Raw genomic sequence first — 69454 nt, 5'->3', positions numbered from 1 at the left:
TGAGCACAGCCTGAGCCATGCCCATGGGAGGGCATCGCAAGTGTGAACGTCATGACTATCGCTGCTGTGGATTTCCTGCTGGAAACAAGGGGGAGAGGCATCTGCAAAATGGGTGCAGTTGTTCCCCTCTAACCCCTCTTCCCCTCCCACCATGGTGTTATCCTCCAAGGCCTGGCGCAGGGCCTGCTACCCCTGGGGAGGCCACCAAGCCATTTCCCTCCTCTTAGCTCCCACAGCCCTTTCCTGAAAGTTTGCGTCACCCAATCATGACCACTAGCCCTTGCTATGTCGCCAGGGCTAGCTCACTCATCTCATGAGTCTTCAAGCTCCTAGGAGTGGAGACCAGCGTCCGTTGATTTCTAACTGCCCCCAAAGCACTGAGCTGAGCTCCCAGCAGCTGTGCATGTACTCCAGGTGTGGAAGGGCAACCAGGACCCAAGTTGACAGACACACAAAGCCGTCACGCCAGAGTGGACAAGGGATGGGGGTGGGGGTGGGGGCGCTGCAGGTGCCTCGCACCTACCAGGCCAGGGCAGAGCCACTGCCCACAGCCTCCGCCCCAGCTGTCCAGGTAGTGGCGGGTAGTGCCCAGGCTCAGCCCTGCTTCCAGCCCTGCCCCCAGGCGGGGTCCACGCTCCCTCCCTCCTCCACGCCCAAAGCATAGCTCACAGCACTGGATGGGCCCCCAGAGCCTGGTTGTTCCGCATTAGAGGAGAAAAGATGAGGCTCTGAGAAGGGAGGCAATCTGCTCGAGATCACCTCAGAGAAGCCAGGCTGGGACTGGAGTCCAGGACCTGAGGCCCCAGCCCGGGCTCTCCCGCATCCACCCATAGCTTCCTGCTCTGTCCCCTTCTCTGCTCCTCACGCTCTGGGAACTGAATCCCAAACGTAGGATAATTCACAGGGTGTGGCTAGATAGAGCCAGGACACAGCTGCTCCCCAGGGACAGGTTTTCCCAAGGCTGTTCAGGAGTCTAAAGAGTGGTCAGAGGTGGGGGGTGGGGGGGGGGGTGGGAAAGGAATGAGAATCCCAGAATTCCAATTCCTGTGCAGCATCCAGGGAACTCCTCGCTGCCCCAGATCCCACGTGCTGCCACTCTGAGCCAGGCCCAAGCCCCAAGCGCAAACGCACATTTGCCCCTCCTGAGCCACAGGGGGGTGGGGTGGCAGGCTCTGGGCAGGCGCATTTACAAGGAAGGAGCCACACCACCCTCCTCCAAAGACCTGCCTGGAGTTTTTCAGCAGAAGCCAGTATAGGCTGTGTCTCCTCTGACCCGCACAGAGCTGGAAAAGGGACCAGACCCCTGGCCTTCCCACCCCACATCATGACGGTGCCAGACCGTTCAGCCTGCCCAGCCTGCTGCAGCACCAGCAAAGCCAGCGGCTCATGATGAGTGACATCCGATCCCCCCGCTGCCCCCAATTATTTCTAAGCAGGCTGCAAAATTCAGGCCATGGCCGTAGCTCAGTGGAGGCGAGGTGGGGCCTCATTATAACTGGCCTTGTCTCCCCCACTTAGAGCAGGGCAGGGAATCTCCACGCACAAACACACCGACACCCCTGTGCCCTGCAGACATGCACACAAAAGCACGGATGCACAGACACGTGTGTAGCCAGGCATTCTGCCTGTGGAGAGATACACATGCACACAGACATGCACAGAGATCGGAGTAAACCACAGATGAGTGAACTCAATGCACACGAGGTGCGCACACTCACATGTACAAGGCTGTCAAGAGCCAGACACTCATACACACGTGCAGAGATGCAAATATACTCTCTAGTGTGAACACACAGGTATTTGGGTGTTTGAAGCTCAGCATATGACAGCTAAGCATCAGGCAGGATCTGATCTGCTGCTCCTTCCTTGGTGCTCCTGAAACTGAGGGCTCGGGCCCCCAGCCCCATCTCCTGGGCCTCCCCTGCTCCCTAGTCCGTAGCTCCAACCCATCAAGAAGCACTAGGTGCATATCCCGCAGAGCCACAGCCTGGCTTCTCCAGAACTGAGCCACCCCCAAACCCTGCCCAAGCCCCGTCCTCCACTCAGTCTCCTTCAGACACCTCCCCTCACATCAGTTCTGGAATTACACCCTGGGTGTATGTGACTCTCACTGTTCCTGCTGTGACATAAGACCTTCTAGGGGCCCCTTTTTTATATCAGTCTCCATCCACAAGATAAGGCAAGGAGCCCAATTCCAAGCTGAGTCAGAGACCGCCTCCCCTGGGAAGGGACCTAGAAGGATCCTGGCCTCACAGGCAGCTCAGGTGGTTATGAGCCATGATTAGCCTCCCTGAGCCTGAGTTTCCCCCTCTGTGGAGTAGAGACATGATCCCTGCCCTCAGGACTGCATAAACCTTCTCATTCAGCCTCCTGGTGAGTTCCTAGCACAGAGCCTGCCCCGGGGAGAGCGCACACCATCCTTTCCCCTTCCCCCTCCCTCTTCTCAGAACCTCACAGGCTCTCCTGTTTCCTGCTGAAGTTGAGGTCGGTACCTCTGAAGGCTCTTTGGGTTAAACCTCAGAGTAGCTTTGCCACCTGCAAGCCCAGGAAGACCACAGACCCTTCCACGCACAGAGCTAGACAGAAGGGGTATGGAGGTCACCTCCGAGCAAGAGCTTCCTGGGTCAGGAGGCTGATGGAAAGGATAATCAGTAGGCCACCTCCCTCAGGACCTCTCTGGGAAGAGATGGGTGAGGAGCTCAGTCTCAGTCTCAGGATCCCCCTCCTCCAGCCACAGGCCCCCTTCACCGCATGCCCCCCTGCGCCCCTCAAACCTGAGACTCCCACCCTCTCTCCAAACACATTCATGCCCCTTTCCTCCCAGATCCCGCAGGCCTGGGCTTCCCTTCTGCACCAGTGAGGGATTCCGAGGCTTTCCAGCAGCTGGAAGGGCCAAAACAAGACTGGGGTGGGAGGAGGCATAGGACGTAGTGCGGCGGGGAGGGGCACCTCAGGGCAAGGGCTGGGTCTCCGGGATCCCTGGGATCGACCCCTAGCCTCCCGCTAGCTGAGAGCAGGGGCGCCGCGCGGCGGGAGCCGGGAGCCCCGGCCGCGGTCGGGGGAGGGGCGGTGGGTGGGGGAGGGGGCGCGTCGGTGCGCACATCCGTCGCGTTTATCCACCTGGCAGCCCCAATTCGCCTGCCCGTCACTCACCCTCCGCCTCCCGGGCGCTCGCAGGGCGGCGGAGCCCAGACCGACACGCGGGCGGGGACCCCCGGGCCTCGAGGTCCCCTGCCCTTGCATCGGCCGGGGACGGGGTCCTCAAGCACCCCTCTCCCGGAGCTCTGCCACCCAGGAAGGCACACACCCTCCATCCAGCCTTGGTAGCTGGTGGGCCGGACCGAGGGGAGGGGGCGAACCTCCCCAGTGCAGCCCCTCCCTCTCCGGCTGGCAGAGTGTCTCTCCGTCTGGCGAGGGGGGCAGGGGCCTCCGACACACCACTAAGATGCGGGCCCCCCAGCCCCCCGCGGGGAGGGGGGGCGGTGCCGTGCGCGCGGGCGGCGGGGGAGGGGTCGGTGACTCAGCCGCCCTCCGCCCGCCTCCCCGGAACTTTGCAGCAGCTGGAGCCGCCGTTGCTACAGGAACCGAAAGCTTTTGTTCCCCAATGTCAGGGCTGCCCCGGCAGGCGGGAGGCTGGGAGGCTACCACTCCCCGGTGAGACCCAGGCCCAGCCACACTGCCCAGAGGGCTTCCAGGCCAGCAGAACGTCACGAATTCGAGGCTCCTCTCTCCCCCTTGCCCGCCAAAGCCAGGTTTCTTCAAACTCTTGGGGCCCTCTGGCCAGGTCGCCGCCTAACTCTGACCCGGAGCGCTAACTGCCCTGGAAAGTTCCTGCTGGCATCTCTCCTCATGGGGGTAGGTAGAGGTGCTTCTGTGCCCCATGTGCTCCTCTGTGACTGATTTCCCACGTGGGCTGCCCCCCCCAAGAAGCAGCCTACCTTTGGGGACCTTGACTTGGTTCCTCCACTTCCCCAGCTTCTACACTTGAACCATTCCCTCAGAGGCCTTGGCCTTTCACTCATGCCCCTCTGATCCCAGAGGAATCTAGTGGGGTGTTGAAGGATGGGTGAGGGAGGGGGGAGACTAACGGTCACAGGCTCCCTGGACCCATTCTGGACCTGAAGCTATTCTCTGGCTTTATTATCTTGGAGGTTGGAGCGATGTCACTAGAACTTGTTCTGCATTTCTACTCTGGGATTAGGAGTGGAGTGGAGAGGGGCCTGACCTTGGCCTTGAAGAGAAACAGCCCAACACACCTATCATTGTTGAGCATTACTGGGTGCCAGACACTCTATACAAACAACCTAATATCATTTCTCCCAGCAACTATATGAGGCAGTTATCACTGACCCATTTTATGGAGGGCCAGTTGAGGCTCAGAAAGGTTATATAGCTCGCCTAGGTCACACAGCTTTTGAACCCAGGTCATCCAACAAAAAGCTGAGTTCCTAACTACTCAGCTCCATTACCTGGGGGTTAGGGGGGAGGGAAGAGGGCAGAGACTAGCTGGGACCTCACTCTGGGTTACAGAAATGCCTACTGCACACACCCACCCCAGGCTGGACCTCTTTCCTTCTGAAGAGTGATGGGGGAGGGAGAGAGAAAATGGGAGGAGAAGGAGAAGAGAAGGCAGAGAAGGGAAGAAGAGGGGGGAAATCTGTCAATCTTGGTCCGGAGAAGACCCTCCCTCATGCCCCCCTCCCCCACAAACCAGGGCATGCCCTGCAGAGTCCATACTGACCCTCACCCCTGTGGCAGCTCATGGGATGCTCCCCAGGTCCCTGCTCTGTCTCAGGGCCAAGTGGACTCCCCCACTTCCTAATCCATGCCCAAGCCAGACAGAGCCCACCTCTGCCCCACCACCTAGTGGGTACTGCCATGGGGTAGACAGATAGAGGCTTCCTGGGGACACCTGCCCAAGCCCAAACAAGCCCGACCAGAGCACCTCAAATCCAGGGGCCAGTCCTGCTGGTCTGTGCCCTGAATTGCTGCTGGGATAAGCCCTCCACCCCACCCCACACCTCATCCCCGGAGCATAAGGCCAGACAACCAGGGCTGTTCCGGCACGGCTAGCAAGAGAGGGCACCGGGCCTCGCCCACCCGCCTCCTCTCCCCAGGGACTTCCCAGCGCCCCGCAGCCGCCACTGCTGCTCGGGCTGCGGAAATCTAGGGTTGCCCGCGGGAGGAAAAGGGGAAGGTGGGTCCAGGGCTGCGGGCAGGGGGCGCCAGAGGACGCCCAGGGGCCCGGCCGGCAGCTGGCGAGGCGGGCAGGCGGGCAGCATCTCTTGGCCCGGGAGCTCCTCCCCCCGAGGGCACCAGACCCTTCGCCAGCTCTGCACTGGCCGTGGCGCGGAGGACTTCCCTCGGACCGAGCTGACTGCGGGAGTGGCCGCCAACTTCACGGCCTACAACCCGCCCTCCCCCACCCCCGCATCATGCCAGCCCCCGGGGCTGCGGGAGGGTGCGTTTGGTGCCCAGCTCTATGCCCTGGGGGTGGGAGGAGAGGGATGGGGGATGGACAGAGATACTCCGACCAAAGATGGACAAGAGAGGCAGGGATGCGAGGCCAGTAGAGTTCCCAGGCTGGAGAGGAGGGGGCTCAGAGCAGACATGGGGAGCACGGCCCCAAGTCCAGGCTGAGGGGGAGGGGACTTGCAGCAGAGACTGACGAGGGATAGCGGGACTCCGGGTAGATATGGGGGAGGGGGCGATCAGGACAGAAATAAGAGGGGAAGCATGGTTGGGTTACTGGCGCTGGGAAAGGCAGTAACTATAGGCAGGCATGGATGGGGACAGGAAGGACTCTGTGCAGAGATAAAGTGGAGGGGAGGAGCAGGGTCCGGCTCCAGACGAGGAGGGGAATTAAGGGGGGAGACACAGGCGAGCTGCAGGTTGGAGACAGGGGCTCTAATCAAGGGTGGGGGGTGCACCCCTGGATCCAGGCTTAGATAGGGAGAGACTCGAGACAGCGATGGGGGTAGGTGTGGGTAAGGACTGGCGGCGGGGGCGAGGGGTTTTGGCAGAGATGGGTAAGGAGGAGGGGGACAGAAAAGGGACTCACCAGAGATGAAGGGGACCTCGGCCCCAGGCTTGTTAGTTCCCAGAGAGACGAGAGTGGGTAAATAGATGCTGAACGAACTCAGTTGGGGCGGGGGAGAATTCAGCAGAGGTGGGTTGGGGGAGCGCCCCCAGTCCGGGCCGGTGCGGAAATCGGGACCGCGACAGGAGGGCTCGGTGCGGGGCCGGGTCGGGGTCTGGGGCCGAGCACTCACCTGGACGCCGTCAGAAGCAGGAGCGGGGGCCGGCGCTGGCGGAGGCGGCCACGGGGCGCAAGTTTGCCATCCCTATGGCGGGGGCTTGGCGGGGCGCGGGGCAGCTCGCTGCAGCCGCGCGGAGGGCCGAGGCTCCCGCTCCGCGGAGCGGCGGGTGCAGAAAAGGCGCCGCGGAGCAGCGCGGGGCGGGCGGGCGCCGGGCCGGGCGAGGGCTCCTGCCGCCGCCTCCTCGCCACGCCGCCCCCCACCCCCCCGCTCCCCACTCCCCCGCCCAGAGCACCTCCCGCGCTGCGCGCCGCCTCCTATTCGCGGGCGGCGGCCGCAGCCCCGGGCTCTGCAAACCGGCGCCGCATCCTCCTCGGTCTCCGAGAGCCGCTGCCGCTGCCGCCGCCGAACCGGGTTCCTCCGGCCGCTCCGGCCGGTTCCCGCAGCGCGCGCGGGGCCGAGTGACGGCCGAGATGGGACGCGGCGCCTGCGCCGGCCGGGCCCGGGAGGAGGCGCGCGCCGGGCCGGGCGCGAGGAGCCGCCGGAGAAGGGGCGGGGGGGTGGGGGCGACGCGCGCCGCCTCCTGTTAAAGGGGGAACAGCTCCAGCCGAGCCAAGCGCACCCTCCCCCTCCCCGCCCTGGGCCCCAGGCGCCGGCGCGGGAGAAGCCCCGGGTAAGACCCCGCCCCGCCCTCGGCCTCCTGGACCGCAGGCTGAGGCGATCCGCGACACCCCTCCAGCGATATCCCAGGCGTAAGGCATCTCGCGCAGCCAGGGTCTCGGGGCCCTGAGGGCTGAAACATTTGCCCCCCTCCCCCATGTGCACTGCAAATTGCATATCCCTGTGCATGCAGGTGCCAGTCGTGTGAGCTGAACTTTGCATATGCTTATGCATACAGGTGCCCTAGGCGTGCACTGCAATGTTGCCTGACTGTGCATGCAACTGCCTCACACATGCACAGTCCTTTAACTTGTGTTCAGGTCCTGAATGCATGTTGCTTGTTCCTGTGGGTAGGGATGCTATATATGTGCAAGCTTACAAGTGCCACACGTGTGCTGAATGCTGTGCGTCACTTGTATGTAGGAACCACATATGTACACTGCAGTGTGGTATGTTTGGTGCATACTCTGGTGTCAGCTCGGCAATGTTGCATGTCCCTAGGCACGGGTATGCTACACGTGTGCAGCGTGTTACATGTTTTCCTGAGCGCCTGTCTATTCCCTCAAGTGCCTTTCCCTGTGCCAGGGGCGCCCCCATGTTGCATATGTTTGTGTAGAGGCAGCAGAAACCTACAGACCCGCCCCCTCCCCATCCCGGCAGTGCGCCCAGGAACAGTTGGGTGGGGCCAGAGCCCACATGGTAAAGGCGGTACTCAGGGAGATGCCCATGGCTCAGGACCCTGGTCCGGTGGTTTGTGGCCTGGGCAGGTTGCCACCGGGAAGGTGGGCAGACCAGGGACACACCACTTCCGCCAAAGACAAGTAGGTTAATCCCACGGCTCTGGTCAGAGGAGTAGCCAGCAGGGGGCAGCTTTGCAATGAGGGTGGGACGGTTTCAGGGACTCTACTTTTTGAAGGTTCTCTGGCCAGGAGGGGGCCAAACCTAGAGAGCAAGGAAGTCCCCAGTCCACCCAATCCCAACCCCACCTCTCCACTGAAGCCCCTTGAGTTGTGCCTCCCGGGAGATGGAGCAGGATAAGACCACCTCTCCCCAGGGGCAGTACCAGAGAAAAAGCCCCCATTCCCTCCCTCCGTCTCTCACCTCTCCAGCAGTCTCAGTGACATTTGTTGTGAGTGATTGTGAGAGATTACCCACTTTAATGGAAGGAGGTAATAAGGAGTGATGAAGGAGTCTCACCCATCACCTTCAGGGAATTTATGAGGCTGGATGAGGCAGGGAGGAGGGCTGGCACTTTTCCTTTCCCAGCAGGAGCCCAAGGAGGCCTGTGCCTTGGGCCGAGCACTGGCAGGCAGGGCTCCTGGGTTCTTGCTGGGCACCCTCAGGCACACCCCGGGTCTCTGGGTTCGGAGGTTCAGCTGCTGCTGGGAAAACCAAGCCAGGCGAGCCTTGCTGTCTGCATGGTGTGTTGAGAGCCACCCCAAGGGCAGTGGGAGATCCCAGGCCTCCTTACTCGGGCGCTGGGAGGGGCAGTGGGGTTGCTGGGGTTGAGGTCCTAAGGAGGTGGGCAAAGGTGAGGAGAGTGGTCAGGACATGGGATACCCACAAGGATGTAAGGACAGGCCCTCAGAAGTCTCCAGGACCCTGTCCTTCACAGCTCCAGCCCCTTCCACTCCTACAGGGAGTCTGCCTTCCTCTGTATGAATATTCATGACATTAGCATACTAGAGACCCAGAGCCCAGAGAAACCCGGGCAGGTCTCTTGCAGATGTGATGCAGCTGGATCCCTGAGGCTTTCCCCCTCCCCTCAGGATCCAGCTGGGTTCAGGGTAATGGGAGGGCTGGCTCCGGAGAGACAGCAGGGTTTTGTCTGTTTCTCTGTGCCTTGGAAGCCCTCAGAGTTCTCGACCCCATTCTTTCAGCCACAGAAACGTATGCCGTAGGAAAGACAGGTGGTCAGACAGAGTGAGGGACTGACAGAGATGGTACCCCATACCTGGGGGCTCATCGGGGCAGGGTGGGGAGATCAGTAAGGTAGGAGGGGCTGTGGGAGCTGGCTGGAGAGAGCTGGACCTCCCAGGGGTTGTGCAGGAGCAGGCTAGATTCGGTCAAACCTCTGGAAGGCTCTCCCCCGCGGTGCCTCCCTGCACTGGGGCTTCCCCACCTCCTTTCCCATGAGCCCCTGCCCTTCTAGACTCACTCTGGTGATAATGCTGCCTGAGAGGACTTGGAGTAATTACAAATCGTTTCCATATTCAAATCCAGGTGGTTGAAGAGAAATTACTTTTCTGACAGCCCTGGCAGGGGGTGGAAAGAGCAAGTCGTAGCCCCAAGAGGGCCTCCAGGGAGCCTGGGGCAAAACCTGGGCAAGGTAAGGGGTACCGGCCAGAGCCGGAGCACAGAGAGCTTGCGCAGAGTGAAGAAACAGCTCCCAGCAGCTCCCCACCACACAGACTGGACAAGGACAATGACTCCAGCTCTTTATCCCCATTGGGGCCCCTTCTGGGACCTCTGAGGGGATGGCGGGGACCAGTCCCACAAGGGCAACTAGAAGTCAGGCTGTCCGCTTGCTCTCATGCTGCCGTGCCAGGGCACCTCGAGAAAATCCCTTCAGCTTCCTGAGCCGGTTTCCGTATCTGCGAAGTGGTATAAACGATCTCACCTGCACTCCAGTAAGATAAAGATACGGATTAGCAAGAGTTATGCCCCTGAAAAGGGCCTTTTAAAAATAATTGTTTGATTACCAATTAATTTGTATTTTTGTTAACAGTAACCACCACCAGCAGCCCAGTCGGGAGGCAGCCCAGCCCTTAGTGGGGCAGCGCAGGAGAAGATGGCGGGTCGAGGAGGGGAGCAACCCCAGCCTCGCCCGCCTGGCCTCAGCTCTGCCTCTCGATGGGCCAGCCACCGCTATGCTTCATTGCCCTTTAAACAGATGAGAAAATCTTCTTCCCTTCGCAATGATTTATTTGGCCCAGAGTCTGGGCGGGTTTCCTTCCAGCCGGTGGGACCTAGGAGCAACCCTCCCTCAGCCCCTGCCCTCCATTGCCACCCAGCCAGGCACCTACAGCAACCCAAAGCTCTGGGTACCAAGGTCTCCTTCCAGACCCCCACCCCCACTGCAGACACCTATCAGGAGATCATAACATGGCCCCAAAGACACCCAAATCCATGTGACCGTCTTCTACCAGGGTCTGCCCCAGAGCTCAGTGCTCTGGCTGCCAGGGCGGGGTATACTGGAAAAGATGGACTGGTGGGCCCCCTCTGCCTGCAGGAAGTCCTGTGTGTCTAGCTTCCTGCTGCAGATGCCAAATGCGTTAGGAGCCTGGGGCAACCCAGGCTGGAGGTTTGTCATTTTCTTGGTGCTATAAATTAGGGAGAAAAGGGAGGATTAGTTGCTTCCTAGCTAAATCTTCCCAGAAGGTCAATGCCTGGTTTGTGTACAGCCCTCAGGGCAGTGCCTGCATTCTCCGGCCCCTAGCCCCTGGGGCAGAGGATAGAGAACTTTAGGGTCCTGGGTGATTTTTACATACATGTCTTATACTGGAGGATGTGCACAAGACACCTGGAGGGTATGCACAAGAAGATGCCTGCACTCATTCATTCAACAAATATCTATTAAACGTTTACTATGTTCTAGGCACCAGGATACAGACCGTCAGCAAGTCCCATTGCTTCTACCTCCCAGAATATCCCAAATCTATTCGCTCTTCACATCCCCACTGCCAACATCAGGATCCAAGCCACCGACATCTGGTGCCCGAACTCTCCCTTATTTAGTCTCCGGGTTCCCACTTCTACTTCTCCATCCCAACCCATTCTTTGGAGCCCACTGAGCCATCTTTTTAACATGTAAATTGGAGCACCCCTTCTTAAGTCCTCCAATGGCTTCCCACTGCATTTAACACCATGACCTTCCAGGCCCTGCATGACCAGGCCCTTACCAACCTCTCCAGGGCCATCACCCCGCCCACACTATGCTCAAGCAGCACAGGTCTCCTTGCTGTTCTTGTAAAACTCCAAACCCTCCTCCTCCCGGCACTTTGCATGGCTGACTCCTTCTCAGTTCCAATATCTCAGTTCCAATATCGCCTCCTCCTGCAGGCCTCCCTGATGACACTTCTAAAGCAGCTTCCCCCCTCCCCGCCCCGACCTGCACCGCTCCAGTCGCTCCATCCCATTGCCTTGTTGTATTTTCTTCCTAGCACACATTACTCTGAAAATATGTTGTCTATTTACACCCATGTCATCTGTTTCCCCCACTGGACCATGAGTTCTGTAAAGGCAAGGACCTTGTCCATCCATCCACCATTGGATCCCCTGGCACAAAGCACGATGCCAAGTACACGGTAGGTGCTCAGCAAATGTTGAGGGAGTGAATGGTGAAAGGACAAGCATAGACCCTGCCCTCAAAGAGCTTCCAGTCTGCAATCTTCGATCAATGTTTGTCCCTATAAAATTGTGTTTTACAGTTTCCCACGTGATGAACTGGAAAGAGTTCAGGCCCTGGGATCACACAGATCTGGACTCCTGCTTCTGTTCCTCACTGGTTGTGTGACCTTGGACAAGTCACTTATGCTCTCCAAGCCTCAGTTTTCTCTTCTGTAAAATGGAAGTAATGATCCCAACCTAACAGAGCTGATGTGAGTCACATGAGACGGTAAAGATGAAGTGCTTCACGCAGTGTCAGACACAGGGAGGTGTCGTCTGCATGAATGTGGGCCCCTTTCAGACTTACTCGGGGCTGCCGGCTGTTCTCGGTTCTGGGGGTCATGGAGATGACTCAGAATGGGGCCCTGACCTTGAGGCCTTCCCAGTGCCCCCTTCCTGAGCCCCATACCAGCTGGAGTTCTCATCTGCTGAGATCATTGCAGCGAAGGAGGCAGCAGGAGCCAAGGTGTGACCAGGACAGTGTGCGCACGTGACCCCTGCAGAGAAACTGAATCCGGATCCACTTCTCTGCAGCACCTCCTCTCCTTATTTGGAAGCCCCTCTTCCTTTTCTGCCATCCTTGTCTGTGTAAACACACACAAACATACACACAGATGCATATACAGACAAACATATCCACACACTTTACACAGTCGCTGTCCCACAGACATATACACTTGACTGGGGTACGCAGGTATATAATTAACCAACACACCCAACCCCAGGACACGATCCCCTCCATTTTTCTGGTGCAGCGGGGACCTGTCTGGCTTACCTATCAGTCCTGTCACCTCCTGCTCTAGACTGAGGTCAGAGACAATCCCTCCCAGTTGACAGGAGGCAGCCCAAGCACTCCCCTTGTTAAATTCTCCCACACTCCCCACTGCTGCAGGCCTTAGAGGCTAGGAGCCCTGGCAACGACTCGGGGTCGGGTGGGGGGATCCCTTGGAGAGGGCCTGGGACACTCGGCAGGCACGGGGCACACTGGCAGTCAGGGGGTCAATGTGTTCCCATCGTCTGAGATGCCCCAGGTTCTCTCCCTGCCCCCAGGTGGGCTCCGTGTCACCTGGATCCTGCTGAACTGGGCTTGTGTCAAGTTGGACCCCACAAGCATAGCAGGCAGGGTGGGGGTGACCTAGAGGTCTAGAGGGACCAGCTCATCCTGCAAAGCCCCTCTGTGGGCCTGACACTGTGCCGGCTGTTTTTAACTTATTGTCACAATTAGCCCCTGGAACGACCCTTTAAGTTGGTAGGGTCACTCCCATTTCACAGATGAAGAAACTGTGGCTCAGAGAAAGGCAGAGATAGAACCCATGCCTCCCCTCATTCAGTAAGGCCCTGCCTGAATCCTGCCTCATCCTTAGCCTCCTTGCTACCCCCCAGAGGACAGACCAAATGCCAACTGTGGAAAATAATTTATTTCAGGATTAGAGCTGATCTTCCAGAGAAGACCAGCTCCCTCAGGGTGAGAGATCTGAGACGGGTCTGACTCCCAGGGCCTCTTCCCTGAAGGGAGAGGCTGAAGCAGGACACCTAGATCTGGGGGAGACAATCAGAGTTGCTGAAGGTGTTGGGAAGGACATGGCACAGGCCTGCTGACGCCTACACACTTGCCTGGCAAGTAGAACCGCCATTGCCACAGACACCACCGCATGGGGACTCACCCCAGGAGGACATCCCTCATGCTCAAGCATACAGCACCTCGTGCTGGCAGGAGAGCAATCGCTGCCAGGTGAGCAGCTGGGCCTACCTCACTGCCAACCCTGGCGACTCTGACCTCTGGGGTCCAGGCTTGGACGTGAGGCCTGTGGCTGAGGCAGGGGTTGGGGGTCAGGGGAGGAGGGGAAAGAAGGCTCCTGAGTGCTGTGGCTGGAAGGGAGAGGCCCTGGGATGCATCACTGAGCCAGCGTTCCGCATGTCAGAGTGGGAGTGAGCGGGGCTGAGCTCGGGTACACGTGTGGGTGGTTGTATGCGTCAATGCGTGGGGGGAGAGTCTCTGTGTGTATACGGTATGCCTGCCTGCAGGTTCTGTGTGTGTCTGCCTAGGCCTTGTACGTCAGAAGCCGGGGCCTGGCTCCGGGGATCTCTGCTCTGTGTGTGTGTGTGTGTGTCTTTGCGTGCAGGGTGTGTGGGGTATTTGTGCACTGATTTTTCTGTTTGGGTGTATGTGTGGTGTGGAACGCATACTTGTGTGTGACACTGGGATCTGTGCACCCCCTCAGTGTCTGGGGGAATGTGCCGGGTGTTGACAGGGCAGTGTTTGGTGGTGTTGGAGTTTGTGTGGAACCAGAGGGTGTGGTGTTTCTGTTTAGTGTGTGCTCGAGCCTGTCTGTGGGGGGGGGGGGGAGAAAGTGCTTTCAGGCCTGTGCATATCTGTGTGTCAGTGTTTGGTACGTGTCTGTGCCAGCCTGTGGTGTGTGTTCCTGCATGCACTTGGAGCTGTGGGCAGGCCTTCAATTTCCCAGGGGGCCTGTGTGTGTGATACTATTTGGTGTGTGTCTGTGGGCGGTTGTGGGCCTGGGTGTTTTATATATATGTATATGCCTAGATAAGGGATGTGCATTAGTGTGTTGCGTGTGTCTGCTGATCTGTACTCATGACATGGTTATTCTTGTCATTGGGGATTTTTTGAACTAATTCTTGCCAGGAAGTCCCCCGGGGACACACGGCACTCCCAGCCTGAGACCTTGGCGATGCTCCCCACTCCCAACCAACTTGGTGAGCTCTGCGCCTGCCTTTTGGAGGCGGGGCCCTCCTGAGGCTACCCAGAAACTGCCGGCCACCGGGGCAAGGTCACATAGCTGGAGGAACACGGCCTCCCCGCACCCCTCCGCTCACAAAAGGCACTCCCGCTGAGGCTGCCGCGCACCCCGCGCCCCGCCCAGGTCTCCCCTGAAATGAATTTTCATTTCCGCTTGGGGCGGGCGGCGGTAAGGCCTCCGGGGCCCTCCGTGGAGGCCGGGGTGCCGGCCGGCCGCAGGGTCGCAAAGCCGAGGAAGGCAGCGCGGATTTGAATTTCAAAGGCAGCTGGGGCCCAAGTGCGTCTGCGTTGTGCGGTTGTGTGTGCGGCGCTGGTGTGTCCGCTCACGCGCCTGCGTGTGTGGCGTGTGTCTGGGTGGACGTGCTTTGTGACTGGGTCTCTGCGGGGACGGGGCGAGCCCGGCGTGGGCTGCGAGCCAGTAACTGGGAGCACGGGTGTCAGGGTCTCCATCACTGCGTGAACATCCACGGGAGCGTGTCGCGCGTCTGTGCGCGCTGTGGGCAAACGTTTGCCTCTGCGAGCCTGTGTTTCCAGCCTGTGTTTCCAGGACGAGTCCGCTCGAGCGTGTCTGTGTCTGTGTGTGTCCGTGTTCCCGGTCCTGCGTGTGTCTGCGAGTGTGCCAGTGCATCTGGGTGCTCGCTGCCTATGTCACTGAGGGTGTGTCGGTGTGTCTGCGCTCACGTGTGGACGAGCGTTTGCCCCAGTGAGCCTAGGGGGCGGGTGTTTGTAGGAAGGAATCTGAGTGTGTCTGTCCGTGTGTGTCCGCGCCCAGCCCCTGCACAAAGCTGCGATCGTGTCCCTGCATTTGTGCACTTAGGTGTCTGTATCATAGTGCCTCCGCCGGCGTTGGCGCCCACGAGTGTCGGTGTGTCTGTGCAAGGGTGCAGGAGTGGGTGTCCGTGAGCGTGCGCTGGGGGCACAGCGCTCTGGGGAGCAGGCCCGACGCTCACAGCCGCCCGTGCCCCCAGCGCTGTGTGTCCTCTACAGCGCCACTGGGCCTCTCTGGGCACCCGCGGGAGGCTGAGGGAACGGCCCTCTCCTCACAGGGACCCCGGGCCGCCAGCCCCGAGCACGCCTCGGCCCTCTCCTCCCCCCAACCCCGGCCTCCCGGCTCGCGGACCCACGCGGCGCTCAATGGGTTCTCGGAGGCAATGGCCAGGGAGGATGAGCCATTAGCCCGAAGGGCGGAGCGGCGCCTGTTTCACGCTCGTGCTCTTCTGAGGCCCTGGGGGGAGCTCATCCGTCTTGGGCAATGGGCTTGCGCGGCTCTGAGATCTTCGCCAACATGTGGCTGCACTGAGATTCAAGCTAGAGCGCAGGAAGGTCCACCAGGGTACCAAGGCGGTGCCGACTCCTAACAAGCACATGCGCACACGAGCCCTAACTCAGATGCGTCTGGGCACATTCCTAAGCATGCCTAACACAGCCAGGCGTGTGAGACAGGCCCCTGACACCGGGCTCAGAGGGCAGGTCCACGGATGCACACCCAGAGACCGGCAAGTGTGTGTGCACATTCCACTCACTTGAACAGCCTCAACTCTCCCTGGGTTTTGGACCCTGTGGGGTGAAGAGCACCGTGGCTCAGAAGTGCTAGAGAAGAGCGGCAGCCTGAATCACTCCATGTTCCCTTTACTCCGTCAGGCCCTAGTTTGGGCCCTGACAGGGAGGGTTCACTCTGCACCCTATCTCCTAGAAGCTGGGGGGAGGGGCACAAAGACCCCAAAGCCAGTTATTCCTGGTCATTCCAATAATGTGTGGTCCCATAGCCAGAGGCAGACGAGAGCCAGTTGTTGCCTCCTCCTGGGGGCCCTCCAGAGGCCTTACTAGGGACAGGGAGGTGACATCAGGATGCCCAAAGGACAAGAGGAACTAGGGATGAGAAGATGATTTCAGGTCCTCCTTCCCTGACAGATGGGGAGCATTTTGAGGAGGGGAGGGGCCAACCCCTCCCAGTAAGCCTCAACAAGGGGCCTGGCGCCAAGGGGCTGCTCCAGAAACACTAGGGACAGAATGAAGAAAAGAAATAAATGAGTCAGAGAAAGCAGAGGACCACCTGAGGGCTGAGGGAGCCCTACACAAAGGCAGAAATAGCATATCCAGGCTCTGTACCTGTGTGTGTGTGTGTGTGTGTGTGTGTGTGTGTGTGTGTGTGTGCAGTTGTTTGGGGGAGGATGTGTGAAGCTGGAGATTAAGCTGGAAATATATCACTGAGGGTCTTGTAAGCTAAACTAGAGGTAGACTTTATTCTGAAAGCAAGAGATCTATGAAGAGTGTTGGACAGGAAACAATCATAGTCAAGTTTGTTTAAGGAAGGACACAGGGCAACTGGAAGGTGGATTTGAGGAGTCAGGATTGGAGAAGGCAACTGGTTAGAGGCTCATTCGATCATTCATTCATTCATTCAACAAATATTTAGTGAGAGCTTACTAAAAATGTCTGGCACTGAGCGAGTGAAGAGGATACAACCTAGGATCTCAAGGAACTTCTAGAACCTGACAACCACATAACTGCTGTGGTTATGTGGAGTTTACCTTCCAGTGGGGGAGGGGAGCCAGACACAAAAGCGTAAATACATGGCATGTGAGTGTTGCTAAGTACAAAGAAGGAAGACAGTGCTGGGTAAGGAGGCAGGAGAAGTAGAGGAGAATGGGGGTGATTGGGGTAAGGTGGTCAGGGAAGGTGTCTCTGGGAAGGTGACATCCAAGCAGAAGGAGGTGAGGGATATTTGGAGGAAGAGCTGTCCAAATAGGGGGAACTGCAAGTGCAAAGGCCCTAAGGGGGAGTGTGCTATTTACTCAGATGGGGAAGGATTTGTGGGAAGTCGATATTTTCTATTTTGGACACACTGCATTGAGGCGCCTTCAGGACATCCAGGGATGGTGACCAAGAAACAGGAGAGATTTGGGTAAAGATAGGGATTAGAGAGAATGGAACCTTGGGAGCTAATGCAGTAGGAGAGATTAAGGATACACTGCAGGGAGGAGAATGGAGAGCAACCTGAGGCGTGAGAGTCAATTTTGGAGAGACGGGCTGCTAGGGGTAGAGAGTGGGCGTGGGAACAAGGTGACTAAAATGGCATCCCCAGAATGGTCCTGGGTACTAGCTGCCCCTCCTCCCAGTCCTGCCTGGGCCCACAGCCTCTCCTCTCTTGCCAAATTACCCTGCTGCCTGGGAGAGAGCCAGGGAAACAAGCTGGGCTGTTGACAGGAGCCCCTTTCGACATGACCTCCTGTGGTCCCCTGGGCTCCGTCTGCCCCATCCTGGCCATCAGACCCAGCCTGTCCACCTTTAGTGCTTCCTTCCTCTCCCTTGAGGCTGAATCCTCAAGCAACTCTGCAGCCCTCCCAGATGGTATTGGTCCTGGGGAGTAGGGGAGCCTGGACTGAGAGTCTGGGGGGCCACAGACGAAGTCTTGGGTGGCTCCTGAGCCTCAGTTTTCCCTTGTGTTGGGATCTGTAGAGACCCTCCAGCCCTAACATGATTAGAATCTCTGACGCTCTTGCATCACATTTCAGATGGTTTCAGTGGTGTGCTGGTAACTGTTTAACGGGCTCTGGGTAGGGAGTAGGGAGGTGTAGCCTTGATTTGTAGCATTTGTCAATTTCCATGGTGTAAAGCCTCCCGTGATGGTCAATTTCAACTACTAACATGAAGTCAACTGGTTGGCAAAAGTCCTAAACATTTACAATGGGCTCTCATAAGCTGGACGAGCTGGCTCCCGCACCTTTGCCAGACCCTTTCCAGAGAGATGGAAGAGGCAAAAAGCCTGGGGTGGGGCATGGGGGTGTGTGTGGTATCTGCCGGCAAGTGAGGAGGGAGAAAAGCTGGGCTTTCTAGCCTCCCCATCTTCCTCTCCACACCGAAGTCATTCCTCAGGGAGAGGCTCAGAGCCTCTTGTCTGCCCCCATTTCTCCTCCAACTTTAACCATTTGACATCCTTCCTAGGCTTTCTACCTACTGCATTTCCTACTCAGAAGGGGTCTGGTACCCACGACCTCTCCCACTTTCCCCTCCTCCCTCTCAAAGGGGCACCTTTACTTGGAAACAGAGGCCAGACAGCCACAGGCCATGTCATAAGGACCCGTAGTCAGGCCACAGCTGTGGTCACTGTAGACAGGTGACCCAGATATCTGGTCCAGCTCTGCCACCAGCTCCCAGGACGTTCCTCCCTCTACCTGTCCTCAGTTTCCCCATCTGAAAGATAGGTAGCAAGTGCTGGCGTCTCCAAAGGCTCTTTCAACTGTGAGATTCTGCAGTCTCTACCTTTCCTTGTCTCAGCCCTGATGGCAGCTCAGGGCCTCCTCTCTCAGACACATTTCCCCAGCCTCCTAGACCCTCCCTGCTCCAGTGGCCCCCCACTGCCTCTGGCTCCCCAGGCTCCCTGATAAGGGGCCCAACTAATTATATTAGAATTTCATGTCAATTAGCAAACAATTACACGGGAAAATTGGTGCCTAATTTGAAGCAATAACAGCAATTCCATTGGACATCTCCACTGGCCAAGGCGAGATAGCTGCAGACAAGACTGCTCAGCAGGCCTGGCCCCATCAGAGCCCCTGCAGGATGGGAGCTGGCTCTTAGCCCTGACCTGAGCCCAAGACTACAGTTCTCCTTTAAGGATCTTTCTTTGAACAACTTTGTGCTGATGACATGGTCTGCCCAGGCCTTTGCTAAGTGACGGTTATAGAGGAAAGGAGGGAAAGTGGGCAGTGGGGACAGAGGGGAGCTGAGGCAGACAGGGCCTCCTTCACTGAGGAGGTGGGGAGGGTTTGGGGAGGCAGGGAGGAGGGGAGACATGGGGCGGGGGGTGGGGGGGACACTAATTAACATGAGCGAAGGCTTGGATGCTGGAGTGGGTGATGTGAGCTCATGACTAACGGAGAAACCAGTCGGGCCAGAGCACAGTGGGTGGGAGGAGCTGAGGCCACAGAGGTAGGTAGGGTCAGACTGGGAATGCCATTCCAAGGGACTGAAACATTCTCCTGGAGGCCTAGGGAGCCACTGGGGGCTCAGGGGAGGAGGAGGAGACTGTGCTGAGACTCATCTTGGCTTCCTGACCTTGGACCACCAGCAACTACCATCTCACCCACAGCTGCTGTGGGGTCCCATCTGATCTCCCCTCTTAACATCTCTGGAACCCACTGCCTTTGTTCAGGACCACAGACATGTGACAGTAGCTATTAGTCTTGTCCCTCAGCCTCTGACAGTATTTTCCCCAAGTGAAGTAAAGAACAAATTCAACCATATTCCTCCTTTGCTTAAACCCCCACTGGCTCCCCAGCGCTCTCGGGATAAAGTTCAAACTCCTTACCTCAGCATTCACTGCCCTTTACCATCTGACCCCTGTAGACCCCCCAGCTTTCCCTTTCTTCCTGCCTCCACCCCATGTCCCAGGATCTAGACCCCATTTTCTGATCGTACCAGCCTCTCTCTCACCTCCCAGGCTCTGACCGTGCCATTCCTTCTGCCTGGACTTCTCAGTGAATCTTTCCAGGACCCTTCCTCTACCTCCCAGATTCCTCCAGAAAGCATCAGTTCTTCTCTCCTTTGGGCTCCCTTTGTAACCTCCTTCTGTGACACCGTAAACTCTGTTTCAGAGCTGTTAGCACCAGCGTCTGCTTGTCCCACTGGACTCAGAGCTGCTCACGGGCAGGGCCTGGAGCTGATTTACTCCGTGTCTCCTTCCTCAGCACCAAAAGTGAACAAATGAAGAAGACAAAGGGATGGGAGAAAAACATTTTCCCCTGAGGGTGGTAGGGAAGCTGAGGCGGGCCCCAGAGAAATATTCATGAATCTGGTGATACTTCACTTAGAAAGGAAAGCTGGGTCGGCTTTTAGCCCTCTGTCTGCTAGAGCCAAGCCCTGCCCCCATCCCTCCATCCTTACAAAGCCTGGAGTACCTCACTTCAGTCCACTCTTACCCAGGTGTTTTCACCTCTGCTTTCAACACATGAGATAAAGACAGCCCCTACTAACCCAAGGATACCCACCCCCAAAAAAGGCAGTTCTCAGGAGGGCAATGGCACAGTAAACTGAATTGCAGCAGGAAGGACTGTGGGCAGACTCAAGGAGGAACTTCCTGACCATCAGAGCTCAACCACTAAAGTGATCCCTAAAGGAATGACAAAGGGAAAGGGGTGGGGGGCCTTGGCCCATCCAAGGGAGACCAAACAGACGCCAGGGATGGATACGCAGACCTTCCTGGAGGCAGGGGGATACCTGGCTGACTTTTCTGAGAGCTTGGTTCTCACTTTGGGGGGTTGCCACTCCATCTCAAGGCCCATCATTCACATTAATTACTGAGAAAAAGCTGATTTCTCCTCATTTCCAGACCTCAAATGACAGTATCATTAGGCTGGTAATGTTCAGAGAAATTGTGTGTGTCTGTCTTGGAACGTTTCCTGAGCCAGAATGGGTGAAGGTGCCCCCAGTGAGGGCTTTTCTCTAAGACACTCCATGTGGCAGAGGGCCGATCTCAGAAAGAGATGCTATGCCACCAGGGCAGAGGTGCTCTCCCTCTCTGGTGATGGTGATTAAACCATACCAGGCAATGGTGTAGGTAACAGCTCACAACACAGAAACCCTGCCAGATGTGAACAGAGCCAGCAATTCCCCTCTGGGACTTACACAAGGACACAAACGTCCTTGAGTCAGCTGAACTTGAACTCAGGCCTGACGGTTGCCACAAGCCTTCCCCGTCTTACCTGGACTCTGTGCTCTGAGCTCCCTGCCCACCTCTGGACCAAGAGGCATCTGGGCACCATCTTGTCTCTGGGAAGGGGGAGTTGGCCATTGCCACACATTCCTTCCTCCCTCGGCCCCGTGTACATAAACATGAGCAGACCTCAGACAATACCTCACAGCCCTTTATATGCCTCTTCACACTCTTCATCGTGTTTAACCCTCACTCAGACCCACTTATCATATGTGGAAACTGAGGCCCAGAGAGGTGAGTAATTTGCCCAAATTCAATCCTCCGAGCTAAAGCTTGACTCCAGGTCTTCCCAACATCAAAGTTCAGGCTGAAGACAGAGTCTTCAGTGAAATCCATCCAGTACACTGGGAACACCTCCTCTGTCCCTGCTCCTGATACAGAGAATTGGACCCAAACAGGCTCTGCCCTCAAGAGCTGAGGTTGGTGAGGGAGAGGCAGGATGTAAAAATATAATTATAGCTCACTGTGATCTGTGCATGACACAAAAGAGGAGATACAAAAGCTTTATCCTCACCAGTAATCAAAGACATGCAAATTAAAACAATATGATGTAGTTTTACCTATTGAAATGAATAGTTGTTTTTAAAGATAGCACCAGTGTTGATGAGAACTGAAATCTGGGGCGCTCTCAGCCTCCATTGATGGAAGGGTAAAGGCCATCGGGCTATGGTGTCAGGAGCTTTTAAAACAGACAGACCCCTTGGTGCTCTTAATCTACTTTTAGGAACTCAATCCAAGAAGTAACCAAATGATGTTGAAAAAGAACCATGCATAAGGATGCTTATTGCCATTATTTATAACCGTGAAAAGTCACAACCACCATAAATGTCTAGCAATAGAGGGTTGGTTAAATAACTTATGATATATCCATATATAAGAATATTATACAAACATTAAAAGTCATGTTCTTGAAGAATTTTTAATAACCTGGGGAAAAGCTCATTATATAATGATGAGTGAAACAAAGCAGGAAAAGAAACTGTACATATAGGATATTCTTAATTTTATAACGAAAATATTATAACGAAAATATTCAATCAATTCATTTAAAGAAAGTCTGGAAGGAAATAAACAGAGAGTTAAATCTGAAGAGAGGATTATCGGTGATTTTTTTTGTTTCAATTAATACTTTTTTGTTTCTTCTAAATCTTCTACAAAATTTTTGGGGAAAAGTCATTAGAAATATGTGCAGTGTGTGTGCAGGGGAGGAAGGGGGCAGCCCAGGATGTCATGAGAACACAGAGGCTCCTAACCCAGTCTGGGCAGTCAGGGAAGGCTTCCTGCTGGAGGTGATGCCTATGCTGAGTCTCAGAATGTGAAAGTTTATCCAAAGGAGGGAGGATTGGCTAGTATAAATGGTAAGTATAATTTTGGATATCTGGGTAATTTCTAAGAAAGATAGGATGCTCAAACATTGGTCATGAGGTATAGTCTATATCTAGCTTTGCTTCTTTTTTTTTTTTTTTTTTTTTTGCGGTACGCGGGCCTCTCACTGTTGTGGCCTCTCCCATTGCGGAGCACAGGCTCCAGACGCGCAGGCTTAGCGGCCATGGCTCACGGGCCCAGCCGCTCCGCGGCATGTGGGATCTTCCCAGACCGGGGCACAAACCCGTGTCCCCTGCATCGGCAGGTGGACTCTCAACCACTGCGCCACCAGGGAAGCCCCGCTTCTTATTTTTATATGCTGTGAAGTAGTTAGTTCTTTGTGCCAGTCAAACTGCCACTTAAGAAGGTATAAAAGGGATGTGGGGGTTATTTCATGTGTTTTTATAAACTCTTTTGGTTTGTGTGAAATTGTGATTTATAATAAGAAATATATATTTTGTCTTCCTCTTGAAAAAAAAAAAAGGAGGGAGGATTGGTCCCAGGCTAGGAAACATTATGTGCAAAAGCACAGAGGAAAGAGAGATCCTTACCTCTTCTGGCAACTCTTAGTAGCTGTGTAGCTGAGTGAAGGGGCAACAGGTAAACCCAGTCAGTGAGCAGAGACCTAGACCGGGTTGAGGAGCTAGCGCTTTGCTGTGAGAATAAAGTGAATGGTCCTCTGCAGGGGCTGTAACATAACAAGATCCAAGTTGTGTTTTAGAAAGAGCGTTGTTGTGGCCACAGAATGGGGCATGGGAGACAGGATGAGGCCAGGAACTGGGGAGAGCCATTCAGAGTCTGTTGCACCATCTGGGTGAGAGAGGGGGCTGGCCTGGGCTGGGCGGTGGTGACAGAGAGGAAGAGAGGAGGGGCAGGCTGGGGCAGTGATCATGAGGAGATTTGACAGGACTCGGTGATTAATTGGAGAGGGGAGGCAGGGTGGGGGAGGGGAGGCTCTGCCTCTGACCGTGACTGTAGCGCGCACATGCAGGCACTCAGATTTAGATCGCACGATTTCAGGAGGGGCTTTCTCCCCCATTCTCCCAAAGGGGCAGATTTGGGGCTTAGTCAATATTCGGCTGCAGACCCTGGAAGAAGCTGACCTTGGCCCAGTCGCCACCTGACCTCTGGCTCATGCCGGGCACCCCTGTGCCCCTGTGTGTGCCCAGCCTGCTGCGCCAGAACATGGGGGTGGGCAGGGTTAAGGGGAAGCCCGCATGGAGGGGGGCCGTGGGCGGGGGCAGGCACAGAAAGGCCAAGGCTAGGCCTTCCCTCATGACTCAGATACACACGGCCACACACATGGACCAGGATCCACAGAGAGAGGGCACAGTCGTCCACAGGGACTCTGAGAGTCACAGACAGCACAGGCAGAGATACACAGAGGCACAGCCTGATGTAGGCTGTCAGATGCGGGTCCTGTCACACACACAGCCGCATATCCACAGTCAGACAGCCTCCGACACGGTCAGCCCCAGACAGGGCTCACGCTCAGGCCACTGTGCTCAGCTGGAGCCCCCAAGGGCCTCCAGGCTATTCCACCCCCAGCCCTACCACCCCACCTCCCTCCCCAGGAGGATGGGACAGAGGGGCCAGCAGAGGGGACTGGCACAGAGACCAGCAGCCAAACGGGGCAGCCGGGAGGGAGGCCTCTGAGAAGGGGTTGCCAAGGCAACAGGCTCCTGCAGAACCAACCAGGAGCTTAGATTCTTGACTCTTATTTTTAGAAGTTGGGCCTGGGCTGGTTGGACCAGCCAGCGGGCCAGGTTCCCCCAGGCAGCGCCTGATGGTATAGACACCAGCCTCAACCCTGTCTCCGGGGGTTCAGGTGGGCAGTGCTCCTGCTGAGACTTCCACACACACCCAGCCTCCTTCCCAGGGACGTGCCCTGGGCAGGATCTTCTACTTCCTTCTGTCTTCATGCAGACCCAGGCTCCTTCTACCGGCACTAGCATCTAACCTGCAGGCCCCAGGAATGGGGACAGAGCCTGCCCTCCTACCACAGCCTGTTGATGTCTCTGGCTTAATTTCTGGTGTGCTGGGGAAAGAAAGGGTGGGGAGCTTGGCCAGATTTGTGTGGTGGTGTGTGTGACACCTGTGTCTGAATAGTGCATACGTGTGTACATCTTAAGGGTGACTCTCGCACTCAACTCTGCATGCCTGTGTGTGTGTGTGTGTGTGTGTGTGTGTGTGTGTGTGTGAATTCTCTCTTCTGCAGGGGCAAGACAGAGTTCTCCCTCTCTCTCAGCCCCACTCACCCCCCCCAACCTCCACCCCTGCCTGGATGTCTTAAGAGTGGGGAGAGGGCAGAGACCTCAGATGGAAAAGTCGTGGGGGGCCTGGGCCCTGGTGTCCCCTCTTGTCCAGACCCTCTCTGTGTCTGAGCAGATAGCTCCTGAGGGGGGTGAAAGAGTGGCGTCAAGGATGGGAGGGACCAGACACATCCAAGTGGACAGAGACTGGATGAGGGGAGCTCGGGGAAGCTCCAGTGAGCTGACTTCATGGCGACTCCTCCAGCTGCTGGGGATTTCTCTGTTAATCTGGGACTGCTCCGTTTGCATCTCATTTGCCTATATTTGCATAACAAGGACCTGGCTGGCACCAGAGATTGAAATTCCTAGCCTGGGTAATTATGTGAAAAAGCCTCTGGAGACCAGCAGGAATCCTGGGGCCAGGGAAACAGAGGCAGGGAGCTGGATGTGTTGGTGTTACTGGTACCCATTCAATCCCAGAAGCCTCCACTCCTTCCCTAATCCCTGCTGCAGGAGGGGTGGGGATGTCAGTGAGAATGGGATGGGAGGGGCAACAAGACTGAGAATCAAGTCATCCTTGGGAGCCCCCGACGCCCAGATGGAGCTGGGCACAGAGCATTCCCATGGGGGGGACGGCCTGAATTTGGTCAGGGCAGGGTTGGGAGTGGGGATGGAGAAGTAAAAATTTAGCAACCTCTGCCCATCCCACCAGCCCCCTGCCCCCCTCAGCCCCCATCAGTCCGTTAAGAGCTGACTCTAACCAGAGAGCCTGGGATCGTATGCTGGATCTGCCATTTACTAGCTCCAATATTTTCAGACCTGGGCAACCAAGGCTCTTGCCCTGGACCCCCCACTTTAGAGGACCCCACTTTGGCCCTCTTCTGCATGGGGTGAAGAATTTGAAGGTCCACAGTGCCACAGGGCTGTGCCCACCTGGAGCTCCAGCCCCCTTCTAAACTATACTCCGACCCAGGATCCTGAAATTCCCTCTCCAAACAGCCCTAAACTGGCCGCCAGGGCCTGGTGGCCTCTCCCACATCCTTTCTCCTCAAGCTTGCAGGGTGGCAGAAGGGCGGCTCTTTGCCAGGAGTGTGGCAAGCAGGGTCTCGAGTGTCGGGGCATCAACAGGCATGCACACAAGGCCCCTCGTGCAGCCACAGGGAGCCCAGGGATGGGAGAGAAGGGAACCGGGTAGAGGGCTAGAGGCCTCCTTTTGTACTCTGCCCTAGGCTCTTCAAACAGTTGGGGTGGCTCTGACAAGCTGTTTGACCTTGGGCAAGTTACTTAACCTCCCTGTGCCCCTAAGTGGGGTTAATAATAGTAACTGATTCATAGAGTTGTTATGGGGATGAACTGAGTTAATTCATGTAAAGCACTTAGAACGGTGCCTGGCACAGTAAGAGCCTGTAAGTGTTAGCCATTATTATCTATTATCCTGGGACTTGGCTTTTTTCCTTCCAGCTGCAGAAGAAACACCTTTTTTTTCACTTTTAGAGACTGAAGAAGAAGTAGGGGATGGGGGATACCCTTTCCACTCTTTCCCCTTCTCCCTCAGAGCCCAGACCCACCTTTTCTCCCTTCCCAGCAATTGCATCCCCAGGCCAGGAGGCCAGGAGGCCAGGAGGGCAGCCAGGTTATTAGCCTGAAAGTAATGATTTGTTTAACGTCCTTATTGGTTGAATGAGTGAGTGAACAAATGAACAAGTGAAAAACAAAGACTGAATGAATAAAAGTCAAACAGAAGGCTCGACTGACTGACAAAAGGAGAGACTGACAGGCAGATGTTTTGGCTTTGGGGGCCCTCAGATCTGTTTCCTGTCTGCTTTCATTATATGGTGGGAGGCCGAGGGGGAGTGAGGGGCCTCGCCAGGCGATCTGCAAGGTCAGCCCTTGCTTTGGCGAGTGGCTCATGCCTTGGGAAGGGGTGCCACTGACGGGCTGCTAAAGGGGGAGCGCCAGACACTGCGTGTGTCTGGGTCCTTTTGTGTCCTGTGGAGGTCTGCATCTGTGTGGGTGGCTGTGTAAATCCCTGTAAATGTCTCTGCTCAGAAGCTCCTCCCTGCCCAACAGTGAGAGGCCCTGGGGCAGGCCGCATCTGGGTCTCGGGCGGGGGATGGGGGATGTTGGTGAGCCTCATTACCCCCTTATTTACACCATGACCCCTCTGGCAGAGCCAGGCCTCAATGTGCCTGCCTGTCAGCCGGGCGGGTTAGCAGTGAGGGAGAATTCTCCTGGGGCCTGGAGGCCTCCGCCGTCTGGCCAGACTAGTGTTGGGGCAAGTGGGGGGACCTGTCTCAGGACGACCCTCTGGGCCCTCGGGCTTGGCACTAGGCTCATCTCAGAGAGGGATGGGAGTGTGGGCACGTGGGAGTGCAGGTGTGTGTGGGCATCGCTGTGTGGGAGCCCGTGTGTGTGATTTTGTGTGTGAGGTGAGACTGTGCGTGGGCAGATAGGTCTGGGTGTGACTGTGAGTAGAATTTTATGTATTTATATTCATGACTGTCTCTGTTTGTGTGTCTGCATGACTGTATCCTTGTGGTCTGGGGTTTCTGTGTATGATGGCGTATGTCCCAGGCTGGGAGCTAAGTGCATGAGTCTTGGGTCTGGGGGTTTTCCATGGGAAGCTCCAAGGTGGAGGCTGGAGTGAGAAGGGCCCGGTGGGGACTGGAGCTGTGGCTTTGAGAGGACGGTGAGCATTCTCAGTGAACTCCTGACTTGGCTTTCAACCAGGAAAAATTAACCTCCAAGTCCATTCCTTTAGAAACTGTTCTCATTTCTCTCCTCCTACCTGGGTGAGGCCCAATGGTGCTGAGTCCCACTAGAGGGGCTGGAAGTCCCTGTGAGGAAAACCAAGGAGGCCTAGAGGATGTTTGACAGTCTCTGAGCCTCGATCCCTGGAGGCAGACCCTGGGGTCAGCAGAAGTTGCAGGTTCCCCGGGGAAGCATCCCATAGAGAATTCCCTCATCTGCCCCAGCACAGAGACAGGACACACATAAAGCCACTTTGAGGTACCGTCACACAGTTACCCAGACCTGGGCACTGACATAGCATCACACATGAACTGGAAACCCACGTGTGTAGTCACAGATACGCTGCACACAAGCACATGTGCCCGTTCCCATGCACACATCACGACACGCAGACACTCATACAGGCACTCAGATGTATAGACACATGCGTGCTTACACACAGGAACATGCCCAGACATCGGTAAAACACACTCTTGCCAGGACATACATGCTTAGACTTACATGCACACAGACATGCTTGCGTACATGTTCACAAATATTCTGTCCCTTCCTACCCGCACTCCAGTACTCTCAAACCAATGCCCAGCTGCAGCTCTCACCCACTATGCACGACCCTTTGCAAGGTGGGCATCAAAGGAGGACAGATGCCACATGCATCTGGGACCCTAGGAGTATGGAGCTGTGTGTCTATATATACAAATCATATATGTGAGTGTCACTGTGTGTCTGGTTGTCTGTGTGGCTCTGTCTAAAACAGGGAAGTGTCTGTTTATGACACTGTGGCTATTTTCCTGTGTATGTCGGTGTGTATTTCCGAATGACCATTGTGTAGCTCTGTGTTGTGTGAATGTGAGTGTGGGCGACAGTACAGGATGTGTGTATCTGTGTGACTGCACTTTGTGGACTATCTCTGTGAGCATGTCTGTCTATGTACGTCTACATTTGTGTATATGCACATTTCCCATGTATATATGACTCTGTGGTCCTCAATCCACAGGCTGGCTGGCCTGACTCCCTCCCTGCAGAGGCTGCAGCCTGGGGCGGGGCCAGGAGAGACCGCACTGAATCCGTCAGCCATTGACAGTCGTATTTACAGAGCCCCGAGTAGGATGTAATTGCTTCTATTAATCTTTCTCCGGTTGTTAATTGCTCACTTATCGGGTTGTGTATTATGCCGACTGTTGCTCTTAATTCGCCTCCATAGCTGCAGGTGTTTGCTGCCTTATTAACTGTTAATCGGCGCGGCTAGAGATGGAGACTTAATTGGCCCCCAGAGCGGGACACAAGCAGGCCAACTGGGCACTGCCAGGCTCTCAGCCTGTCCCTAGAATCCTTACCTGTGGAGCACAGGTGGCTACGAGGGAAGGAAGTGGCTCACTGCCATCCGCCGGCAGACAGTAGTCTTGCATAGTGTCAGAGTGACAACGGCAGGGTATGGCCCCCAGGTAATTCTACCTCCTCCAGGAAGCCAACCAACCAATCGGAATCCAGCTTCTATACTCCCTCTTCATCACCAATAACCCTCCTCTACCCAGGATAGGAGCCAATCTCATTTATTTTAATTATCTGAACCTAACTGAGAACTAAGAGACCAACACAGAGTGGAACTGATTCTCCTCCTTTAACACCTGCTCTGCCTCCCCTCTGACCCTAGCAGTCAAGGCTGTTAAGGTTACAGAGACACCAGCAAAAATGAGGGAGAGAAGGAGCTTCTGCCAGAGCAGGAAGGTAAAGTTAGACCCAGGCAGGACTTCCCAGCTTTTGAAGAGGCTATCTGGAACAATTAGAGTCCAAGTAAGAACAAGAACTTCCAGGATATCTACTGCTCCATCCCAGCCACGCTCAAGGGGTAGGGTACGTCGCAGCCTCTGCCCCAACAGAAAACTCACTTCCTCCATGGCACTGCTACAGAGCTGCAGCAGTGAGAGGGTTCTCCATACTGAGCCCTCCACCCCAAATCACAGCAGAGGAGTCCCAGTTGTCCACAATGGGGACCCTGAGGACCAGAAAGGGCAAAGGAGTGGCCCCAGGGTCCCCCAGTCCTCTCTGGTAAAGGCTCAGATATATGGCTCTTCAAGCAAAGTTTCTGACCTTAGCCTCCTGCTGGACCCTGCTCCATCCCAGACATCTCAGTCCTGGAGAGTACTTTCTCAATCACCTTAGCTCTGGTTCTTAAGTCTCTCAACCTCCCTGCTGCCGTTTTGAGACAGAAATGCAAGGTTTCTGGAAACAGTTGGCCGCTGAGACAAGGGTGTAAAGGTGTGTGTGGTAGTGGTGGTGATGGTGGGGTGGTGTCCGTGTTTCTCACCAACCTGGCCTCCAGCATCCAAGAAAGACAAACAGGCAAACTAATAGTCCTCATCCTGTGCCTCGAACCCAGTCTGCCCTGACATCTGGAAGTTCTTCCGGGTGTTTAGTTGTCATGACATGAGCTACAAAGAAGTCAGTTTGCTTTGGCTGGGGCCTGAGAGGAGCTGGGCTCCATGGAGGGAGGCAGAGAGCTACCACTAAGTGGATACTGTATGCCAAGAGCAGCAAGAAATGCATATAAAAGTGGCATCCCATTGAACCCTCTCATAACTTGATGAGTTAGGGATTAGTATCCCTATCCACAGAGAAGGACACTGAGCCGTAGAGAGGACAACTAAACTTGCCCAAGGCCACACAGACAAGAAAGGGCATACCTGGGATTCCAACCAGGCCTGGCATTGCCCGGTGGGACTGGGTCTTTGGTCAAGGGTACGTGGATTCATCCAAACAGCTCTATGAGGTGACTGCGGGGCCTGGGAACCGGTGGTCACTATTACAGTTCACCCGCCCACCCCAAATCTGGGAACATTAATAAGCAAAACACTCATGCAAGCGCGGCCCACGTGCCCATCAGGCGGGATGAGAGAGAAGCAAACGGAACTGTCCAGGGATAGTTGCCCAAACAAGTTCCGGCTCCGCCTCTATGTTAATGACATGCAGATATATGTAAATTTACACACGCAACCGCTCAAACCTTTGGGAGCAATGGGGTGACACTGGAGTGGTTGCTATGGAAACCCAAAAGCGACCCTCCCTCCCCCTACCGCACTAGCAAACGCGTAGACACGTGCACAAAGACCCAGGGTTCCTCGCTCCAGAGCCCAGAGGATAACGGAGTCTCGGAGGGTATGACCGGAAGGACCCTCCGAGACGGCGTCCTGCCCAGGAGAAGGTGAAGCCCGCAGAAAGTCGCGGGGAGACCAGCGTCGACGGCCGCCTTCCATTAAAACCTAGGGAAGCTTAGCTGGCTCTTCGGGTCCCCTGATACGCCTACTCTGGCCCAGCAACGTGAGCCCCGCCCAGCGTTGCTTAGCAACCCGAGCCCAGCAACCTCCGGTCACGCCCCCTAGCAACAGCTCTCCTAATCCGCGCTCCTGGCCTCCTCTGCCAAAAGAAAGGCAAGAGGCTTGCGGACTAGCGCCAAAAGGTGGGTGGAGATCATGCTGTCCAACCCCCATCCTCGAAGCAGGCTGAGGATTTCGGGGTTCACCTATAGCCTTCTCTGCGGGGCGAGGTGCCAGAGGGCCGCACGATCACTCCCATCTACAGAGGGGAAAACTGACGCTCCGAAAGGAAGTCCCAGCCCAGAGTACGGAGCTTTTTTTCCCCTGAGTGCTCGGGAACGGACCAAACGGTCTCCCGTCTCCCTGGGAGGAAGTCCTGGGCTTGGAGGGAGAGGGCGCACAGCCGTCCCCCAACTGCCCTGTGTTAAGAAAATGACCCAAGTTGCTGCCGACTTGAGTCAAGCCGCAGGTTGCAGGGTAATTTGGGTAATTTGCATATAGCACTGAGGCCCTCACAAGGCCCTCGGAGCTTCCCCCCCACCCGCGGTTCACCTGCCCAGTCCCCCCTCCTTGTCCCACCCCCGGCACCCCACCCCACACACACACACGCGCCCAATCCCTACGGCTAAATTCCCACACTTCGCCCCGCCTCCAGCTTGGCCTCCGGTCCTGCCAGCCCCGACCTCCATCCCAAGGCCTAGGGCCCCCTCTGCTGTCGGCCGCGGGTAGGGCAGCAGCACAGCTCATGGGGCAGAGAAGTGGGGACTCCCCCAACTATTGCCCCATCTTTCCCAGCCCAGGGCGAGGCTGGTACATGGGTAGACTTCAGAGAAGGGGTGGGAAGAGATACACCCCTTCAGGCCGGGGCAGGGGTGAACGGTGGGGTCCTGCCACAAGTTCTGTCCTCCAAGCCAGGCCCTGCTTCTGGACCCTGGATTAGGTAGTGAGGAGACAGTTAAGTTCCCATGGCAATGCCTAGACTCAGCTCTCCGGAGGTACACACACACGGAGATGCCTTCCAATTGTAGCTGCTGTTAAGAGCTCACTCCAGGCCCCAGGCAAAGCAGCACCATCCTGCCCTGTAACACCAGCCTCCAACCCCATCCTCAATGTCCACCCCCATCCACCAGGCCAAGGCCCTTGGCTTTCTCCAGTATCAGTCCCCAGGAGCTGGCAAGAGGAACAGAGAGGAGACATCCTATTTGGACCTCCCAACTTCCTCAACAGAGACCCACACAGACATATGGTCACAGGCATGCGCACACACAGCGACCCTCAGATACACACAGAGACGCGCAGGGATTACGGCGGTAATCCCCAACTCTCCAAAGGAAAAAGTCTTGGTAACTGAAAGTTTTTAAATCCATTGCAACTTGCTCTCCTTTTCCTCTCTAACAATCTCTAAGTGTCTATGCCCCTTCAAAAGCCTCGTTTTTCTCTCTCCCCCCAACCTAGTGCTGCCTTCTCTCCCATCACTTCTTCCACCCAGTTCAAAATACTTGCAAAATGCTTCCAGAGTCCACCATGGCAACAGCTGAACCCTGGCGCACAGTGATGGTTAAGGACCTCAGACAAGCAGCAGACAAAGCTACCCCCTCCATCCCTAACACTTTAGCTCTGCTATATCTGTGCACAGAAACTCCCAGACACACCCACGTCAACCCACACGTGGCCAGGCCCAGGGTCCCTCCTGTCCAGCCAGCAGATGCAGTCTCAACTTTGCCAAATTCTTTATTAAACCAAAAATTAACACCAAGCAAACTGCAGAACAGGAAATTCAAACAGCTAACCATCCCCTTCCTCTGCCCCTGTTGCTCCTTCCGGAGCACCTCAGGGTTCAGCACTGGTTAGGGAATTAAAGCCCCTCTTTTGGTGGGTAATGAGGGTCAGGTCTCTTCAGGAAGGGGACACTCAGAGCCGACTCCATCTGTAGACCCCAAAGAGGAGTCAAGGGATGGACCAGGGGGCTCTGGAGCTGCAGGGGACTGGCAGAGGAGGCCAAGAATCCCAGCGGCTGCAGGAGGCTGGGCAGGAGGTCGGGGAAGTTGCTCCTGGCCTAGGGACCTCAGTGAGGCTTGGAACTGCTGGCTCATGGCCACCAGGGATTTGAGATGCTGAAGCAGGGCTTGGCGGGGACAGGAAGCCCTGTGGAGGTGCTGGTCATGGCCAGCTGGTGAAGCTGAATAGGGATGCCAGGACTGGTGCCAGCCTGGGTTTGGACGCCGTTGCCCTCGCCCAGGACCCTGCCAGGTCTCAGGCTCTCCCCACAGTCTCCCCCTGCCTCTGGCAGGCCTCTGCCAAGCACAGATTCCCCTTGGAGCCAGGCTGCCTTTGCCCTGGCCCTGCTGCAGGGCACCCACCGGGGGAGGGGATCCCTTCAGGGCCACGTCTGGCCCTGTGGCCTCTGGCTGGTGGCATCTCATCTCTGCTTTTCTGTTGAAGGAGAGCATTTTGCGAACCTTCCCCCACAAGGGGCTGAACTCTGCTGTGGCCAGAAGCCCTGCCTTGGGGAGCAGCACAGCCAGCAACAGGCTTGCGTGAGTGGCTTCCAGGCCTGGAGAAAGAGGAGGAAAGAGACCAAAGGCTTGGACGGAGAGAACTCACAGCCCCCAGAAGCTGCATTCTGGCTGTGGCAAGAGGTCTGGAGGTTAGACCCCAAGAAGAGCTTTCCAGTAGTGAGATGGGGCCCATGAGATGCTAGGAAAGTTAAGTAGGAGGGCGTAAGATTTGCTCTCACAGTGTGTGAAAGGGTTCACCTGGCTGAGACTGGGGCATGGATGGTTTAATCTCAAAGCTGTATGATTCATTCTACCACACTACCCAGGACAGGCAGCCCAGAAAGATCAAACACTACTCAGCAACAGGTACAGTCTTCCCCTTGATACCCCCTCCAGCCCCCTCCCATGCTTTCCTGGATCCACACCCTGGAGGCTATCCAGGCACAAAAGCCAAGCTTGGCCCAGGATAGCTGTGGTGAAAACATCTCTCCTTCCTCTTTTATGTAGGTCCTAATTTCAGCCAGTTGGTGGTTCCTGCCTCTTCTGCTATGCTGGGGTCAAATGTGACTGGTGAGTTTCTCATCAAGGTGCCTGATTGGAGAGACTGTATGTGTGGTGGTTAGCAGGCCAGTTTCTGCTACTGACTGGCTGTGACTCTGGACACTTGCTTTCTCCCTACCTCAGTTTCCTCATCTATGAAGTGAAAAAATTAACAGCACCATCCTGAAGGGGTTATTTTGAGGACTAACTGAATTAATATAAGTGAAGCTTTCAGAATGGTGTCTGGCACATAGTAAACAATATACAAGTCTGAGCTCTTCTTGTTTTTGTTCTCACGTTTGCCCATCTCAGAAGTTCCCTTCTGAGATGTGTCCGCCTCCATGGAGACAGGGGTGACTGTGTCTACAACGTCTGTCTGGTCACCAAGTGAGGGGAGACAGGGCCTGGGATGGGCATTGGGCACTCACCTGGGCCTCCAAGAGGGCGCAGCCTGGAGGGCAGGGGCTGGAAGGCAGGCAGGGGCAGCAGGACCACCCCCACCTGTTCCACAGCTGCCAGGCCGTGGCACTGCTTGTTGTTGAGGTAGGAATAAAGCAGGTGGCAATTTTGGGTGTCCCGAGAGCCCTGTGGGCACAGTCTGACCACGCAGATGTCCTGAGGTTGCAGGAAGAACAGCAGGTTTAGGAACAGTCATTCTCTGCTCCTGTGAACACCCCTGGTCTCATCTGAACCTCTGAGAACCCTGTGAGGAAGGGTGGCCCCATTTTCCAGAGGTGGAAACAGAGGGACTTGCCCAGGTTCACACAGTGAGTCTGCAGTCACAGTGGGAACTGGACCCGGATATCTTAAACCAGGCCTCTGCTCCAGAGCTGGAGTGAAAGAGAGCTCAGGGCTGGGGATATGGTGCTAGGAGGAGAGGTGGTGCCCAAGGGTGGGTGGTTACCTTGGCCTCGGCTGGGCAGATGCTGGCCAGAAAGTCCCAGACAGCACTGGGGGGGATGCAGCCTGCAGAGCGGATCACCTGGGGCAGGGCCTGGGGACAGGTACGAGGCCAGTCAGCCTCCCAGCTTCCCGCCCACTTTAGGCAGACTCAATACTGGCTACCCGGAAGCCACAGCCTGTGGCCAAGAGGATTGACAGGCAGTGTATCAGGAGCCCCAGTGGCTGCTGGAAAGCCCTAACTACCCCTGGAGGCCTACAGCCTGTCCTGGCCAATCTCCTCCACTTCTCAGGAGCCCCTCACGCCCTCCTCTAACCCCCTACCCTCATCCAACACTTGGCTGATCGTTCACTCACTCAACAATAACTCCTAAAACCCTACTCTGGGCCAGGATGCACCAGACCCTTTTCCTGGGTCCTGCCTGCTTTATGCCTTGGGTTATAGGGAGTCCTTTGCCCATGTGTCTCTGCACGAGTGGGGCTGCATTTAGCCTAGCACAGGGCCAAGCACAGAGAGGGAGCCAAAGACTTGTTTCAGAAGGAGTGAGTGGGTGAATGAATGAACGGGGGTGTGTGTAGCTGACTGGGCTGGTCAGTGTGCAAGGGAGTCTTCGGCGAGCTGGGCAGGAGTACCCGGATGAGACAAAAGCTGTGCCCCGAGACCAGCTGGGCCTTGACCCGGAACTGCTTAATGGAGAACATGTCCAGAGACCCCTCCCAGGGCGGCTGGCTGGGCAGGGCTTTTGTGGACCCAGCAGGCATCTGGAACCTAGAGGGAGGGACAGAGAGAACAGGGCCAGATGAACAGGTCACCAGGGCTTCCCCAGCAGCTCCTTAGTTTTCAGAGAAGGTCCTGTGTCTCCACTGTGGGTGCTGGAACACTGGTCCAAACATGGCCTTATGTGGTAGAGACCAGTAGGCAGGGATGATTAGTTCCATTGCACAGATGGGGAAACCGAGGCCCACACAAGAGGCAGGATTTGCCTAAGGCCATATGGAAAAACCCAGCCTGTGTCTGCTGCCCTAGCAGGTGGCCTCCCCCACCCACCCTGCCAGTTGCCCACCTCCTTGCCCACTGCCCCATACCTGTCCTTGGGCTCCGTGGGAGGCTTCTCCTTGGTTTGGGGCATCTCTGGAGAGGACATAGGGACCAGGCTTGGGGCTCTCTGGAAAGCATCATCCCCCATCCTCCTGGTGGCTATGAAGGAGGCTGGCCGCTCATACAAGGGCTTCCAGTCTGCAAAGAGCAGAGGCAGGAGCTGAAAAGGGGGCCGGCAGCTAGGCTGAAGCCAGCCCAGGGCATTAGAAACGGAGTTTGAACCAGGTCCTTTTTGAGGTGACCTGGAACACAGGTACCCCCACCCCACCACCTTCTCCCCAAGCCATGAATCCCTGTTGCCGCTGAACCCCACACTCAGCCCCAGCCTACCCACCACCCCTGTGCCCCTCCTGTGTCTCCCTCCCACCCATGCAGATGCGGCAGCTGGGGTCTAGGAAGTGGTGCTTGTGCTGCTCTGTGGTGTCCTCGTGCTGCTCCGTGGTGCCCCTCGACGTGGCAGGCAGGGCCAGTGGGCCGCAGTCTATGGACACCATGGGTTCCTGGGAGGCAAAGGAGGAGAGAGGGGTGGGCCGGGAAGGCGGCTGGGGAGGTCAGCAGCCCTCCATGAGTAGGGGGCCCTCAGGGCTGTGGTTTTATTTTTCTAAATAATATATTCTTTAATTACAAAGGTATCGTGAACTTGTTACAGAAAATTTAGAAAATATAGAAAATTTGAAAATTAAAAAAAAAATCCCCCCTTGTCCCACCACTTAGAAACAACCGTTGATACTCCGGGTGTTCCTTTATAATAGTTTATCTATACACAGAGTTTCGGGGGTCCTTTTGTGGTTCATGTGTCCATGAAGCACAGCAAAGGTATCTGCCGTGTTATACCGTCCCTGTAGACATTGCACTGATGGGGTGGGCTGGAGTGTACGCATCACCTCTGCTGCTAGACAATCAGGTCGTTCCCAGGCTTTCACTGTAACAAATAACACTGAGGACATCCTTATGCTGAAAGTATTTTCCTAGACTTTCAATTATCTCCTTAGGACGAGTTCTCAGAAGCAGACGACAGAACTGGGGAGAATGAACGTTTTTAAGAACCTTGAAGCCCAATGCCAAATCACCCTTTCTTCCTCATAATAGAAACAGCTTTAAACACACAACAAACATTGATTGCTTCAGGAAGATTTGAAAAGATCTTGAAACTCTCACTCTTGCCTTAAAACCACCTCCAGAGCAGTGACAAGGCACAGGCTTTGGAGTCAGAGAGCCTGGGTTCCAGTCTCCCCCACTGCCAACTAAGTGACCTTGGGCAAACGGTTTCAGGTGCCTCACCCAGGAAACAGGCATCACCCATCTCGTAGGTTATATCGTGAGGTTTGAATGAGGCGTTGTTTGTAAAAGTGGCACATAGTAGGTGTTCAGTCGGAGGAAATGTTGCTATTCTGTGTTATCTTCCCCTCCCCTACTCTGCCGCCCGCTCTCTCTTCCCTCTCTCTCTGGCTCCTCCCCCTATATTTACATTCAATTTACTCAGGGAATACAGGTTGGTTTGGGTTGGGGAGCAGCCACGCCCTCTTAGGGCTCCTCTCCGCACAGCCAGGAGGTCTGCTTGTTGGCCTGGATACTGGTGAGGGACAGCAGGGATTTTTGTCGGTCAAGGTCACTGCCATTTCCCCAGCGAACGAACGTGGCTCAAGGGACCCTGCGCTCCCCCATCCCGGACACACAGCTGATTAGACCGGGGTGAACATCTGACCCACGGGACGCCCAACCAAAGCCGGAGCAGCCTTCTCCTGAGAGCGACTGAAGTGAGCCAAGGGGGCGCTCTGATTGGCTGCAGGAGGCTGAGGGGATGGGTTCACTGATTCGAGGGCTGCTGAGCCATCCTGTTGAGCCATGTGCAAGGAGGAGGGGCCAAGGGGGAGGAAGAAGCAGGATGGACAGGAGGATGGGGCAGGTCCCCCACAAAGAAAAGGACACTCCGCACAGGCTGCTCTGGACTCCAGGTGGTGCCCTGCCGGCGCATCCCTAAGTCCTTCTGCTGAATAGAGCAAGTCTCTGCTCCTTACATCTGAAAAGTCGCTGTCTCAAACAGCGTGTCCCTCCTGCTTCCCAACCTGGGATCTGGTCGGAATGCCTGAGGTTGGGGGGAACTGCGGAGACAGGACTCACTACTACTCACACGAGGTGCCTTGGGGTTAGGCCAAAAGGAGGGGCAGCAGCGCTGCGAAGGTGCGGACAGGCCCGGTGCCGGCGTTTGTCTCACCCCGTGCTCACCCAGACCCTGTGCGGCCACCGTCATTCCCCTATCTACGATGAAGACCGTGGGCCTCAGCGTAGTCAGATGACTTGCCCAAGGCCACACAGCTGGTGAGGTGAGGGGTGGGATCCGAGGGCACAGGCCCTGCCTGGCACCACGTCAGGCTCCCACTTACCACCAGATCCTCCAGGGTCAGCGTCTGGTCCATGTCCCGCAGGATCTCGACTTCCCCCTTGTGGGTCAGTTTGGAGGCCGGGAGGCTGCACGGCTCCTTCTGCAGCTGCGCAATGATCTCCAGGCTCTGAGGGGCGGAGCAGCCCCAGCTCAGCCAGGGTTGGAGGACTTTGGCCACCAAGAGCCCAAGTGCTCCCTTGAAGCCCCTCCGCTGTGGCCCCTTCCATGCCAGCCCTTTCCCTTCCTCCACGTCTCTGCTTCTGCCAGTCCCTCACCTGGAGACCCCCCACCATCCGCCTTACTTCTCCATTTTCCACTCATTCACCCTCCAACTCAAACCCGGCCTCCCCCAGGAAGCCTTCTTGAACTTCGCCTTCTCGCACGAGTCAAATCTGCCCGACTGTATCCCACCCACCCTCTGCCCTGGGAAGAGTGTGGGGTAGTCGAAAGAGCACAGGCGCTAGAGCACCAGCTGTCATTAATAAAGGCCCACAAGATGGTGTGGCCCTGGGCAAGCCCTTCATTGCTCTAAGCCTTAGTTGATCTGTTCTCTAGAAATGAAATTAAGAGCGTCATATTAAACAGCTTATGTTGAGTGTTTAGCCTGGAGCCTGGCTCACAGTAAACGCTACTTGTGATTCTTATTGCTGATCAGTGTCATCCTACCTGAAACGATTCCTGAAAGCCTGTCTCTTTCTTTCTAACAACCCCGGGAGGACAGAAGCCCTGTCCTCCCAGCAGGGTTGGCTTTGCGGGCATGGGCTCCATGCAGTAGCCCAGGGCCCTGTGCCTAGAAGGGCCCCATGCTAAATACTGCCATCATCTTGAAATTTTTTTTTTTTTTTTCTTGGCCGCGCTGCCCGCATGAGAGATTTTAGTTCCCCGACCAGGAATCGAACAAGTGCCCCCTGCAGTGGAAGCACAGAGTCTTAACCACTGGGAAGTCCCTGAAATTCTTAATCGTTGAACAAAGCACCCGCATTTTCATTCTGCACTGGCTCCACAATTTACATAGCTGGTCCTGGTCGCCCACAGTGCCCGGACAGAAGCTCAGAGTGGACAGATGCTCCTAACGGATTCCAGTTATTAATTCTAACCAGCCCAGTGTCTGTCAGAATAAGGGCCTTATTGCCCTAGCCCATACCACAGGCCCTGCTCTCGGTCAGTCCCTTTCTCACTGGGGCACCAACAAACATTATGCAAGCATCTCCTGAAGCTGGCTCAGTGCCCACACCTCCCCTGCCCCTGTGCAGTTCCCCCTGGGTGTATGGGGGTGTATCTGTGAACTGCTGGAGGCTGTGGGGTTCCTCGCTCAGCCTGGGGCACTAGGAAGACTTCCAGCCTTTTCTGGAACTTCTGGGGCTGGACTGGAGCAGGGTCATCACACTGGGTCTGTGCCCCATGGATGGCGGATGACAATCCTGGATTCCAGACTCTGCGCCAACATCCCCAGTCCCCCCACCCCTCCCAGCCCAGCTCCATAGAAAAGCAAGTGGAAGACAACACCCCCGTTGGTGTCACCTCTCTACTGAGCTCTCCATCTCCAACCCCCTTCATTTCTGCCTCTTTTCCCTTCTTTTTTGGTGGGGAGAGTCTCTCTGACTCTCTCCCTGTCTGCCCGATCTTTCTGTTCCCTCGTTTCTGTTTCTGTCTGTCCTGTGCTCCCCTGTCTCATCACCTTCCTCCTCACTCTTTGTCTGTCTCTCCCGCTCCATCCTCGGGCCTCCCCCTCCCCAAACCCCTTCTCCATGTCCTGACTTGACCCAACAGCTCACCCTCTTTTCCTCCTGGTCCCGCCAGCGGGCCAGCTCTTGGGGGGCCAGCTGGACCGAGCTCATCCGCACCAGGCCGTGGGGGCTGACGTCTCCGTGAACCACTTTGAGAAACAGGTCCTGCAGGGGCAGGGGCTGCACCACACCGCTTGGAGAGCCCCACCCAACATCCTGCCAGGGCTTCCCACCTCTGAGGGGGACCCAGCCTAGCCCAGAGCCCCACTCACCGGGTTCCTGGGGTCCCGCAGGTTGAACAGCAGGCTGCGGTACTTGTTCTTGTAGCGGCCGTCGGTGGCTTGTGTCAGGTCGAAGAGGGCTGCCTCGATGCCGGCAGCGATGCCCTCCACGGCCTCCTCACTCAGCGCCAGGTCTGGGCGCTCCTGAAGGCTGTGGGGCACAAGGGCAGGGCCAGGGCACCGAGCCCGAGAGGGAGACATGGGTGGAGAGCAGGTTCTGGGCCAACTCTGGTTTCTATTCTGAACATTTTCGTACATGCACCCATTTATTCTCCCCCCAACTCCGTGAAGAAGAGGTATCATCATTCTCCATCTACAGATGGGGTGACTGAGGCTCACAGAGGATAAGGGGCTTGCCTGAGGCCACACGATGAGTAGAAAAGCAAGATCGGATTGCTCAGCCCCTGCTCTATCCCTGGCCAGTAAACCGGGGTATGGAGGGAGGGGAGGAAGCCTGGTGGGGGGAGGGCAAGGCATGGGTCAGGGGAGGGGATGGAGCCCTGGCCCTGGATGTAACCCTGAATCGGCTACTGACTTGCTGTGTGACCTTTGCAAAACCCTGTCCTCTCTGGGCCTTGGCCTCACCATTAGTAAAGTGACAGTTCTGTGCTCAGATCTCTGAGAGTCTCACTGTGTCTGAAAGCATTTGCTGTGGGCGACATCCACGAGGACCTGAGCAGACACTGAGAGCTGCAGCGGCTTAATGAGAAAGCACAGCCCTGAAGCCAGAGAGACCCAGGTTCAAACGTGTGGGCGAATGACCTCACAGTATAAAATGGGGTTAGTCGTACACACAGAAGCCCTTAGAACACGGCACAGCTCTGGGAGGTGGTGTGTGTGAAGGCAGCCCTTCAGGACGTCCTGGATGTCAGGGAACGTGGAACAAGGCCTTACCGACTCCACAGCGCCTCCCGCATGGCACGGACCACAGTGCCCCGTACCCCAATATCCAGGGGTAGCTTCTCCTGTTGGGGCTGAAGCTGAGCTGTGGGGAAACAGAGTCTCTGGCGCCCAGTGGATGCTCAGGGGCAAGGGGAGGGGGTGACTCAATGCTGAGGGGCTTAGGCAGGCAAGGCAAGGGTCCCACCCTCAGAGACCCAGGGCGTCTAGGATGTCTGTCTGGGAGCCGAGTCCAGGCAGCCAGCGGTCCCCACCCCATTGGGGAAGGACTACAGGCTGATTGCAGGTGGGAGAGGAGAGGAGTCTTAGCAGGGGCTGGGGCCCAGAGCTGGGTGGGAGCCCCCTGCGTGCTCAGCAGTCCCTAGAAGACAGATGGCTGCTAAGGGGCACCCTCCACGGCCCCTCACCTGAGTCCTCTCCCCGCGCCTGCTCCCCAGGCTCCTCCTCTTCAGCCTCCACTGGGCCACACTGTAGGGGAGGGGTGAGGACCCGAGGCCTTGTCCCCGGGTGCAGCCTCCCAGCCCCAGGGGGACCCTGCTTCCCCAGTCACCTCCCCAGTCCCACATCCCCCCTACCCGTGCTCCAGGGAGGGATGCCGCGTGGCCAGGGCAGAAGCACTCACCCCCGGACACTCTGCACCAGCCTCCTGAACGGGAACCCCCTCCTGCAACAGAATGAGCATGTGGAGAAGAAGGTGGAGCCCCTGGGCAGAAAGGAATGACTCCTCGGATGGTGGGAGGGGTCAGAGAGGCCACCAGAGCCCCATGCTGTCCCCCCTGAGGGAGGTGGCTAGAGGATCTTGGGATGGCAGGACATGAGGGGTGGCCAGGAACAAAGGTCAACAACTGCTCTCTCCCCGAATGCATGGAGGCCCAGCCCCTCCCTTCCTCCTCTGCTCCGGTCAAGCTCCTGAACTCTGCAGTGCAGGAGAAGGAATGCACAGACCACCGCCCGGGGGCGGCCAGCCAGCAGAGGTCTAACTCTGCCTCTGGCTTCTACGTTCTGTGTGACCATGTGCAAGTCACAGCGTCTCTCTGGGCTGCAGCACCATCTCTGTGAATCAGGTGTGCATGTGCCTCTCCCAACAGGATGAAGAGACCTGCCAGTGTAAAGAACATCTTCTGTACCTGGCACCCCGTGGGGCCCCGGGCCATGGGCCTTTCCTTCAATCTGGGCCTCTGGACAGGTGAGGCTGAGTTGACCTCCATCATGTCCTCCAGAACCTCCAGCTTCGGAGGCAGGAGCCCCCCTGCCTGGCTGTAGCCGATGGCCCCCAGGAGGTGGATCACTGCCCCAGAACCAACCTGCCAGGGGAGAAGAGCCCTTCAGAGCACTAACCTCACCTGCAATTGTTTACTGTCCTCGCTCTTCCCCGCTGAACTGTAAGCTCCATGAGGACAGGGAGCATGTACGTCTTAGCCCCCATTGTATTCCTAATGCCCAGAAAAGGCTGGCACAGAGGAGGGCTCTATAAATGTTTGCTGACTGCCTGGCCTCCATCCCAGGAGAGAAGCCTGTCTTCATTCCCAACCTCTCGGCTTCCCCTCTCACTCCCAGCCATGTTCAGAGTTACCTGGACCCTGTACTGAGACCCTTCTCACCCTTCTGACCAGAGATACATCTTACCAGGGAGCCATATCCTGTTCTGAGCCCACCTTCTCTTCCTCAAAGCTCTGTCATGCCCCTTTTCCAGGGTCACTGACTTGCCTTTTGCCCTGAAACAGCCACGTGGCGAACACGTCCAACACCCCCTCTGAAAGCCTGCTGATCACCCCTCTATTGCCCCTGAGAGGAAGCCCTTCATGACCATTTCAAGATGCAGAGTGGTTCTGGGTCTTCTAATGAGCTATAGAATCTCTCCTGCTCCCCTTTTTGCATTGGCTTCCAGGAAGCTTAGTATTAACTTTAAGCCTAGACGTTGTACCTTTCCAGGATTGGGGGGTGGGGTGTTGTAACAAGATTTCCCCTTCTCCTCCCCCTTTTCTTGCTTTCTTTAGACTTTAACCCATTTGAGTGTGTTTTGATTCTTTTAATTTATTACAAACCACAGGGAATTGTTTTGAAAGTAGATGGGTCTAAAAAGTAATCCTTGAATGAATGATCATGAATGGTCAGGTTCCAAGGTTTGGGGGAAAACAGAGGTCTGAGATTCACGTCATAGGAAGTGGGGAGTACTAGGAAGCTCCGGAGGAGGGCAGGCTGGGGCAGGGGGCTGGGATCGTCTCTGGGGAGGACCCCTCCCACCCCACCACACCTCAGGAGAGAGACAAAAAACAGCAGTAATAAAAAGGAAAAAACCTACGTAATACACATGCTTCACCCCATGGGCCATTTTCATTGCCTCCTCGGAGAGAAAGAAGAAACAGACATTAGAATTCAGAGGACCCAGTGACCCCACTGCAGGGAATTCACAAGAAAATACACACAAAGGTGAAAGATGTACATTCAGTGTTCACTGGGTTGGCATTTGTAACAACAACAAAAAAATTGGGTATAATCCAGTGTCCATCAAAAGGGTAATGGTTGATAAATGGTTACATATCATACTATGGATTCTAAGTGGCCATTAAAAAGAGTGAGTAGTAATAAAAAAACTACCATTCATCAAGGGCTTATAAAGCAGCTGACCCTGGAAGAAGCATGTCATACATGATCTTATTAAGGTCTCAGAACAACACTATGAACTATGTACTATTTCCATCCCCATTTTACAGATGAGGAAACTGAGGCTCAGAGAGGCTCTGAAAAGTCCCATAGCTACTAAGTGACAGAGCTAGGATTAGAACCTAGTTCTGTCTGACTCCGAAGCCCAGGCATTTAACTGCTGGGCTATGTGGAGAGCACTGAGAGATATGGTAAAATTCATGGAAAGATGTCAAGCTGTATTGTTTGGAGAAAAAGAAAGAAATAGGTTATGGAGCAGTATGTGTTGCATAAACCCATTTATGTAAATATATATTTATAGATGCATAATAGAAGTTATCTCTGGGGAATGAAATTCCAGGGGGATTTTCACTTTCTACTTGTAGACACTTGGGTATTTATGTTACTCAGAATGAGCATGTGTCTCTTTTATAAGCACAAACATACTTTTTAAATTAAAAGACAAGTTCAGAACAATGTGTGTAGTGTGCTACCATTTGCTTTAAAAAGAGAAAGATTTTTTCATTGTATTTGCTTGAATCTGCATGAAATATCTCTGGAAGTATCCACAAGAACTTGATATCAGAGGCTTCCAATAGGAAAGGGACTGGGAGTTGGGAGGGAGACTTTTCACTTTTTTTTTTAACCATGGGAATGAATCAGCCTTTCAAAAAAGTAAATTGAGATGGGGGGGAGGGGGTGGCAGAGAGAAAACGGGACATCTGGGAAGGAAAACAGGAAAGAGATTAAGAATAGTCCTTCACAGTTTAAAACCTTTTGACTGGCCCCTGTTCTCAGGGGTCCACATACCAGTGTTACGAGGCTCCCAAACAATAGGCAGCAGAATCAGACCAGCAAAGGCTTTAGTTACTGGACTTATCAGACAAGAATACAACATATGTATGTATGATATGTTTAAAGAAATAAAAGGCAATGTCGAACATATGAGTGAAGGGCAAAAATATGTATTAAAAATATTATATATATATATATAATCTGAAGAGCAGATTTGGTTGGGCACAAAACACGACTTCTGGAAATAAAAATATGATAATAATAACTATTAAAATTTAAAAGTCAATATATAGGTTTAATAGCATATTAGACACAGCTGAAATAAGCTAGTGAACTAGAAAATAGACTTAAAGAAATTATACAAAATATTTACGACACAGAGACCGTGAAACACAATCAAAGAGACACAAAGGCTAGAGCGAAAGGACTAATATCACTCTGGAACTAAAGTTCCAGAAAGGGAGAGGAGAGAATTGAGCAGAGGGAGTATTTGAAGATAGACAGCTAAGAATTTTCTAGACTTGATACAGGACGACAATTTACAGATTCAAAAAGCTCAGTGAATTTCAAAAAGTTTAAGTGAAAGTAAATCCACACCTAGACACATCATAGTGAAACTGCTCCACACCAATGATAAGGAGATCCTGGGCTTCCCTGGTGGAGCAGTGGTTAAGAATCTGCCTGCCAATGCAGGGGATACTGGTTCGAGCCCTGGTCCGGGAAGATCCCACATGCCGCGGAGCAACTAAGCCCGTGTCCACAACTACTGAGCCTGCCCTCTACAGCCTGCGAGCCACAACTACTGAAGCCCGCGAGCCACAACTACTGAAGCCCACACACCTAGAGCCCATGCTCCACAACAAGAGAAGCCACTGCAATGAGAAGCCCACGCACTGCAACGAAGAGTAGCCCCTGCTCACCGCGACTAGAGAAAGCCCGCGTGCAGCAACGAAGACCCAACACAGCCAAAAATAATAAATAAAATAAATTTATTTTTTAAAAAAAGGAGATCCTAAAAGCATTGAGAGGGGGAAAAAAATCTAACACTTTAATAGCACTGAAAATGTGCTACCACTGTTCTGAATGCTTTCCTTGTTAGTTCACTTAATCCTCATCACAACCCTGCGAGTTAGGTACTGGTACCATTATTGCCCCCATTTTACAGAAGAGGAAATTGAGGCACAGAGAGGTTAATCAGCTTGCCCAGTGTCATACAGCTAGTAAACCAAAGATCTAAGATTCAAATCCTGGCAGTCTGATTCCAGAGGCCACACGTTTAACCGCTAACGCTATAATGCCTGCCTCTCACAAAAAGACATTCTACCTACAAAGGAATGGTAGTTAGACTAACAGCTAACTTGTCAATAGTAATATGGAAGCAAAACATAGTAGAATAATATTTTCAATATGCTTAAGGAAAATATCAATTGTGCACCCACACAAAATATTTTTTGAGAATGAAGATAAAATAAAGATATTATAACTTATTTACAAAACAGAAATAGACTCACAGACATAGAAAATAAAGTTACGGTTACCAAAGGGGATAGCGGGGGTGGGGAAGGATAAATTAGGAGTTGGGGATTTACATATACCCACTACTACATATAAAATAGATAAACAATAAGGACCTACTGGGTAACTCAGGGAACTATATTCAGTATCTTGTAATAACCTATAATGGAAAAGAAACTGAAAAAGAACAGATTCAGTGAACTGAGTCACTTTGCTGTACACCTGAAATATTGTAAATTATACTTCAATTTTAAAAATGGTTTAAAATAAAAAATAAAGATATCATAGAGAAAACCAAGAGAGTTATTGTTTTTCTTGGTAATTTTATTTTTCTCAATAAACAAAATGTTAAAGGATGAACTTGAGGCAGAAGGAAGGAAAAATGATCCCAGATATAAAAGCTGAGATGTAGAGAGGAATTCTGAGCAAAGAAAATGATAACTATGTTGTTAAATCTAAATGAACACTGATTATATGAAACTATAATATTTGTGTAATTTGTGGGATTAAAAAAATAACTTAGGACCAACTTACTAGATAACAACAGCACATAAATTGGGAAGGTGCATGCTTGGAACTAAAGCATTCCCAGATCATCGTATTACTTCAGAGGAAGATAAAGACAGTAACTTCCTTTATACTTTGATAGGTCAGGTATTTGTGTTAACATTTCTACAACAGCCACCAAAAGAATACAAACAGGGCATAGAGGGATAAAAAGGAATAAGAAAAAGTAATCAATCTAAAAGGAGGTAATAAAAGGGAGAAAGTGTATAAGAAAATGCAGGATATATGCAAAGCACAAAATAAGACAGTAGGAATAGAGTCAAATAAATCATAACTACAACAAATGTAAATGGACTAATATTTCAGATTAATGCAAAAATTATCAGAACTTTAAAGAAAGGAAATCCAATTATAAGACACTTATAAAACCTATTTATGAAACACAACAATGCAAAAAGGTTAAGAGAAAAAAATGGAGTAATATGTGAGTGGGCAAATACTAACCAAAATAAAGTTTTGTAGCTACACTAGTCTCAGACAAAACGAACTTTAAGGCAAAAAATAATTAGAGGCAAAGACCTCATTACATAAAGATTAGCAATTTCACCAGAAAGCTATAACAACTCTAAATGTATAAGCATCTAATAACATAATCTCAAAAAACATAAAGTAAAAATTGACAAAGCTATGAGGAAAAAGACAAAACCACCACTATAGCATGAAATTTTAATGTATTTCTCTAACTATTGCTAAATCTAGCTGACAAAATAATCAGTAAGGATAAAAAAGATTGAATGAAAACAATGAAGAAGCTTAATCTGTGTACATATATAGAACACTGTTCTTAATATACATATTCTTTTCAAGTATACATGTAACATACATGAAAATTAAGCACAACCTGAGCCATAAAGCAAATCTCAACAAATTTCAAAAGACTAGTATTTTTTAGACCAACACTGCCCAATTAATTACAAATGTGAGCCATAGGCGTATTTTTAAGTTTTCTAGCCACATTAAAAAAGGTAAAAAGAAACAAGTGAAATTCATTTTATATTTTACTTAACTCAAAACATCCAAAATATTATCATTTTAACTTGAATCTATAAAAAACATTATTAATGAAATTTTAATTTCTTTTTTTCAGTGACTAAGTCACTGAAATCCTGTATGTATTTTACACTTACAGTACATCTCAATTTGGACTGGCCAGCTTTCTTTTTTTTTTTGCCGCGCCACGCAGCATGTGGGATCTTAGTTCCCAGGGGTTGAACCCATGCCCCCTGCATTGGAAGCATGGCATCTTAACCACTGGACCACCAGGGAAGTCCCCTGGCCAACTTTCAAGTACTCAGTAGACACAAGTGTATAGTGGCTACCACATCAGATGACTCAGATAAAGATCACTTTCTCAGACCATAATATGATTAAGTTAAAAAGCAATAACAAAAAGAAAAACATAGAGAAAGAAAGTAAAGAAAGAAACTCATATGAATGGAAATTAAGAAATACACTTCTAAATAACACATAGGCCAGGGACTTCCCTGGTGATCCAGTGGTAAAGAATCCACCTTCCAATGTAGGGAACGTGGGTTTGATCCTTGGTTGGGGAACTAAGATCCCACAGCCGAGGGGCAACTAAGCTCATGTGCCACAACTACTGAGCTTGCGCACCTCAACTAGGGAGAAGCCCATGTGCCACAAGGAAAGATCCCGCATGCCTCAATGAAGATCCCGTGTGCCAAAACTAAGACCCGATGCAGCCAAAAAATAAATTAAATAAATAAATATTAAATAAATAAATAACACATAGGCCAAAGGAAAAATTGTAATAAAAGTTATGAAATACTGAGAATTGAATGATAATAAGAAAGACATATATTAGAGTGTGTGGATGGAACTAACATCATCATTAGAGGTTCCTTTAGAACTTTAGATGACTATTAGAAAGGAAAAAGATAGAAAATTAATGAACTAAGCATCATTCTTAAAATATTATAAAAATAAGAGAATACATAGAAAGAAAGATGATACTGAAAACAAACATATAATGGAGAGGATCCACAAAATCAAAAATCAGGTCTTTGAAAAGATTAAAAAAAAAAAATTCTCTGCCTAAGGAAAAGAGGGAAAGGACAACAAGACAATATTTAGAATGAGTAATCATGAGTGCACAGATATTAAAAAGATAAGAGGCTATTGTGAAATACTTTATGCCAATATGCAAGTAGATCTGAAAACTCAGATTAAATGGATACAATTCTAGAAAAATGTAACCTACCAAAATTGACTCAAGGAAAAAATTTTTTAAACTGAATAAACCTATAAGCATAGAATTAATTGAATCAGTAGGGAAGGAATCATCTTCCCTAAAGAAAACACCAGTCGAGACTTCTTTTTTTTAACCAGTGATGCTACCGAAATGTTCAAAGAACAAATAATTCCAACTTCATACAAATTACTGCAGCAAACGGAAAAAGGGAAAACGCTCTACAATTCATTCTATGAGGCTGCAAAACTGAATACCAAAACCTCACAAGGACACTATAAGAATAAATCATTTCAGGCCAGTTAACTCATCAACAGAAATACAAAATTTCCAAACCAAATATTATCAACATGAATTCAGAAAACATAAAAAAGATATAACATGATCAACTTGGGGTTTATTCCAGAAATGCAAGATTGACTTAATATTTTAAAAACCCAACTCATTAAATTAACATTAGTAAGAGAATAAAACTCATATTATATCAAAAAATGCAGAAAATATACTTCTTAAAATGTACTGTCCATTCAGAATAACAAGCAAATCAGGAATAGAAGGGAGCTTCCTTAACTTGATAAAGTATCTATATAAAAACACAGCAAACATCACACTCATGGTGAAATGATGACCACATTCCCTTTGAAATCCAGAACAAGACAAAGTTCCCTGTTACCCTATTACTACTTCTATTCAATATTATACTAAAGGTCTTAGCTAGCACAGTTAGGAAAGGGGGTGGGGGAGATGTAAGAATTGGAAAGGAAATAACAAAACTCTCATTATTTGCAGGTTATATGACTACCTACGTAGAAAGCAAAAAAAATCCTAATAGGTAAATTATATAAATTAATAAAAGATTTCTGCAAAATCAATTGCATGTTATATACCATCAATAGTTAGAAACAGCAATTTTTAAAAGTTACCATTTTATAATACATAAAAACATAAAGAAATAAAATCAGACAGTATGTGCTTTCTGATGGAAAGACCACACCACTACCTAAAAAGTAGTTGGCCCCAAAATCTAATCAAAGCTCCAGGTTTAACCACCAGTTCACAGAAAATACAGAAGACAGAGGAACAGGTTGCACTATAACCACAGCAATGCAATAAGCTACGAGAAAAACAACCTAGTTTCTTCAAAAATGACTGCAAGAAAAACAAGATTGGAAACAGACCTATACATTAAAAGAGGCTTACAAGGTATATCAACCAACTGCAACATGTAGATTTTACTTAGATCCTGACTTTAAAAAGACAAAGTATAAAAATAAATTATCATCTTTATGAAACTATTGGAAATTTGGATATTAAACAAATATTTGATATTAAGGAATTATGGTCAACCTTTAGAGAAAATAATGCGTGGTTGCTAGAGTTGGGTGATGAGTACAAGAGATTTCATTCCAGGCGCCGGTACTTTTTTTCTGTGAAGAGCCAGAGAGAAAATATTTTAGGCTTGCTGGCTATACAGTCTCCACTGCAATCACTCAACTCTGCCACTGAGGTAGGAAGTCAGCCATGGACAATTTGTTAACAAATAGTTGTGCCTGTGCTCCGATAAAACTTTATTTACTAAACCAGCTGAGGTGACCAAAGCGTGGGTGATAACTTGCCAACTCCTGCTTAAAATTCAATCTACTTTTACATATATTTGAAATTTTCCATAACAAAATATTATATATAGATACCGTATTTAGGAATAAATCTGAAAAAGATATGCAAGACTTTTATATGCAAGAACGTATAAAACTTTATTGAAAAACAATAAAGATGATCAAAATAAATGGAGGAATATACTATGTTCATGGATTGGAAGACTCAATATTGTAAAAATGTTAGTTCTGCTTAAAATGATTTACAGGTACAGTATATTTCCCATTAAGATCTCAACAGGTTTTTTCAAGTGTGGAAATTGACAAGCTGATTGTAATATTTATGTGAAGGAGGAAAAAAAGTAAGAGTAAAGATCCTCCTGAAAATAACAAAATTGGGAGACTTTTCTTGCTAGATATCAAAAAGTATTAATAATTATTATAATTAATTATAATTATATAAATATAATTATTATAATTAATTTATTACTAATTATAATTAATATAAAATATATGCATAAGGAAAGAAATTTTAAACAAGATGAGCATAGGGAGAACAAAACCAATCCCACATATATGGAGACTTGATTTATGACAGGGCTGGCATTGCATATAACTGGAGAAGGACAGAATTTTCAGTAAATGGTGTTGAAACAATTGGGTATCCATATAAAAAAGTGATATACCCCATATCACTCACAAAATCAATTCCAGGCAAATTATAGACCTAAGTGTGAAAGGAAACACAACACTACATAGAAGAACATCTTCATGACCTTGAGATAGGAAAGAGATTCCTTAAAAAGATTATACCTATTAGGATACATATAAATTAGGATACATTAAAATTAAGAATTTCTCCAGCAATTCTACCTCTTTTTAATTCCAATTCAATTCAACTTCCACCTCTGGGTATAGACACAAAAGAACTGAAAGCAGGGACTTGAATATTTGTATACCAATGTTCACAGCAGCATTATTTACAATGGCTAAAAGGTTGGAAATAACCTAAATGTCCATCAACAGATGAATGGATAAACAATATGTGGTAAAGGCATACAATGGAATATTATTCAGCCTTAAAAAGGAATGAAATTCTGACGCATGCTACAACATGAACCTTGGAGACATTATGCTAAGTGAAATAAGTCAGTCACAAAAGGACAAATATTGTACAATTTCAATTATATGAGGTACCAAGAATAGTCAAATTCATAGAAACAGAAAGTAGAATAGTGGTTATCAAAGGCTGGGGGAAGGGGAGAATGGGGAGTTATTGCTTAATGGGTACAGAATTTCAATTTGGGAAGATGAAAAAGTTCTGGAGATGGATGGTGGTGATGACTGCACAACAACGTGAATGTACTTAATGTCACTGAACTGTACACTTAAACATGGTTTAAAAGGTATGTTTTATGTGATGTATATTTTTCCGCAATAAAACAATTTTTAATAATTAAGAATTTCTACCCATCAACAGACACCATAAGGAAAGCAAAATATGAACCACACTTTGGGAGAATATATTTGCAAAACATATAGCTGACAACGGAAGAGTATCTAGAGTACATAACGAACTCCTACAGATCAGTAAGGAAAAGTTAAAACCAAATATTTTTTTTGGCAAGACTTAACCAGAAATGACCAGAATGCATGCAAAGATTCTTCTTAGTAATAGGGAAATGAAAATTAAAACGACATTGAGACACCATAGCGTATCCCTATTTTGGCAAAAATTGAAGTCTGATAATATCAAGTGTTTGTAAAGATGTGGAGCTACTGGAATTTTGCACTGCTGGTGGGAGTACAAACTATTTTCAGCCATTTTAGAAAACATCTGGCACTGTTTAAGTTGAATATGTGTATACCCTATAACCCAGCAATTCCACTCCCAGGAATATTCCATGGAGCCACTCTTGCCCACATGTACCAAGAAACATACAAAACTGTTCATCATAGCAGCACCATATGTAATAGCAAAAAACTGCAAACAACCCAAATGTCCACGTGGAGTCAAGGAATAAATAAATTGTGGTATATTCGTGCAATAGGATACTTACTTCCAATACTTAGGATATGTGTGAACTTGGGAAAGTTACTTAACCTCTCTGTGCCTCAGTTTTCTCATCAGTAAAATGGGGATAATACAAGTATCAACCTCATAGTGTTAATGCAAGGATCATTATCATTATTCAAGGCTCTTAGAACAGCGCCTGGGACTCAGCAAGCTCTCTCTATAAACTCTGATGTTGTTAAGTTTCCTTGGCTCCTGCCCCTGAGAGAGTCCCTCCCGGTACCTGACCAGACTTCAGTCTCTCCATTTCCCTTTAAGCAATGTTGTCCTCGATGATCTTTCCCACCTTCCTTCTCCCCTCTTGACCCCACCCCACCTACTGCTCTGCTCCTGCAATGCTCCAAGCTGCTCCCTGTCTCTGTACTTTTTTTTTTTTTTTTTTTTTGTGGTACGCGGGCCTCTCACTGTTGTGGCCTCTCCCGTTGCGGAGCACAGGCTCCGGGCGCACAAGCTCAGCGGCCTTGGCTCACGGGCCCAGCTGCTCCGTGGCATGTGGGATCTTCCCAGACCAGGGCACGAACCCGTGTCCCCTGCATCGGCAGGCAGACTCTCAACCACTGCGCCACCAGGGAAGCCCTGTCTCTGTACTTTTGCATGTGCTCTGCGCTCTTCCTAGTATGCCCTTCCTACCTTCTCTGCCTGCTGCACACCCACTTCCTTTGCCCAGATCCAGCTCCCACAGCCCCCTCCTGTGCCCTACCCTACCTCCAAGCCCTCCCACACACCCCTCCCTAGGGAAGACTCAGTTGCTCTCTGGGTATCCAGAATCTGCTAGGTGTCAACCTGAATCTCAGCTCTGGTTACCTGTTTGTCTCCCCACACTGGACTTTGAGATCCTGGAGGAGCACTCCCTGTTTGCTGAACAAACAAAGCCCCATAAAAATCGAAATCCCTTAGCCAGGCCTTTAGCATCCTGGCTCAGTGCACAGAGTGGAACCGAACAGGCCTGGATTCAAATCCTGACTCCACTGCTTACTTACTGCACGACCTTGAGTGAGTCACTTAGCTTCTCGGAATCCCAGTTTTCTTAATCAGCAAAACAAGGGTATTAACACTGACTTTTCATGCTATTGTGAGGATTAAACATGAGATGATGACCTATGTGAAGCTCCTGGTATACAGTAAGCACTTAAAGAGCTATTCTTAGGCTGTCCATCTGCTGGAGACATGCTCCTCCCTCTCACAACTCCTGATGCTTCGTAGCTGCAGACGGGGTACCTGACTGTGGGAGCCTAGGTGGGGCCGGAGGAGCTGTGTGCCTCCCGAGCTGTGACAGGCAGAACAGGGGACACTGCCAGAGCTGCCCTCCCCATGTCCCCGCTATCCCATCCGCTGAGTGGCTCCAGACCTAACTGACCCCCGTGGGGATCAAATAGAGAAGAAAATGGCGCTTCAACCAACTTCCCCACCCCCCCCCAAGAGTCTCTATCTCACACCAAAAGAATACAACACAGCCAGCCTCTCATACCAGATTCCCAGCAGTTCTGGGGCCCAGCTGATTCCCACATTTCATAAAGGAGGCAACAAGATTCAGAGAAGAGACATCTCTCGTCTAAAGTCACTCCATTGTAAGAAGCAAAGCCTGACCTTGAACCTGTCTATCTACCCCTGACACGAGCCAAGCTGCCTCCAGGAGAAGGTGTCAGGGTCCTCAAAGGGGATGCAGATCAGCTGGGCACTATGCCCATGCTTGCCCACGCCCCACTCAGCCCTGTCCTCAACCACCTGCCTGTCCCTGTCACAGCCCAGCCTCAATTCTTCTCCTTCAGCTGGCACCAGTTGCCGTGGCAACAAGTTGTTTGGGAAGCTGTGGAATGATGGGGCTGTGCCGCAGAGTCAACGATGGGGCCTGGAGGAGACAGCAGCTGTGGGCTGCTTCCAGTCAAGGTGGGCAGGAACCTGGCTCCACCACCAAGCTCAAATACCCCCTCAAAACACTGCAGACCCAGGAATTCCAATTCCGGGCATCTGGCCCAAATAAATAATCTGAAATGGGGAGAAGCCAGATGCACAAGAGTGTTCACCCCAGCAGTCCTTAAAGCAGGACAAAATTGTATACATCAATAACAGGTAACATTTTTTAGTTTCTTCTTGTACCAGGCACTATGCTAAATACTGAACACACATATGTGTCATCTCGTTTGCTCCTCACACCGCCCTATGAGGTAAGTACTTTTAATACCCCCATTTTGCAGATGAGGAAATTATACTCAGAAAGGTGAGGCCGCTTGCCTAGGTCACATTCAGAGAGTGGCAAAGCCAGGACTGAATGCCTGTCTGTCAGCCTCTGAGCTTTGTGCTCTTAACTTACATGACAGTGGTCGGAAATGAGAAGAGGAAGACCCAGCCCATCCTCTGGTCCTGGCAGTGCCTGTAGACCGCTATGAGGCAGGGTTCAGGGAAAGCACAGATTTGCAAAATTGTATGTACCAACTGGGAAACACCTTCGAATACTAAAGCACTTGAAAATTAAAGTGTAAGTCCCAGAACAATGAGGCATGGCATGAACCTACTTATATATAAAAAGGTGCCTTCAATATACAGATGTTCATATATGTATAGAAGTTATAAAAAGGAGACTGGAAGGATGCTAACCATTAACAGCAGACAAAGGGCAATTGGGCCAGGAGGTATTAAACAGGATTTCCTCACTCTGTGTTAACAAATTCATTGTAAAACAATTTTTTTTAATACCTAAAAAATCAAGTTATAAATTGTGACATGGGGCTTCCCTGGTGGCACAGTAGTTAAGAATCTGCCTGCCAATGCAAGGGACATGGCTTCAAGCCCTGGCCCGAGAAGATTCCACATGCTGTGGAGCAACTAAGCCTGTGCACCACAACTACTGATCCCACGTGCCACAACTACTGAAGCCCGCACATATAGAGCCCGTGCTCCGCAACGAGAGAAGCCACGAAAATGAGAAGCCTGTGCACCACAATGAAGAGTAGCCCCTGCTCACCACAACTAGAGAAAGCCCACGCACAGCAACGAAGACCCAACACAGCCAAAAATAAAAACAAATAAATTAATTAATTTAGAAAAATAAATTGTGACATGCATGATCCCCTTTCTAGGCAAAGAAAAGACTTATATGCATAGGAAAAAAATGGAAGAAAGGACATATATCAAAATGTCAACAGGATGGAACAGGATAGAAAGCCCAGAGATAAACCCACACACATATGGTCACCTTATTTTATTTTTTTAATATTTATTTATTTATCTGGCTGTGCTGGGTCTTAGTTGCAGCGCTCGGAATCTTTGTTTCTGTGTGTAAGATCTTTGTTGCAGCACGTGGGATTTTTAGTTGTGGCATGCAAACTCTCAGTTGCAGCACGTGGGATCTAGTCCCCTGACCAGGGATCGAACCCGGACCCCCTGCATTGTGAGCACGGAGGCTTAGCCACTGGACCACCAGGGAAGTCCCAGGTCACCTTATTTTTGATAAAGGAGTCAAGAATATACAATGGAGAAAAGACAGCCTCTTCAATAAGTGGTGCTGGGAAAACTGGACAGCTACATGTTAAAGAATGAAATTAGAACACTCCCTAACACCATACACAAAAATAAACTCAAAATGGATTAAAGACCTCAATGTAAGGCCAGACACTACAAAACTCTTAGAGGAAAACACAGGCAGAACACTCCATGACATAAATCACAGCAAGACCCTTTTTGACCCAACTCCTAGAGAAATAGAGATAAAAACAAAAATAAACAAATGGGACCTAATGAAATTTAAAAGCTTCTGCACAGCAAAGGAAAACATAAACAAGACGAAAAGACAACCCTCAGAATGGGAGAAAATATTTGCAAATGAAGCAACTGACAAAGGATTAATCTCAAAATTTACAAGCAGCTCATGCAGCTCAATATCAAAAAAACAAACAGCCCAGTCCAAAAATGGGCAGAAGACCTAAATAGACATTTCTCCAAAGAAGAAATACAGATTGCCAATAAACACATGAAAAGATGCTCAACAACATTAATCATTAGAGAAATGCAAATCAAAACTACAATGAGATATCATCTCACACCAGTCAGAATGGCCATCATCAAAAAATCTACAAACAGTAAATGCTGGGGAGGGTGTGGAGAAAAGGGAACCCTCTTGCACTGTTGGTAGGAATGTAAATTGATACAGCCACTATGGAAAACAGTATGGAGGTTCCTTAAAAAACTAAAAATAGAACTACCACGACCCAGCAATCCCACTACTGGGCATATACCCTGAGAAAACCATAATTCAAAAAGAGTCATGTACCACAATGTTCACTGCAGCTCTATTTACAATAGCCAGGTCATGGAAGCAACCTAAGTGTCCATCGACAGATGAATGGATAAAGAAGATGTGACACATATATACAGTGGAATATTACTCAGCCATAAAAAGAAACGAGGGCTTCCCTGGTGGCGCAGTGGTTGAGAGTCCGCCTGCCGATGCAGGGGATACAGGTTTGTGCCCTGGTCCGGGAGGATCCCGCATGCTGCGGGGCGGCTGGGCCCGTGGGCCGTGGCCGCTGAGCCTGCGCGTCCGGAGCCTGTGTTCCGTGGCGGAAGAGGCCACAATGGTGAGAGGCCCGCGTACCGCAAAAAAAGAAACGAAATTGAGTTATTTTTAGTGAGGTGGATGGACCTCGAGGCTGTCATACAGCGTGAAGTAAGTCAGAAAGAGAAAAACAAATACCATATGCTAACATATATATGGAATCTAAAAAAAACGTTCTGAAGAACCTAGGGGCAGGACAGGAATAAAGACACAGACATAGAGAATGGACTTGAATGAGGACACAGGGAGGGGGAAGGATAAGTTGGGACAAAGTGAGAGAGTGGCATGGACATATATACACTACCAAGCGTAAAATAGATAGCTAGTGGGAAGCAGCCGCATAGCACAGGGAGATCAGCTCGGTGCTTTGTGACCACCTAGAGGGGTGGGGTAGGGAGGGTGGGAGGGAGACGCAAGAGGGAGGGGATATGGGGATGTATGTATATGTATAGCTGATTCACTTTCTTATAAAGCAGAAACTAACACACCACTGTAAAGCAATTATACTCCAATAAAGATGTTAAAAAAAAGAATATTAACTGTATCTTATAACTTAACATAGACTAGGTTCTAATAGAATTTTGACATTATTAATAAAACGTGTTGCAATTACAAAAAAAATGTTAACAGGAGATAGCTGTGAATGTTGGCATTATGGGGATTTTTATTTCTTCCTTATATTCTACGATAAACACATATTAGTTTTTTTTATTAAAAATTAATGTTTTTGAGTGATGTTTGCAAAGACGATGTAATAGCACTTCTAATGTAATTATAGTACCAAATAGTGGTAAATCACACAGGCAGCTCATTGGTTCCTATCCCAGTTCTACTAATTTGTTGTTTGGTCTTGACATAGTCACTTTACCTGTCTGAGCCTCAGTGCCCACAACATTAAAACGGGTATCCATCATTAGCATCTACCTCGTATGGTTGTTAGGAAGATGGAAGATAAAGAGCTCGGGAATATACCCAGCTCGTGGTAGGCAGGCCAGCTGCTATTACTGCTGTGATGCTAGCGGGGAATGTGCACAAGCAAGCAGCCCAGCAAGCTCTCCAGACAGACTGCCTGGGTCTGCATCCTGGCTCTGTCATTTACCAGCTGTGGGACCTTGGGCCTATAACCTTACCTCTCTGGGCTTCAGGTGAAGACTAAACCAAAAGCACTTAGCACAGAATACATATTCAATCAATGTGATAAAAATTTAACTATGTGACTACTATATATAAAATAGATAACCAACAAGGACCTACTGTATAGCACAGGGAACTAACTATACTCAATATTTTGTAGTAACCTATAAGGGGAAAGAATCTGAAAAACAATATATATACATATATATGTGTATATATATATGTGTATATATATATCACTGAATTGCTATGCTGTACACTTGAAACTAACATGATATTGTAAATCAAATACTTAAATAAAAATTCAACTATGTGAGAAATATACATCAAACACAGGTAATGCCATCTTCTGCCTTTGGTGTACAAACATGTTAGCTATGATTATTTATAAAATGACCAATATTACTATCAGTAAAAGAACAATGGAAAGGGAAGCAGTGAATACAGGGAACACATCCAGGCACTGCCTCCCTTGCTGTGTGAGCTTAGAGAAGTTTGATAACTTCTCTGAGCCTCAGTTTCCCCATCTGGAAATACAGGGCTAATGCCTGTCTCATAAGGCTATTATAACACTCAAGGAAAAGCAAATTTAACATAAATGGATTTACCTTGTGCCTTATGCTAGGCACGTTAGTTTACACCATCATCTCATTTAACCCTCAAAACCAGGGGTCCTCATCCCCCGGCCACAGACAGGTATTGGTCCGTGGCCTGTTAGGAACCAGGCTGAACAGCAGAAGGTGAACTGCGGCTGAGTGAGCGAAGCTTCATCTGTATTTACAGCCGCTCCCCATTGCTCGCATTACCACCTGAGCTCCGCCTTCTGTCAGATCAGCGGTGGCATTAGATTCTCATAGGAGCATGAGCCCTACTGTGAACTGCGCATGCGAGGGATCTAGGCTGCGCACTCCTTATGAGAATCTAATGCCTGATTATCTGAGGTGGAGCTGAGGCGGTGATGCTAGCACTGGGGAGCGGCTACAAACACAGATTATCATTAGCAGAGACGTTTGACTGCACAGAGACCATAACAAATCAATTTCTTGCAGACTCATATCAAAACCCTATCAGTTGGTGGGAAGTGAAAATAAGCTAAGGGCTCCCACTGATTCTGCATTATGGTGAGTTGTATAATTATTTCATTATATATTACAATGTAATAATAATAGAAATGAAGTGCACAATAAATGTAATGCACTTGAATTAGCCCGAAAACATCCCCTGACCCCGGTCCGTGGAAAAATTGTCTTCCATGTAACTGGTCCCTGGTGCCAGAAAGGTTAGGGACTGCTGCTCAAAACAACCCCATTGGGGCTTCCCTGGTGGCACAGTGGTTAAGAATCCGCCTGCCAATGCAGGGGACATGGGTTCCAGCCCTAGTCTGGGAAGATCCCACATGCCACGGAGCAACTAAGCCCGTGCGCCACAACTGCTGAGCCTGCGCTCTAGAGCCCGTGAGCCACAGCTACTGAGCCCCCGTGCTGCAACTAATGAAGCCCACGCGTCTAGAGCCTGTGCTCTGCAACAAGAGAAGCCACCGCAATGAGAAGCTCGCTCACCTCGACGAAGAGTAGCCCCTGCACCACAGGTAGAGAAAGCCCGCGCGGAGCAACAAAGACCCAACACAGCCAAAAAATAATAATAATAATAAAATAAATTTAGGGCTTCCCTAGTGGCGCAGTGGTTGAGAGTCCACCTGCCGATGCAGGGGACACGGGTTCATGCCCCAGTCCGGGAAGATCCCACATGCTGCAGAGAGGCTGGGCCCGTGAGCCATGGCCGCTGAGCCTACGCATCCGGAGCATGTGCTCCGCAACGGGAGAGGCCACAACAGTGAGAGGCCCATGTACAGCAAAAAAAAATAATAATATAAATAAATAAATAAATTTTAAAAAATAAAGTATAGGATGTGGATGTGTGTAGGTTATATGCAAATACTATGAAAAAAAACCCATTAAATTGGAATTAGTATTCCCTTTTTACAGATGAGGAAACAGGTTAAAAACTATTCCAGGGTCACTCAACAAGGAAGTGGGCAGAGATAGGATTTCAATCCAGGACTCACTGACTCCAAAAGATAATGATGCCCTTCCTATCTCAACCTTTCAGACTCAACCTACCAGTTTGGGGCAGTCTCCTGGGCTGGATTCCTCTGCCTGGTCCTGGCTGGAGTCGTCTGGGCATCTGTCAGTGCCCTGGTCCTGGGCATGGGGCACCGGGCTCCTTCTCAACTGTTTAGCACACTTGGATCTTCTCTGCCCCATGCATGGGCCTGAGCTAGCCTTGCTGGCTACAGGCTTCAGGGCAGCAGCGAGTCCCTGTCCTGGCATCCCCCCAGACACTGGCTGAGCCTTGACCTCCAACTCCTCCTGGTTGTGTGAGGTGGCAGGGCCATCACCACCGCCAGGCCCCACGATGTGTCTGGCTTCTTGCTGCTCTGTGGAAGCCTTTCCGGACACTCCCAGGCACAGTACAGGGCTCTGTGGAGGATCCCGGGCAGCTGGATGAAGGGACTCGCCTCCACTGGGCAGTGGGGACCTGACAGGGTCACACGGGCTGCCTGGCTGGGTCCTGCCCTCTGCAGTGGGCAAATATTCAAACTTCTCAATCCCTGAGGCACAGCTCATCCAACTTCCACCTGAATCTCCAGGCCCACACCCAGTGTCTTTGCAAGAGAGAGGACTGCAAGGGCCTCCCAAGGACTCCACGTCAGCACCTTGGGGGGAGTCTCCCACAGACTGGGGCTTGTCCCCACCAGGGCTCTGACCAAGCCACAAGAAGTCATCAGCTCCCTCATCCTCTGAGGGGGCCTCAGACCTCCTGCTTTTCTGTCTTGTTCCCACGGACGCACTACAAAGATTCCTGGGCCAGCTTCCAGCTAAGATGTCGTGCATTGTAACCTGGAGCCTCTTGGAGGCCTGAGCCCTCCTGTGGGCAGGCACTGTGGGCAGCTGGATGTGGAGCCTGGGGCCGGGCACCGAATCCTGGCTCTCTCCCATAGCTTGCAGCCCCAGGACCACCAGGTGGGCCTTGGCCTCCAGGCTAGTCCCAGGAGCACCCACTACCTGGGAGCTGGCACCTTGCTGAGCCTCTTCCCTGAGGACCCTCTTCCTGCTGCCCACCCAAACTGGGGCCCCAGAGCTCCCTCCTGGCAGGTCTGGTGCCAGGCCTACCATGGAGCTGGTTTCTTCCATATCCTCCTGGAAAAGCCCACAGCTGTTGTGGAGACTGAGAACGGGGTCCTCTGTGCTGGAACCCTCTGCAGCTGCCTCCTGAGACATGTCTGCCCACCGACAGGGGCCCAAAGAAGAAGGCAGGCCCTGTGAGGAGACAGAAAGGGACTTCATCACGGAGGGTCTGACCCGCCAGCCCACTCAGGACACCAGGCCAGTGGGAACCTGGGAGGCTGCCTCCCTTACAGGTGGCACCTCCAGGTACCACTGATGTAAGCACCCCAGGTGAGGGAGGGGAGGCCTGTCTCCAAGCAGGGTTGAGCTACGGCCACCTTTAAGGTCTTCCCCTCTCTGGGAGTTCACACTTTTGCTTAAATGGGCCATAATAACAGCAGTTATCATTTACTAATTAGTTACTTCTGTGCATTATTTCATTTCATGCTGGCAGCCACAGGTGAGGAAAGTGAAATTCAGTGACTCGCCCAAGGACACGCGCAGATAAGAAGTGGAAGAGCCGGGATTCTCTCCCCAACAGAAAGCCCAGCCCTTAAACCACTCTGAACCAAGCAGACACGTAATGACGTTAATTCCCATAATTCCTGACCGACCCCGCCTCACATCGGGCCAGGTCTGACAGACACTCCAGTCAGGTTCCCAGGCCTGACCCGGCAGTCCCCCACCGGCCTACGCGCTCTCACCTGGGGTCTCTGGGTTCCACCTCTCGGGGTTCCACCCCCAACTGTAAAGGGCCTGAGAACACGTGAGGCGGGCAGCCCTGAGGGAGGGATGGGGGCGGAGTCTGTTGATACGCAAAGGGCGGTACCCCAAGCGTGCTGGCGTCCGTGTCCGGCAGAGGACGCTCTCCCCCACCGAGGGCTTCCCGGAGGAGGTGCCTGGTGACAAAGGACCTTGAATGCCTACCTGCCTGCCTGCTTGCCTGCCCGCCTGAGAGTTTAAACTTGTTCATAAGGCGATGGGGAGTTACTGAAAGTGCCTGAACCTCTAGAGGAGTGTCAGAATCAGATCTAGATTTTTGCTCAATTATTTATTTTAATTATTGTTATCTCAAATATAATTCATATAGATGAGAATGCACACCCGATGCAATGCCCAACAGAGAGATTAGAAATAAAAAGCTAAAAATGTCTCACTCCCCAACTCTTGGGAGCACCCTTCCTTCCTTCCTTCCTTTCTTTCTTTCTTTCTCTTTCTTTCTTTCTCTCTTTTTAAAAAATTCATATAACTATGAATAATATACTCATGCCTCTATTACTTGGTTTGTTAATGTTAACAGTATCTATTGACTACCTGCTGTGTGATTTCATTAATCAACCTTTCCCCCTTTCTCCTCCCAGTTTTTGTTTTTATATTTATCTTTTTTTTTTTTATTCCATTGGTTGCCGTTACAGTCTTCTCTCTGTATGGGGGATTCGGTTCCCCAGCCCCCAGGTGCACCAAAATTCCCGAATGCTCAAGTCACTTATATCAAATGGCACAGCATTTGTATATAACGCATGTACCTCTTCCCAAATACTTTGTCATCTCTAGAGTATTTATAATACCTCATGTAAATGCTGTGTAAATATTTTGCATGTGCCCAGCAAATTCAAGTTTTGCTTTTGGGAACTTTCTTGAAAATTTTTAAAAAATATTTTCCATCTGAGGTTGGTTGAATCCAGATCTGGAACCAGAACATATGGAGGGTCAACTGTATCCGTTTAAATAATAGTCTTAAATGTCTGTTTCTTCTTTAGATTGTATCTCTTGACTCTCCCGTGTGAAATGAATAATTTCCCTTGATTTCCCCTCCTCCGTTCTGACTTCCTCCATCAACTCAACCTTAACTTTTGCTTTAAGGTTGTTAGCATGTACATTCTCTCTTGTAAACATAATTCAGTTGGCCATACTTTGCCTGTATGTATTTCTTAACATTGAAAACCAAATGACATTTATAACATTATGACTATGTAAATACTTTCATTTCAGAACCAGGGATTTGATAGACCTCACTGAGAGGGAGATGGAATTCCCCAGCACTGAACCTGTGACATGTGAGGCTGAGAAGCTTCCAGGTCAATGAATTACTACACCCAGTTAGAATGAATACATTTAGATATATGTAGATTAACATGGATGTATCTCAAAGACATAATGTTGAATTAAAAAAGCAAATGTTAGTGAGGGAAACTGAGTGCTGGGTATATGGAAACTCTCTATACTAATCTTCAATATTTTTCTTTAAATCTAAAACTCTTCTAGAAAATAAATTTTAATTAAAAAAAAAAAGGAAGTTGTAGCGTGATCCATATTGAAAACTCTCACGGTATGGCTGCCAGGGTCACAAATGAGGTAAGAGTTGAGATTGATGTCACCAATGACCACAATTACTGCTCTAAAGAAAAAAATTGGGGGAGTGAGATGACCTCCCACTATGGAATGTCCTGGCCATAATAGCAGAGATGTGGACCAGGACCCCTAAGACCAAGTGGACTGTTATTCTGGTCCATTCAGATAATGGATGTCTCCCACCACTGGGCAAAGAAAGGGGGAATGAAGGTACCACGTGGCATAGAGGATAAAAGGACAATGATGGCTAATACAAATAGTGCTACTTCAAGCCAGGGACTGGTCTAAATCCTTAACCTATATTAATCCTATGTTTATCTCTTTTAATTTACCTATATTAATTCTTACACCAAGTCTAAGAGGTAAATACTGTTATTATCCCTATTTCATTTTTTTAAATGTATTTATTTTATTTTTGTCTGCGTTGGGTCTTTGTTGCTGCGCACGGGCTTTCTCTAGTTGCAGCGAGCGGTGGCTACTCTTCGTTGCGGTGCGCGGGCTCTAGGCGCGCGGGCTTCAGTAGTTGTGGTTCGCGGGTTCTAGAGCGCAGGCTCAGTAGTTGTGCATGGGCTCAGTTGCTCTGCGGCATGTGGGATCTTCCCGGACCAGGGCTCGAACCCGTGTCCCCTGCATTGGCAGGCGGATTCGTAACCACTGCGCCACCAGGTAAGTCCCTAGGTTTTCTACTCCTTATAACATTTGGTGAAATTCATTGGAAAATTATATGGTGCCATTTGGTGAATGAGACATTTTACTACTACGTTGATTAATTAAATGACTATTGGTTTGTTCAGTTCTATTTGTTTTTGAAACAATTTTAGCAATTTATATTTTCCTAAAATTTGTCCATTTTTTCAAGGTTTTCAAATGTAATGGCACAAAGGTGCCCATAGTATTCCATCATTCAAAAGATCTCTGTTGTATCAGAGTTATATTCCCCTTTTCATTCCTAATAATGTTTATTTGGGCTTGTTCTCTTTCTCTCTCTCCTGATCAGTCTTTCTAGGGTGTTTTTCAAAGAATTAGACTTTTGTTTTGTTTGTTATCTGTTTTTTTTGTTGTTGTTGTCATTATATATATACATATATATATGTATGTATATACATATATATATATGTATGTGTATACATATATATATATATATATATATATATATATATATATATATATATATATATGCCGCACCACACAGCTTGTGGGATCTTAGTTCCCCAACCAGGGATTGAACCTGGGCCCCAGCAGTGAAAGTGCGGAGTCCTAACCACTGGACCGCCAGGGAATTTCCATTGTCATTATATTTTCTACTTCCTTATCTTCTGCTCTTTCTTTCATTACTCGATTTCTTCAACTTCCTTTGGTTTACTATTGTTCTTTTAATTTCTTCTTAACCTGAACCTTCAGCTCATTTTAAAAACTATTTTTATTCATAATTAATTCATTTAATGCTATACATTCTTCTCTAAGTACTTCTTTAGCTGCATCCTACAAGCCCTCATAGGTAATGGTGATGCTTTTATCATCATTCAGCTATAAGTATTTTATAATTTGTTATAATTTACTCTCTTATTCATGGATAATTTAGAAGTTTATGTGTGCATTTAGGGTGCAAATAAATGAAAAAATTAAAGCTACCTGTTATTATTGAAAATAAATGTAATTTTACTGCATTGTGATGAGAGAAAACGGTATATAATGTTGACTTTGAGAAATGTTTAAGATTTCCTTTGTGAGCCGTTAATATTTGTTGTGTGCTTCAACTACTGAGCCCGAGTGCCACAACTACTGAAGCCCACACGCCTAGAGCCTGTGCTCCGAAGCAAGAGAAGCCACCGCAATGAGACGACCGCACACCTAAACAAAGGCCCAACGCAACCAAAAATAAACAAATAAATAAAAATAAAATAAAATAAATTTTTAAAATATTTGTGTGCTTGAAATAATGTAAATTCTCAGTTTAATGGTGTAAGCTTTTCTTGCCTCTTTATATATTAAAGGTTTATAACCACATTTTCAAATCCATAGTAATCTATAGTAATCTGAATCTGTAGAAATCAGCGTTCAGTGCACAAGACAGAAACCACTCCAGGTATTTTAAGCAAAATGAGCATTAAGTTTTTACAGAGTCATTGGAAGGGCTGTAGGAGTGCACTTGAGGTTGGGTCTCTGCGATGCTATCTATCGCTAGAACCACGTTTATGATACACTGTTGTAACAAGCCAAAGAGTGGGACACCAGCACTGCCAACAGACACTGCTTCCTAACATTCACAAAACCAGAGGCCAGTCATTAACACAGAAAAACTCGATGGCTCTAGGATTGTTCTTGTAAGCAATAACAGCCCAAGGAAAAGGACAATGATCTCTGCCTCTCATCCACTTTCTAGATCTTGCACTGTGGCACCAAGTGGTGGAAACTAATCCACATCTGGAACACTAGCGGTAAGAGACTCTGGGAAACAGTTTTTAGCTTTCCATCCTCTGCACACTAGGGTGTGGGAATAGATGCCGAGTGAGTCCTTCCACATTTTCCTCTATAATATAGTAATTTTTCATCTACTTGATCTATCAATTTCTGAGAGGTGTGTTTTTAAATCTCACACCATTATTGTGGACTTGTCAATTTCTGCCTTTACTTCAGTATGTTCCTGCTGTATATACCTCAAAACACTTTTTAAAGTGCATACAAATTCATAAATAATTTTAAATCTTTTTAGTACATTATAACTTTCATCAGTGCCAAATGTTCTTTCTTCTTATTAATGTTATTTTGCTTTAATTCAGTTTTTCTGATATTAATATGAATACATTTCTGCCTTTCAGTCAGTATTTACCTGGTGTAATTTTTCTATTATTTTCAACCTTTACGTGTAGTTTTGCTTTTCACTCTTCGTCTTGTAAACGGCTATAGTTAGGCTTTAGAAATCCAATCAGAGCCTCTTTTCTCCCATTAGTGTGTTTTACCTATTCACATGATTGGGACGACTGATAAACTTGGTCTTATTTCTACCATTGCTCTTTATGCTTTCTTATCACGAATTCTCTGCTTTCTTTTTATTCCTTTTGCCTTCTTTAGGACTTGTCAAATTATATTTACCCCCTTTATTTTCCTCCACCAGATTGGAAATTATATTTTCCTATTTCTAATCTTTAACAGTTACCCTTAAATTTATAACATATGAACTTTCATTTATATTTATCCAAGAAAGTCTACATTGACATTTTTGTTCTTCTCCCGAGTAAGACAATTTCCTTTAACATGATTTCACCCCTCCTAAAACATCTCCATTTCTTTGCTATTTTAATTTCACCCTTTTTTCCCTTTCTTTTAAGGCGTATAAAATTATTCTTTAACTTTTTTACAGTCAATACTTACTTCAATTTATCACCAGGATTTACTTTTTTTTTTTTCCCCTCTCAGATGCTTCTTGCATTGAACCCATAGAAGTGAAACTAGAGATGGAGTAACCACATGGGAGGATGCAGACAGGATGCAGGCGTCAGATGGTTTCTTTAGAAAATATCTATTGAACATTTGCTATGGGTCGGGACTTTCTGTATATTATCTCATTTAATATTCTCATCAGCACTATAAGGCATCATTATTCACTTTTTACAGAAGAGGAAAGCTGAGGTTCGAGTAGGTGAAGTAACTTCCCTAGGATCATGCACGATCTGAAGAGAAGTAGAGCTGGTAGTTCAACCTCAAGTCCAACGCCAAGGAAAGAGTATTTTGGTTTCCGTGAGGTTTTTTTTCCCCCTGCTAATAAGTCATTTCTCTTGGAATAATTTTAGGCTCCCAGAAAAGTTACAAACATAATATAATACATAATTAGTTTTATCATAGTCATTGGGTATATAGTACAGATTCTCATCACTGGTCCATACAAGGCCTCCCTTAAATTGCTTATGAATTTATGTATTTATTTTAATAATATAAAACAATCCATGGAGCCACTGCCCAATATGAAAAATAAAACACTGATAAGAACTTGCATCTACAATCTGGTCCTCCACACTTCAATCCACCCAAAGTGAATTTGAATCCTGTGTTCAGTGTTCTCTTGATTTCTTTTTTATGTAGTTTTATCAAATCTATATCTATTTCCCAAAAGTATATTTTTTTCTAGTATTCAATTTTTATAAAAAGGGTACCAGTTGAGTGTGATATCTGGCGATATACTTTTATTTTAATTAACTAATTAACTTATTTATTTATTTATTTATTTATTTTTGGCTGGGTTGGGTCTTCGTTGCCATGCGCGGGCTTTCTCTAGTTGCGGTGAGTGGGAGCTGTTCTTCGTTGTGGTGCTCGGGCTTCTTAATGTGGTGGCTTCTCCTTGTTGTGGAGCATGGGCTCTAGGCGCATGGGCTTCAGTAGTTGTGGCATGCAGGCTCAGTAGTTGTGGCTCTTGGGCTCTAGAGCTCAGGCTCAGTAGTTGTGGCGTGCGGGCTTAGTTGCTCCGTGGCATGTGGGATCTTCCCTGATCAGGGTCCTGCATTTGCAGGCAGATTCTTAACCACTGTGTCACCAAGGAAGTCCCCCTGGTGATATACTTTTTTTTTTTTTTTTTTTGCGGTATGCGGGCCTCTCACTGCTGTGGCCTCTCCCGTTGCGGAGCACAGGCTCCGGATGCGCAGGCTCAGCGGCCATGGCTCACAGGCCCAGCCACTCTGTGGCATGTGGGATCCTCCCGGACTGGGGCACGAACCCATGTCCCCTGCATCAGCAGGCGGACTCTCAACCACTGCGCCACCAGGGAAGCCCTGGTGATATACTTTTATCACTCAAAATTATGTTGCTAAATTCCATGAAGACTGTTGCACTTAACCTTACTGCATTCATTTTGACTGCTGTATAATACTCCATTGTATGTTATTCGAGAATTTCTGTGTCTGTTCTCCTGCCAGTGCTTTTGTGCCAACAGGAACTTTCTTGTATCTCCTGATGTGCCTGGTAAGATTATCTCTTGAATATGGAGCTGGGAGTGGAATTGCTGGGTCACAGTTGTCTTAATTTGGGTCCCCTAAAGCAGAGCCTGAGACAAAAGGGATGCTGATAATTTATTTGAGGAGTCATGCCAGGAAGCAGGAGGGAGTGAGACAGGGAAGGAGGAAAATACAACATAAGGGAGAAATATTGACATGACTGCCGGGGGCTGGTTCCCAGAATTGTGGGCCTGAAGGATGGACAGCAGGGGCATTTATCTGCAGGCTCCTGAGCCCCATTGATCAAGGGATGCCCCCGGGATGCTAACTTCCCTACGTTTCTAGGCTGTGCTTGTGCATGGGCTGAGTGCTGCCACCCCCAGCCACCCAGTGGAGAAAACCCTGGGCAGAAAACAGAAAAATGTGTACCTATGCTGTGTGGGGAGCTGTCAGCACACGTGAGTCCTGAGCTGGGTGGAGGGGGTTTACAGCTGTGGCTTAAAGGTGAACTAAGGGGATGTGACACTGGCACCAGAGGCGACTACTAGATAGGATGGGTGAATGTTGGAGTTTACACCCTAATGCCCGACTGTGTTCCTAAGTAGTTGTGCCAACTTGCACTCCCACCACCAACGTGGGAGAAACCCAATGACTCTGCATCCTAACAGTGCCGTTTTCTCGCTTCTTAATGACCACTTTCTTTTTCTTTTTCTTTCTTTTCTTTTATTTTATTGAAGTATAGTTGATTTGCAATGTTGTGTTTATTTCTGCTGTACAGCAAAGTGACTCAGTTATACATATATATACATTCTTTTTCATATTCTTTTCCATTATATTTTATCACGGGATATTGGATATAGTTCCCTGTGCTATACAGTAGAACCTGTTGTTTATCCATTCTATATATAATAGTTTGCATCTGCTAGTCCCAAACTCCCAATCCATCCCTCCCCCAACCCCCTCCCCCTTGGCAACCACAAGTCTGTTCTCTATGTCTGTGAGTCTGTTTCTGTTTCATAGATAAGTTCATTTGGGTTAATGACCACTTTCTAATTCTTAGTAGCCTGCCTCTCTCTCTTTCTCTCTCTCTCTCTCTTTCTTCTTTCTATTTTTTGGGGGGTCATATATTTCCTT

At 50.4% G+C, this 69454-nt stretch overlaps 1 protein-coding gene across 1 annotated transcript; it reads right to left on the bottom strand.

The window, feature by feature from the left end:
* Positions 1 to 32222: 32222 nt before the first annotated feature.
* SPOCD1 (SPOC domain containing 1) lies at positions 32223 to 61157 on the bottom strand (the record flags this gene model as incomplete). Its single annotated transcript, XM_082668819.1, has 15 exons — positions 32223 to 33018; positions 33931 to 34117; positions 34407 to 34496; positions 35036 to 35171; positions 35489 to 35639; positions 35869 to 36001; positions 37886 to 38011; positions 39660 to 39776; positions 39884 to 40043; positions 40787 to 40877; positions 41200 to 41260; positions 41415 to 41456; positions 41920 to 42096; positions 43095 to 43136; positions 59997 to 61157. 15 exons carry the CDS (start codon positions 61155 to 61157, stop codon positions 32351 to 32353), a joined length of 3342 nt encoding a protein of 1113 aa, XP_082524945.1. The 3' UTR covers positions 32223 to 32350.
* Positions 61158 to 69454: the final 8297 nt, after the last annotated feature.

The sequence above is a fragment of the Grampus griseus genome (genome assembly GCF_964374135.1).
Source record: "Grampus griseus genome assembly, chromosome: 1".
Classification (NCBI taxonomy): domain Eukaryota; kingdom Metazoa; phylum Chordata; class Mammalia; order Artiodactyla; family Delphinidae; genus Grampus; species Grampus griseus.
The sequence above is the reverse complement of the archived record's forward strand: the minus strand, read 5'-3'. Positions and strand labels throughout refer to the sequence as shown.